Raw genomic sequence first — 72,089 nt, forward strand, 5'->3', positions numbered from 1 at the left:
CCACTCAATCTTTGAGCTACTCGTTTATGTATCTATACAGTCTCTCGTTGCTATTCATGATATTTAGCAGATACTATAGTACTAAGTATTGGATACCAGATACCAGACATTAGATAGTAGGTATTGGATATATGGACACCTGATACCATGTTTACCTGCTTTGATTTCTGTTTATTTACACACCTTGCTGAGCATGCTGGCTTCATGTAGCATACCTGTTTCAGTTTATATATATATGATGACTGCTGCATTTTCGCATCATGTCATTGCATGCATAGCCGACGACTTTGGCTCCCTTGTGGTTGAGACGGTCGTTGGCCCGAGCCGCACGCTCGGCCGCTCATGGGTAGTGGTAGCTGGAGCGTGCCGCTTGTCCTGTCGTGTCACACTCGGCCACTCATGGGTAGTGGCGGCTGGAGTTGCGTAGGACCCGCCGTGCACGTAGCTATTCGCCTACTATGCACCCGCCCATCCGTCACTCGAGAGTAGTGGCGGCCTTTGGGTGGTACAGTTTGTCATCGATCCGGCCTCTCGACCATACAAGGGTCGTGGTGCAGAGAGGTGGGCGGGGTGACCATCCGTACATACGCTGTTGTTATATATCTGCTGGTTGTTTACTTATGCTGTTGTTACTTATCTATGCTGCTGTTGCTAGATTATACTGCTGTTGTTTATTTATGCTGTTATGCTTACATAGGTTGAGATTTATACCTGTGATATGGGTTTAAACACTGGCCTACTTACTGTTGACATGTATATACCTCACATGATACCATGTAGTTATGAGCAGTACTGTAGCAGGACTTTGCTACACTTTACCTTCTACCACTAGCCTAGGATATGGTTTCAGGTATGGACACTTATTATGATATCACTGTAGTATCTGCTATTTCCATACGAGACTGTATACCTTTGCATCTCTAGTTCTTTACTATATTCATGCACTATCCGTCTATTACCCGCTGAGTTTTTATACTCACCACCCCGCCTATTGGTAATTTCACCAGGTAGCAGGTAAAGGAGTTATAGAGTCGCCTGGAGATCCTGTCCGCCAGTTCCACGTCACATTCGAGGACGACCTTACGATTTCGGTATTTCTTACGTTATTTGTATTTTGGGTTTTGTACTTGTTTATGTACTTGTATTCTCTTGTATTGGGTTTGATATTATTGTGTCAAGCCGAGCCGGCTCGCAGTCAGTTGATTTGTGTTTTGTGATCGTTGTTTGAGATTTTCGCTGTGTTGATTTTTGTTCAGCCGTGTGGGCTGATTCATATATATTATATAACTGCGTGGTTGTGTTTATTTCTGTTCCAGCCGAGTGGGCTGATTATATAACTGCGTGGTTGTGTATATATATTCCAGCCGTATGTGGCTGATGTATTTTGTATGTATGTTTGCCTCAGATTGTCACCGGTACAGGGGAGATACTGTCGAAATTTTTCGGTAAGGACTCCTCTGGGGGCGTGACATTGGGTCTTTTCCAATTGCTCACAGCTTCTATCTTATTGGGGTCTACCATGATACCATCCTTTGAGATGATGTGACCCAGGAAGGACACCTGATCTAACCAAAATTCACATTTTGTGAACTTGGCGTACAACTGGTTCTGCTGAAGGGTCTGCAATACTATTTTCAGGTGTTCTGCGTGTTCTTCCTGAGTTCCTGAATAGATAAGAATCTCATCGATGAATACGATAACGAACTTATCTAAGTATTCTCTGAATACCCTGTTCATAAGGTCCATGAAAGTAGCTGGAGCATTTGTCACGCCAAAGGGCATGACTACAAACTTGTAATGTCCGTATCTGGTCCTGAATGCTGTCTTGGGTATATTCCCTTCTTTAACTTTCACCTGATGATAACCTGATCTGAGGTCTATCTTAGAGAACACTGCTGCCCCCTTTAGCTGATCAAACAGGTCATCTATTCTGGGAAGAGGATATCTGTTCTTGATCGTGACTTGGTTTAGTGCCCGATAATCTATACACAGGTGCATGCTCCCGTCCTTCTTCTTCACGAACAATACAGGTGCTCCCCATGGTGAGTGACTAGGGCGTATGAAGCCTTTGTCAAGCAGCTCCTGTAGTTGCTCATGAAGTTCCTTTAGTTCTGCTGGAGCCATGTGGTACGGCGCTTTGGAAATAGGATTTGTACCGGGAATGAGTTCTATCTCAAATTCAATCTCCCTGTCTGGTGCTAGACCTGGTAACTCCTCAGGGAAGACTGCTGGATAGTCACGTACGACTCGAACCTCTGCTAGCTGTTGGTCCTTGCCCTGACTGGTACTGACTACATGTGCTAAAAATCCCGTACATCCTGATTCCATTAACCTCTGTGCCTTCATAGATGAGAGAAACTTCTTGGCCTTTCTCCTGGGTTCTCCAATATACTCAAACTGCACTTCTACTTCAGGTTGGAATATGACTTTCTGTTTACGGCACTCTATGGAAGCACCGTATCTGATCAGGAAGTCCATCCCAAAGATGATGTCATAGTCAGTCATGCTTAGCACTATCAGATCACAAAAGAGTTCTCTACCTGCTATAATGACTGGCACCGCCTCGAGCCGTGGATGCTATAATTTCTCCCAAGGTAACGCCAAAACGACTACCGAGTACCTCCGAGGTCTCGCTAACTTCTCAAGAAATGCCTTGGATATATATGAATGGGTTGCCCCAAGATCGAATAAGACAGTTGTACTTTGTCAGAAATACTAATCGACCAGAATAACTGCCGAGGCATTAGCTACGTCCTCTCCGGTCGGTGAGTAGATCTCGCATTGGTCATAGCTGAGGGGCTTCTAGTCTGCCCCGGCGATGTGGGCCATCTAAAGCGCCTCGCATCTCGATGCAATCGCCGGCTTGGCTTCATGTTGAATCGGCCGTGGTGGAGGAAAGTGGCTTTGTTCGACATCGCCGCCATATGCCCTTCCCGTCCAGATTCAGCATCCTCGTGCCTTACGACAAACCTGTGATGGAATTTCCCACAAGTAACACACTTTGGATAACTGGGCAGCTGGCCCTCCTTTGGGTAACTCCCTGGTTTGCGCTTGTTGCGGAGTTCCCTTTCCAGTTAGAGCCATGGGAGCTGTGGCTACTGCTTCGAGTGCCCGAGCCTCCTTGACCTTTAGCTCCTGAGAGTACTTGCTTGCTTGATGCTATTCTGTAATGCTCAGTGATTAGAGCGCCGCTCACTAGCTCCTCGGTGGTTTGTGGCCTATGAACGCCACCACCACGTTCATTGCTATTTCCGGCCTCGGCATCTTGAGCATCAACCGGACTCGTTCCCTTTCTATGCCGACTAATTCAGGCATGACGAGCCAACTGCTGAATCTCTTCACGCTTCCTCAATCGATAGGTTGCCCCGACGAAACTCAAGGAATTCGAGTGGCGGTTCAGGACCCGCATGTGAAAGAACCTCAAGAATTCTTTCTCAAAGTCTCCCATGTCATCTCGACGATCAGGCGCCCGCCTAATCCTCTCCCACCACACGCGGCATCTCCGCCGCGTATGAGGCGACTTCACCTTCTCATGTTCGCCAATCCGTAAGCTCCATCGATTTTCCAAAGGTTTTGAACCAGGCTTGAGCATCCCATGGTTCACTGGTGCCTGAGAAATTCTCTGGCTTGACTCTCTGTCACTGGATCAGATAGGCTTCTCTCTACGTTCCTACTGCTGGGGCTACTGGTGCTGCAGGCTGGACTAGTGGAACCTCTAAGACCACTGGTGTCGCTAAATTAGGCTCCGGGGTGACAGTGGGAGTGTTCTGCTGACTAGCCTTTAAGGTGGCTATTTCCTATTGTTGTTCAGCTAGCTGTTGCTGTAACTGAGCCACTAGTGCTGTAAGGTCTGGGGTAGGCACTGAATTGCCTGCCTCATGCTGGGGCTCAGTAGCTGGTGCCCTTCTAGCTGGGCGTCCTCGTGCCATTTCTAAAGGAACAAAGGACATACATGACTAACACAATCATAATGGAGTAGCTAATGTTATCATGTTAACTTCTATCATAACAAGCATGCTTTAGTTATGTCTAAACATAAAAACAAAACATAAGGATGTGAGAGATGTTCTTACTTGGAAGCTGCAGGTTCAATGCTGATGTGTGTGTAGGAAGTATGGGAACTGCTCTGATACCACTCTGTAACGACCCACCTTCTACTAACCAAGCTGTAAGGCCGATCGTCACATTATGCTGTGCTAAACTATTCCCTAACCATCACTAAAACTAGATGCGGAAGCTATACTAATTAAAATTTTGCTAAACTGTTATCATTTCTTGGTTCTATGCATGTTAAGGTAGGTAAACTAACTATTTATGACATGTTTTACCTTCCCCATGGTCAAGGAACTGAACTTAGACACTTTCCCGCTGATATCAGACCTCCCAATCGATCCATTGATCGATTGGAACGTCGGATCGATCCAGTGATCGATCCAGCACGCTACTGTGCTCAGGGCAATAATTTGGATCGATCGGCTGATCGATCCAGGCTGGTCAATCGATTCATTGATCGATCCCAGAGCTCTCTGTTCGCGACAGAAATGGCTGGATCGATCGGCTGATCGATCCAGAAGCCTACTGTTCGCGGAACAGATTGCCCAATCGATCAGCTGATCGATTGGGAACCCCCAATCGATCCACCGATCGATTGGGAACCCCCAATCGATCCACCGATCGATCGAGGTTTCTGATTTTGCAGCTAAACTCTGATTTCAGCACTGTTTCGTGCCTCAATCACATTACAAGTTCTAAAATGATTAAGAGACACTCTAAAAATAACAACTAACATTCTAACATCATAAAAATAGTGTTCTAAGCATCATAAAGTGCATGGTTAACTAATTCGTAGCAATTAACATACTAAAGTGCGAATGATAAAATACTGAAACGTTCCAATGCATAAACAAAGCTTGCTAAAATTCCTTAGATCTTTATCCCAAGTTCCTGCCCACACACATCCTCGTAGCATTGTCCTCCAGCCTCCGCTAGTCCATCTTTCCTTTACCTTTCTCTGCAGTATAAGGAAAAGAAAGTATCTATAAGCTTTCGCTTAGTAAGAAACCATCTACCTCACTAAAACATGCATACGATGCATTTATGATTTTTAAAACATGCTATTAAACATATGTCAAACTTGCTAAACATGGCATACTGAAATCACTGAACATGAACACTAAAGCATGGCATACAAAACTAATCATAAACTATCATGAGTATCTATAAAGGAAACTGAACTGAACATGAATTGAGCTAAACTGAAACTGAATTCAAACTCAACTATCATAACTAATCCTTGTGAGTTTTGAAAAGCTATAATATAATAGATTAAAATACATAATCATACCACTAATGGGCCCGGCAACTGTACATGCTATGCGCGCATCCTTAACTAAACCCGGGGTTGTAAATCCCAAATTTAGTAAGGTTTACTAGGTTATCTAAACCTAGGGACCGACTATGGGAGCCCAACCCAATGGATATCTAATCCTGTACAGTGCCCCTACTGAAAATAAAATACTGAATCATAGCTAACTAATTTATCTTGCTTTTACTAGGTTATCTGAACCTAGAGGCGACTGTGGGTGCCCACCTATTGGACCGTAGTCCCATATAAGCTGTAGCAAGACTAACTAAACTATTTAAATGCTTCTATTGCATTTACTGAGTTACTAAAAATGTCTACTGTAGCATTTTACTGAGCTAAGTATTTTATCGAACACTTAATGTGCTCCAACTCTCCTCTCTATTAGGGAGACCACCTCTAGGCACCCGACAACGTCTAAAATCTCCAACTGAAAGGAGGAAACGTGTCTGGCCCATCTAGAGGTGCTCAACTAGATCCCTATACCTGCGAGGAGGGTTACGTACACCCTATGCATCGAAAAGTCTGCATATAACTAATTTAAAAAAAACATAGAATCGTACGAAAAGCTACTTATGCTGTAGGTGAGGGGTTTCTTACCTCCTGTTATGATTTTCTTACGATTCTAATCGCTAGATTTCCGGAGGAGACGATCCTTTCGACGATCTTCTCGCGTCTAAGCGTTCCTCTCGCGGAGGGGAGCGTCCTCGTATCCAAGATGTCGCTGGAAAGCCCTCCTATGGCCCTAGGGGACGGAACCCTAGCCTTGGCTTGTGGTTGGCGCCAAGAGAAGAAGAGGAAGGGAGGTGGGCGGTGGTGAGGGTTTGAGGGAGAGGAAAAGTTACGTTAAAATAACTCTTCACCTATTAATTCACTATTTATATTAAGTGGGGTAATTCCGCCCAACTCTAATATAAATTTAATTGTTTCCCTTTCCTTTCAGCACGGCCCTGCTGGGTTCACTTGGTTACCATGGTTCACCATAAGTCATAGGATCCATAGGTCTCGGGTTCAATTCCCGCTTAAGCTATTTTCGTTTTCTATTTATTTTTGCTACTTCTGCTACTCTAAAAATTCTATAAAAATATTCTAAAATTCCCGAAAAATCATAGAATATTTATAAAAATAGTTTTGAGAATTTTCGGGTGTTACAATGTTTCCTTCTCGCCCGCCAGCATACTCATCTGCAGTCTTCGTCCCTCGGTCGCACCCCATGCCGACCTTCTTGCTAGCTGCGTCTCTTGCTCCCCGAGCAATCTTCCGCTCCGGCTTTCGTCCCTCGGAACCACCACACCCTTCCTTCTCATCCACCAGTGTACCCTTCCGCAGCACCTCGTCCCTCGGACTACCGTCCTTCTCGCTAGCTGCGTCTTCCGCTCGACTACCTGTGTTTCTAAGCTCCTGCACAACTTAGACACAAGGTTAGAAACACACAAGACCTAACTTAACTTGTTGATCACACTAAAACAACCTTGGGGTTCCAACAACTAGGACTTCTCCACGTCTCAACTTCACTCACCAAGACTTTTCGCACCAAGTGTCCGATCAATATCGACCCACTTGATTTTTCTTCTTTTGCCAACAATCTCATTGGTTTTACCCATTCCTAACCTCTAGTTAGGACTTTCCTAGACAAGTGTCCGGTCAACCTTGACTTGATTACTCTCTCACTTTCAAACTGGTTAACCTTTGACCAAAGGAGACTTGCACCAACATTCTCCCTAATAGACAATTGCACCTGCAATCTCCATATATTGTCAAACATCAAAACTCAAGCTTAGCCAAACTGGTCAACTTTGACCTAGGAAAAATTATACCAATAATCTCTCCCTTTTTTATGTTTGACAATACATTAAAGTTAGACTCATCCAATAGCCTCAAGTTCTTCTTCATACTAAAGCATGAATGAGGGTTTCACATTGTTCCCCTTTGAATTTGAAGAATTTCCTAACTTAAACCTACATTCTCCCCCTTTAGCACACATAAAAAATCTTGTTTTTAAGGATCCATTTTGTCAATGGTACGCAATAAAAGTCCCATACCTTTCATTGTATCCTATGCTCACCTTGAGCATATGTCACATGCTCAACCTTGAGCCTACGCTCGCCCTTGAGCATATGTCGTATGCTCACCCAACCTTCCATTATTTCCTTGTCCAATAAAAAATTTAAATCATGACTTTTAAGGAGAACTCCCCCTCAAAATATATCATAAACTTTTATCATTTCACCAATAATAACTCAGAGTTCCTAAACCTTTAGGAAACCCAAAATTTGAAGTTTTAAGATTCAAAATTCAACTTTGAAACCAAACCTCCTCCTAAACTTCAAGTTAGTGTCATTTAACCATTCCATTTTTGGTTTCATCAAGAAAACTTCCTCTAAATATTTATAAATCTATTTTAAAGGGTTAAAGATGGTTAACTCGACTAAACGACGCTTAATGGAACCATTTAAACCAAAATTAGATTCCTCAATCAATTGGTTTCAGCTACTAATTGATTCAGACATCTCTTAATTGATTGAAGTTGGGTTTAAACCAACTGGAGGACACCTTTGATTGAGTTCCTCTGATTAGGCAGTGTTCCTGCCGATTGAGAGCAAGCTCGGTTAATAAAAAAGAGAGCTAGGCGGTTTACACTGATGGGAGATCACGTGTACAAAAGAGTCTTCTTGAGGCCCTTACTGAAGTGTATTGGATCAAAAGACGTTCAATAAATTATGCAAGAAGTTCACCAAGACTCTTATGGCAGCCATCCGGGTGGCTATTCATTGGCGAGGAAAATCTTGTTGGCTGGCTATTTTTGGCCTACTCTGCAAGTTGATGCCATTCAGATGGTAGCTGTTGGACTAGGTGGGCCAGCAAGAGGGGGTGAATTGCCTATTAAAAAAAATGAACCTTTCCTGACTTTCAACTCAGATTAGTAGCAACAGTATAATTATAACAAGTAAATTAAATGATTACAAAATGAAAGAAGAGGCAAATAAATTTACTTGGTTACAACCTAGGTGATTGTTAATCCAAAACAAATGAAAAGCACTAAAAGTCTCCTTCGATGAAGGCGAAGAAGCCTCTTACACTTGTTGAATGCTCAGATAGTTGCTAGGAAATGAATACAAGAGTTGATTTCTAATTTCTAGCTTCAGGGGTCTTTTTATAGCCCCTGAAAAATCTTATCCGAAGCTGGAAGGCGCCTTCAATAGGGTGGAAGGCGCCTCCAACGTGGCAAATCTTATCTGTGTGAAGATAAAGTTTATCTTAGCAATGATCACTTTTTGAAGGCGCCTTCAAGGGGTTGAAGACGCCTTCAAGGGGTTGAAGACGCCTTCCATAGAGGCTCGAAGGCGCCTTCCATAGAGGCTCGAAGGCGCCTTCAACCCTTGAAGGCGCCTTCCTCCTAAAAGGCACGAGGGCGCCTTTAATACCATTGAAGGCACCTTTAGCAGCTGCTACTGAGCTCCAAAATTCTCCTTTGGCTCTTCCACTGCTCTGCTCGCTTAGGTGATTTCGGCCATCCGGAATAGGGCTTACCTGAACTCATTTTCAGGCCTTCTCCTCGAATAGGCTTCCTCCTCAGCTTCTCATCCCTCGAACGTCGTGCACATTCTTCTCATCCACCGATATACTTTTTCGCAACATCTTGTCCCTCGGACGCACCCAGCCCGTCGGCTCTCTCCCGTGCCATCCTCGCTAGCTGCGTCTTCCACTCGACTTCTTGTGTTCCTAAGCTCCTACACACTTAGACACAAGGATCAAATATACAGGATCTAACTTTAATTTGATTGACCACATCAAAACTACCACGGGGTAACACAAGTTAAAATTAGGGTCAAACAGAATAATAACAAGTTGCAATTAGAATATATTCTTGCAATATAGAGAATTAACCAAGTTAACAAAATTGTAAAAATTTTAAAAATGATAGAGATATTTTTACTCCTGCTTAACTTATACCTATGTCTCAAATTTGAACAATGATAAAAATATTCTTACTCTCCAAATGTTCTTACTCGCCCTTTAACTTATACCTATGTCTCCCCCTTTGATCACATCAATAAAAATAGAGAAATAAAAAAACAACCATCTAGGGATATACAACAATAATTATCAGTTAGCTAATTTTTTAAGAATTTCTTTTTAGATTGGGGAAAAAAATAAAAAATTTTATAACAGTTAACCATTTAACAGTTAGTCAATTAAATATTTTATTTCAATAATTAGCTTCCAGGCTATGGCGAGGCACTATGCCTTCTTGGATATTGGAGTAACAACCACTTTTAGACAAAGTCTTTTAAAGAAATTAAATATTTAATTTTCTTTATGAAATTTCTCGGTTTAACTTAAAAAATTGAATTATTACAATTTAATCTAGGCATGATCTTGGAACCCAATATAAGTTCCTTCTTACTGGATTAATCATAAATTTTTTTGGAATATGTTTTTGTGAGATTCTTCTAATTTGGCCCTGGTGACTTCTAATGTACCAGTTGATTCTACCATAATTTATAAATTTTGGCTTTTTAAAATCGTTTGAGCATGCATGGTCATGTTTCAACCTTTCAATTTCTATTTTCTATTTTTCGTTTTCTATCTTTAACTTATCAAACATATCTAAGGGGCATGATCTTGTTAAGTTTAATTTTAATTTAGCATTATCTTTTTCTAGTTTTAATAAATCCTTAGAAAGTGTTTTAATAAATTGAAATGACTTTTTAGGGGGTAAGGCATGTACCTCACTTACCTTATGTTCTGATGCTCTATCTTCATCGCAGCTTTCCTCTGATGATCCTCCCCCTTAATCAATACTCATCTCTAAGCTACTTTCATCTCCCTTTTAATGGTTTGCTATTAGGGCTAGTCCGACATAGGCTTCAACTTCGGATTCTGATGACAACGTTTCATCCCATGTCGCCTTTATGGTTTTAAGCTTAGATTTCGTTGATCTTTTGCCCTTATCCTTCTTCTTTTCTTTAGTTCTGGGCAGTCATCTTTGATGTGCCCTTCTCCTTGGCAGTTGTAACACTGGACCTTCCTTTTGCTCCGAGTTTGTTTCTTTGCCTGTGATTTATTAAATTTATTAAATTTAATAAATTTATTGAATTTTCTTACTATTAAGGCTGCTTCGTCTTCATCGATTGATGCTTCAGAGTCTGGATCTTCCTTCTTGGCTTTCAAGACAAGATTGTTGTTCGACTTTTCCATTTCTTTAGGATTTGCACATCGAGTTTCATGAAGTTCAAAAGTAGAAAACAAATTCTCTAGTGTACTTACCTCGAAGTCCTTAGAGATATAGTATGTATCTATTAAAGATGACCATTATGGAGTTCTCGGGAAGACATTGAACGCATACCAGATTGAATCTCGGTTTGTTATCGATTCTCTGAGATTGTTGAGTTGAGTGATGAATTCTTTGATCCGTGCTTGGAGTTGCACTACCTTTTCTCCATGGTTCATCCGCAGGTTTATTAGATGGGTTCAGAGGATGTCTCGCCTTGCTAACTTTACTTCCGAAGTATCTTCATGGAGTTTCAGGAATTTCTCCCAGAGCTTGTTGGTAGATTCATAGCTGCCGATTCGATTGACCTCCTGGGGCGGAAGGACGCTCAGCAGATAGAACTCTACTTAACCATTCACCACGAAGTCAGCTTGTTCTTTCTTCGTCCATAAACACTCTTCCTTTCCAGCTCCATGTTGGTCCTTGGGGGTTACAAAATCATATTTTATAATTAGCAGAATCTCAATGTTCGCTTTAAAAAATACCTCCATCCGGCGTTTCAATTGCGCGAAGTCTCCCTCAAACTTTGGTGGATGAATGCTTGCATCGACCATCGTTTTGTTGCTCCAATGGCGGCTAGACCTTTCTAAAGTGACCTTGCTCTGATACCACTTGTTGGACCATGTGGGTCGGCAAGAGGGGGGTGAATTACCTGTTGAAAAAAAATAAACCTTTCCCGACTTTCAACTCAGATTAGTAGCAACAGTATAATTATAATAAGTAAATTAAACAACTACAAAATGAAATAAGAGGCAAAGAAATTTACTTGGTTACAACTTAGGTGGTTGTTAATCCAAGACAAATGAAAAGCACTAAAAGTCTCCTTCGATGAAGGTGGAGAAGCCTCTTACACTCGTTGAATGCTTAGACAGTTGCTAGGAAATAAATACAAGAGTTGATCTCTAATTCCTAGCTCTAGGGGTCTTTTTATAGCCCTTTAAAAATCTTATCCAAAGCTGGAAGGCGCCTTCAATAGGGTGGAAGGCACCTCCAGTGTGGCAAATCCTATCCTTGCAAAGATAAAGTTTATCTTTGCAACGATCACTGTTTGAAGGCGCCTTCAAGGGGTTGAAAGGTGCCTTTCACAGAGGCTCGAAGGTGCCTTCAAGGGTTGAAGGCGCCTTTCACAGAGGCTCGAAGGCACCTTCAAGGGTTGAAGGCACCTTCCTCCCGAAAGACACGAGGGCGCCTTCAATACCATTGAAGGTGCCTTCAGCAGCAACTACCAAGCTCCAAACTTCTCCTTTGGCTCTTCCGCTGCTCCGCTCGCTTGGGTGATTTCGGCCATCCGAAATACGGCTCACCCGAATCCATTTTCTAGCCTTCTCCTCGAGCAGGCTTCCTCCCCAGCTTCTCGTCCCTCAAACGTCGTGCATGTTCTTCTCATCTACTAGTGTACTCTTCTGCAACACCTCGTCCCTCGGACACACCAAGCCCATCGACTCTCTCCCGTGCCGTCCTTCTCGCTAGCTATATCTTCTGCTCGACTTCTTATGTTCCTAAGCTCTTACACACTTAGACACAAGGATCAAATACATAGGACCTAACTTTAACTTGGTTGACCATATCAAAACTACCATGGGGTATTAACAGTAGCAACCTTCTTGTCTTGCCAAAAATATCAAAACATATCGCATAGACCTACAGAAGAGCTAAAGACATCTATTGTCTCTTGCCCATTCGACCAGTGAGGCGTGGACATTGTTAGACCCTTCCCCTTGGCGATCGGACAAAGGAAATTCCTTCTTGTGGCTATAGATTACGTCTCTAAATGGGTGGAGGCCGAGCTGCTCGTCAAGATAATCGAACAGATGGTTATCAAGTTTTTATGGAAGAATATTGTATGTTGGTTCAGGGTCTAGTGGTGTGCCAGTTATGGTATTACGCAAGACTTTGCTTCAGTAGCTTACCCCCAAAGCAATGGCTAGGCGGAAGTCACCAGCAGAGAAATCCTCAGAGGACTCCAGATTCGGCTCTACCACATTGGGAGAAGTTGGGTAGACGAACTGCCAAGCATGTTGTGGGTCTATCGCACCACGCCCAGAGAAGCTACCAGCATAATTCCGTTCCACTTAGTATACGGAGGGGAAGCAGTAGTACCAATCAAGATAAGGGTTGAGTCTGATTGGATGCTAGTTTACGATAAGGAAAATCTCGAGCGATGCCCTATGGAATTAGACTTAATAGATGAATCAGGGATAAGGCAGTTGTGCAGCTAATGACCTACTGACAAAGGATGAAGTAGAACTACAACAAAAGGATGATTCCTAGATCCTTCCAGGTCGATGACTTGGTCTGGAAAAGAGTCAAGATGGTCGACAATGTCACCAAGTTAGAGGCCCCTTGGGGAGGACCGTACAAAGTAATCCAAAAGCTCAATTCAAGATCCTATTATTTACAAGATGAAAATGGAAGGAACCTAAAATGGCCGTGGAGTGCAAACCATCTGAAGTCTTACCGGGCCGGGTAGTAAGTTAGTGATTGAATTCATGTAAATTGTAAAAACATTTGTTCTATGAATGCAGGAGAGTTTAAACAAAAATTCACCAAGTGTCCAAGACTCACATGATGATCAGCTGTGTTATAAGCGAGCATGCTCTCACGCCTCAAAGTTACAGCCCTGGGGTTTCAGACCGGGCTTGTCTCAGACTCATGTGCTAATCGGTCGTGTTATAAATGAGCATGCTCTCGTACCTCGAAGCTATAGCCCCTGGGTTTCAGACCGGGCCTGTCCCAGACTCACATGTTGATCAGTCATGTTATAAGCAAGCATGCTCTCTCGCCTCAAAGTTATAGCCCCCGAGTTTTAGACCAAGCCTGTCCCAGACTCACGTGCCGATAGACCATGTTATAAGCGAGCATGTTCTCGCACCTCAAAGTTATAGCCCTAGGCTTCAGACCAGACTTGTCCTAGACTCATGTCCCGATCGACCATGTTATATGTAAGCATGCTCTCACGCCTCAAAGTTATAGTCCCCGGGTTTCAAATCGGGTCTATCCCAGACTCATGTGCCGATTGACCGTGTTATAAGTGAGCATGCTCTTGTGCCTCAAAGTTATATCCCTCGAGTTTCGGATTGGGCCTGTCCTAGACTCACATGGCGATCGTCCGTGTTATAAGCGAGCATGCTCTCTCACCTCAAAGTTATAGCCCTTGAGTTTTAGACTGGGCCTATCCCATACTCACATGCCAATCAGCCATGTTATAAGTGAGCACACTCTCGCACCTCAAAGTTATAACATGTTATAAGTGAGCACACTCTCGCACCTCAAAGTTATAACCCCCGGGTTTCAGACTGGGCCTATCCTAGACTCTCGTGTTGATCGACCATGTTATAAGCGATCATATTATCTCACCTCAAAGTTATATCCCCCGGGTTTCAGACCAGGCCTGTCCTAGACTCACATGCCAATCAGCAGTGTTATAAGTGAGCATGCTTTCACGTCTCAAAGTTATATCCATCAGGTTTCAGATTAGGCATGTCCCAGACTCACGTGCCGATCAGCCATGTTATAAGTGAACATGCTCTCACGCCTTAAAGTTTTAGCCCCCAGATTTTAGACCAGGCCCATCCCAGATCCATGTGTCGATCAACCACCTTATAAGCGAGTATGCTCTCAGGTCTCAAAGTTTGTTAGAATTTGAGGGATGTCCTAAGGCAATCTCCTTACATTTTTTTCTATTTATTTGATAAGTATAGATTCACTATCTGAGTACATATTATATGTTTGATTGTCTTAAACTCATTTACTGAATGTCCGTAATAAAATTCATAACATGAGAGAATTTGTGATTGGATCGCAACTAGTGATTATCTCTACATGTGCAATTATGAATATATTGAAATTTCCCTAGTCATCGAATTGATGCATTTGGACATCATCAATTCTGTAAGACTAGCATGGGTTATAGTCCTTGGTTTGGCCAAGCACTTATTTTCTCACTGGTTGGAGACATTGGGATGTTGAGAGTTAAACGTGGATGCTGGTTATGGTAACTAGTTTATTGGAGTGACTCGCTGTAAGACTTCATATGGTTCTCTTTTATATATATATATAGATATGTCTGTGAAGTTCTTACTGCAGCATGAGTGCAAGTTTCCTTCAACTTGAGATATACAAGTCATCTTGGTCATGGAGACTTATACTTTGACATCTTAAGCAAGCATCTCATTAAGGTATAGACCCGGAATGATTGGGTATAAGTTGAAGTGCCTGAAGGTGTTTGGATAGCTCACAGAGGATTCACTACTCCTTGCGAGGAGACATATACCCTATGGCCACTCGTTAGGATTATTACTCATAGTCTTTGGCCAAAGCATCACATGTTAAGAGTGTGAGACTCTTGTACACATGTATGAGTAATTTGAATCCACAGAACGATGAAGTATTGCTTAGGCTAGGTGTGACGTAGTCAACCTAGTGGGGACAAGACATATAGATCATGTCCTGAACCAAGTGGGTATAAGACGAGTGAAAGGAATGAGGCATGACTCACTGTAGCTGCTGAAGGGTTTAAAATTAATTTTAAGATTAACTAAAACTTTTCAACTAATTGGGAATCATGATATACTACTAGGTGCCACTCATGATTATTCTATAATTAAGTAGTTAATTATGGATGACCAAGATAAATTAGGAACCTATTGGGTCACACGCACTAACGAGTCTCTAAAAGATGTAAAATAAGTTAAAGAATAAGATTCTTAGATCAAGAGATAAATATTTGGTTGGACCATACATAAAATAAATATGGAAATATTTGTTGCAATAGAAGCGTAAATGAGCCACATCTCTTATGGAAGAGTTGGACCATATTTGGTTTAATCATGAATTAGTCATGAACCAACTTGGTTTAGTTGTGAACTAGACCAAGGGGTTAATGAACTAATTTTTGGTTAAGGGATAATGGGTTGGATTTGGACTTTCTAATTCAACTCATTAATGAGGATTATATATAGATGTAATTGGGAGAGAATTAGATACAATTTTCATTAGTTGGCTTGATAGGGTTTTGGAAACCGTAACCCAACTTTTCTCTTCTCTCCCTTCTCTCTTCTCGACGCCAACAAGAGGAAACCCCCTTGTTGTCGTGACCACCACAAGGGAGAAAACTCTCCCTTGTGTGCTTCTCTTCTTCCTCTTGATACCTCTTCTTCACTTGTGGCTAGTAACTTCTAAAGGAGAGGCTTGTACTCAAGAAGTTGTCTTGAGGAGCTCGGCGTGGATACGAATAGAGGCGAGGTTCAACAACGTCGCTACGGTTGATACCCTTCTTGTTAGAGGTCATCCGTAAGGTACACCTACCGTAAATTTTCTTTCCGTAAAAATTCAATTATGCGATCATATTTGACATATTGTATCCTTGTATGCATGTGGTGCTTGCGGTGTAATAATTTAAGAATTATTATTATTTTACTTTTTTTCCTGCACATGTTTACGAAACGTGTTTTAGCACACACCATATCGAGCATATTCCAACAAAAGTTATGGCCCCTGGGTTTCAGGCCTGTCCCAGACTCACATGCTGATTGGCCGTGTTCTAAACAAGAAAGACCCTCACACCTAAGTGTCAAGGACTCTCGACTCGTTTGAGCGAGTTATAAGCCAGCGTGCTCTTGCACCTTAAAATAAGCCCATAAGTTTTAGACTGGGCCTATCCCGGACTCACGTGTCGTGCAACCGTGTTATAAGTGAGCAAAACCCTCACGCTTAAGTGTCACGGACTCGCTCGCCACTTGGATTTGATATAAGCAAGCGAGGCACTCGCACTAAGTGCTTAAGAGGCATGGGCCACTCGACCAAACTCCACTTTCGTTTGGCATATTACACAGACAAATATAAAGACCCAAGTTTACTACGCTAAGGATAAGTTAAGAGATCGCAAGACTCCACAACTTAAAAGCACCAAATAGGTGCTCATCGATTCATACTTAGATTTATTACAGGGTTCCTTGGGCATATACAAGAAGTGGCTGAAAAGCTTATAGAAAAAAATAGACGAGGTAGTCGAGCACATCGTCGGGGATCAATTCTGAGATCTTCTCCCTCTTTATAACTTTGTTCGATAGGTCGAGGGAGAGATAGCCACTGCCTTTAGTTGCTGGAGAGTTCTATCAATACCATAGTCAAAGAGACGAAGGGTCCGATCGGTGAATATTTCGTTAAAATCTTGGGATTAAAGGTACTTCACCCGGAAATATTCTAGCCGATCAGGCTCCTCCTCCTTGAACTTGTTAAGTTCATTCTTGGATGCCTCCAACTCGACCTTCAGTGCAACCAGATCGGCATCTTTCTCATCGATTATGCGTTTATGCTCCCTGAGCTATAGCTCACTCACCGCCTGCTCCATAGTTCGGCTAACATGTTCGGCTACCAACAAAGCTTCTGCTTCTTCAAGTCTTTTTGCCAAGACCCGAGCCTCTTTATTTTTATTCTCTAGATCTTTGATGTCTCGGAGTTTCCTGACATTGGTAAAATTTATCTTTGATTCAAAATGGTGAACTTGCTTGGTTAGTCGGTCGAGCTAGAGGGTTTGATCATGATTTTTGTTCTTTTTCCACTATAAGCGCCCGCTCGGACCCCAACAGTTGCTCAGAGCTCGTGTCCAATTATTTTTTCAGTTGGGCCACCTCGACAGTTAGCTGCTCTACCTGAGCCCAAGAAATGTCTATTTGCCAGACCAGCCCTCGCAGTTGCTGGTTCTCGTGTTCAAGAAAGACTAGCCTCTAGCACATAGTCAGACTCTCCACCTAGAACTGCAAGCCAAGTAAAGCTAGTCAGTGTCGATCGTGAAAAGTAAAGAAAAGACTTCGCTAAATTTACCCTAGTCAAGCTCCCCAGGCGGGATGGTCATCGCTTAGGTCCTAGTGTCTGTCCAGATCTTCGCTAGAGGACCTTGGATTGTAATTTGATGCTGGGGGAGCGCAACTTAGTGTCATTTGAATGACGCCACTCTTCGGTAGGCAGGTGGAGGATTGCCTTGACATGCCTACGGCTGCTCAAATCTGAGGGCTTTGATGTGGCCGGGCCCTTGGATTTGAACATTGAGGAGGAGCGAATAATGGAAACGGGTGCTTCTGCGTTGACAAGCGAAGGCGGAAGATAGGCGAACCATGGGACAAGTGTTGTCCCGACCGGCAACATGGACAATGAGGGGGTTCGGTTGGAAGAAGGGGGAGTCAACAAGATGGCCTCCCTCTTAGGAATCGTAGAAGTGAAGGATTCTCCCCTCTTGGAAGGAGGTCGGGAAGTCGTTGTTGGAGCATGGGCCTGCAGAGCCAAAGTCGCTGAGTGGGAAGAGGATTCTGCTTGGTGCCGCTTGCGATGTTGGATCAACGACTCACTTGATGTGGTCGATTTGGATGAAACATCGATTGACTATGAAGGGGCGCTTGGGCGGTAGCTCGCTAGTGGTGGCCGCTGCGTCGCTGGACGCCACCCGACTTCCCCCTACTTTACGGGTAGGCTAGTCAGAATGCTCGACCGACAACAGGTCGCGACTCTTCAGCTCAGCCACTTCTTTAGCCTTAATGTCCGCATCGACAACCTTACCCTTCCCACTCAGGAATGCTCGGTTCATGATTTGATCTACAAAAAGGAGAGATAGAAATCAGTTAGATTCAAAGACGATAAGAAGAAAAATACTGTACCTAGAGGAAGGGGCAGCCGCGTTTGGATATGGCTTAGCCCAAATATATACAGGACACCCTCCAAAAGAAGCCTGTATATATGGTATTTCTGATTGGCCAGGCTTGCAGCTGCTTGGAGGTAAGCCGATTGGCCTCGATATCTCCAAAGCAGAGGATGCTTTTGCTGGTTGGTCCTAGGAAGATCGTACCGATTCCACTGTATAAAAATTTTGTACAAGTGTCGAACCTTTCCTAAACAACCTATTGTGTTCTTTAGAAGTTAAATAAGGAATCGCAAACGGAACTTAACATCATTGATTCCAAATTTAACTTATCTGTTCTTGATGGTTTAGATTTGGATCGCAAGCGGAACTTAACACTATTGATCTAAATCCACCTATGTTATTAATTCCATTAAATATTAATTTTCAAAATTGGCTTCCAGGACTGCATGGCGAGGCACATGGCCTTCTTGGGTATAGGAGCATCCACCACCGCGTAGACAAAGCCTTTTAAGGAAAGCTAATATTTAATTTCCTTAAATAACTCTAGGTTTAACCATAAAGAACAATCGAATCACAAATTCGAAAAATAAAGAAAACACAAACTCGAAAAATAAATTCGAAAAACTAGATCTAATGCCTCTTGTGTTTGGAATTCTTACAAAGAGAAATAACTAGCATGATGCAGAAAATAATTGCTAATTATACCTTCTCTTTGTATGCTAATGACCTCGAGATCTTCTGCCGTATTTCTCGCCTCATCTTGGACGTCGTGTGGGCGACGATCCTCCAAGATGAACACCACCCAAAATCTTTCTTCCTCTTCCTCTAAAATCCGGCCACCACCACCACCAAAGGAAAAGAGAGCAAAGGGAAAAAAGAAGAGAGAGGGGCCGACCATACCAAGATCTCCAAGCAAGAGAATAAGAATTGATTGCTCATGAGGCATCCCCACCCCTTCTTTTATATTACTTGCCCAAGGCAAATAAGGAAAGACTTTTTACAAAAAATTAAAATCTTCCTCTTGTTTTTCCTTTTCCCTTTTTATTTTTCTTTTTCCTTTCCTCTTGATTGAATCAATCACCAAATCATGGATTGATTGGATAATGATTTGGCCGGCCCCTTGCTTGGGCACCAAGCAAGGGTGGCCGGCCACTTATAGGAAGGAATAATAATTTTTTTTTATAAAATTTTACAAGAAGAAAACCTCTCATAAAATTTTACAAGCTCTCTTTCCTAAAGTGGATGTTAAAAAAGGAAAGTTTTAAAAATTAAAACTATGTTTTAAAATTTAAAACTTCTCTTATAAAATTTCCTTTTTTAACATGGTGATAGAAAATTTAAATTTTAAAACTTCTCTTCCTTTTTTCTTAAAACCAAAAGGAAGTTTTAAAACTTTTAAACTTTCTTTTAAAACATGTGGCCTAATTCAAATAAGGAAAGTTTTAAAATTTAAAATCTCTCTTTTACAACTTGTAGTTTTCTACAAAGAGAAGATTTTAAAAATTCAAAACACCCCTCCTTGTTTGAATTATTGTGGCCGGCCCCCTCTTGCTTGGGCACCAAGCAAGGGGTCGGCCCCTTAAGAGGATAATGTGGCCGGCCCTTGCTTGGTCACCAAGCATTGGGCCGGCCCCCTTCTTGGACACCAAGATGGGCTTTTATTGGATGGACTTGAGGCTTTAATGAGGCTATGACAGAGACCTAGAGGAGAAATTAGTTTTGGCCTTCCGATGAGCTTGAGTATCCCGTGTTCGCTTCGAACACACAACTCAAGTTCATCGATAATAACTCATTCCACTAGAGAGTTATTGTAACGACCACCCTTCTTACTACTACTACTACTCTCTAAGAGTGACCGTTACTTATCTACTACTCTACTTAACCGGTTTATTAAAAATCTCTAGGAAAACCCTACCGAAAAATTTCGGCAGAATCTCCCCTGTACCGGTGACCCCAAACTGGAATACAAACACTATATACACAGCCACAGGCGGCTGGAACATATTTTTCACAACCACGCAGAAATAATAACACGACACTAAAAAGAAACTATTCTAGCAATAGAAAACTATATAGCTCCAACAATAGGAAATAACTCAACTAACAATGCGGAATAGACTCAATTAATCAACATAGACAAAGGAAACAACTAATACAATCTCTATCAACTTAATAACTGAAAGAAAACTCAAAGGAGTCTTGACAGTTTCCTTAGCAAACTCATGATCTCTCCATAGTCCTGGCATCACACACCTTCATCACCACCACCTTGTCGCCTTCCTTGCTAAATCTTTTCCTTTCCTTTATCTGCAGTAGGAGGAAGTGCAGTCTATAAGCATAAAGCTTAGTGAGCGCTATCTACTCACAAAAACTCGATATGCACGTATATAAATAAAAAACATGCTAAAACTGAATGCTAACATGTAAAGCTACTCATGCTCATAAATAGCAAAGGAATCAAACTAACTGAAATACTAATCATGTATAGCTAATCATGCTCAAAATCCAATAAAGGAATCATACTAACTGAAATACTAAACATGTATAGCTAATCATGCTCATAATCCAATAAAGGAAGCATACTAACTGAAATATTAAACATGTATAGCTAATCATGCTCATAATCCAATAAAGGAAACATACTAACTGAAATACTAAACATGTAAAGCTACTAAACTTGTAAAGCTACTCATGCTCACAAGAATAATATACTAACTGCATGCTGAAAGCAAATAAAGCTAAACATGCTGAATAATCTAGTAGCAAGAAACAAATAAAACTACTACTGAATGCTTTAAACATCAAGAACTAAACTTTCTAATTCTAAACATATTTGAAGCTTGTTTCATTTATTTCAAAACTTATACTTTAACACTTCAAAATAATAATAAACTTCTTTTGGGCCCGGCATTGTACCACTTTGCGCGCATTCTTAATAAGAATCGAGGTAGCTAATCCCGAAACTACTAAGATACTTCTAGGCCTTGTGCCTAGGGGCAACTTGGAGCCCATCCCTTGGACCTTGTGTCCGGTACATGCCCTTTAAAAGTAAAATACTTTTTATCTTTAAATACTTCTTATAATAAAATGCCTTGGCATTTATTTAAGCACCTTGTGTGCCAAAATCCCTAAAGTCTTGACTTTAGGATCTACTTAAGGCCTTGGCCTTTTCTTTCTTTTCTTTAGCTTTCTTATACTTGTTAATACTTCTAAAAGAATACTTCTTTTAAAAGAAACTGAAATGTTTAAGCAAATTCTAACTTTGAAATGCTTAAACCAAAAATCTGCATACTGAACTAATAAAAATTCTGCAATATTAATGCTCAACAGAAATCTGCACTAATACTTAATAAAAATCTGCACACTAATGATTAATAAAAATCTGCACACTAATGCTTAATAAAAATCTGCATATTAAGCTTAGTAAAAATCTGTTCTAAGATTGAGGTTCTGCATGCAATACTTATCAAAATTTGCAAGCAGTACTTATGAAAATCTGCTTATTAAAAATCTGCATGCTATAAAAAAAAGAAACTAGAAACTGATTGCTTTGAAGAAATGCTACTCATGCACATTTAATAACATAAAGAACTAGAAATCTGCAAGCTTAATGTACTGGACAATTTTGTTCCATGGCAGGGCAAATTGTAAGCTTTATTATAAAAGCTGAACTCCATAATTAAGAGGTTGTTCATGCTTGCTAAGTGATAAAAACAGAATTTCTAAATCACCCGGCAGTGCATACTTATTAAGCTATAAGCTCAAACGAAACTAAATCTTTTCATGATCGGTACCACATCAAGAAGACAAAAAGAACCAATTACTACGACAATTATTCCTCCTATCACGTGCTACAGCAGTGAAGAAGAAAAACAATTGCCACATGCCAATCTAATTAATTCTTTCATTTTTTTCCCAGTCCAACACATTGAATTGTGATACCTGCAACAAGGAAAACTAATTACTGCTATTAAACATGTAAATCGTTTCTGCCCATTGCCCTAATCCATAAGATCACAGCATACAATTCCTCCCGGAATTTTTTTTTTTGAGGCACGGCAGGTTACCAAAAAGGAGCTAAATGCCCATCACACTTCTCCCTTAATTTTCCTTCTCCATCTTCTTCCTTTCAACCTCACGGCAGAACCCTTTAACCCATCAATCCTCACAGAAATATCGAAATCCTTAGGCAGGTTACAACTAAAAGCAAAGGAAATCAATTCAGGTTCACGGCAGTAAATCCAAATACAATAGCAAGTTCCGAAACCAAACAAAAAGAGAAGATCAATATCGGGGAACTACTCCTACTGCAGGTGAGAATCAACTCACTTGTTTCCTTGGACTTACAACCGAGAAGATGGCTGCTAAGGTTTCGGATAGGTGAAGGTCTCGGCGTCTCCTTCAGGTCCTCGTGCTCTCCACGACGAGAAGATCACAGTTGGGTGAAGACCGGCCGGAGAGAGCCCTTTTTCAAGCGCCGGAGATGAAACCCTAACACGGCTCTGTTTCGCCCGAGCAGAAGAGTCGCGCCGTCGCGTGAGAAGAAGAAAAGGGTTTTCGGCTCGGGAGAAAAGGAATTAGATCCTTTTAAAACTAGGGTTTCGATTATAACTATAGATTATATATATGTCGCTGCATATTTGATTAACACCGACCGCTAGCGCAGCTGGTCAGTTGGGTTTTGCTCGAAGCCACAGGTCTCGGCTTCGAACCCTCAGCCGCGCACTTTTAATTCCAATTTATTTTAAACGTTCCAACTATAGCTTAAATATATTTCGCTACATACCTGGTTAACAAAACCCGCATAGCTCAGCTGGTTGGGCCGGTTTCTGCTTGGGCCGAGGAGCTGGGTTCGAACCCTTGCTTCTACAAACTTATTTTTCTTCTCTTTTATTTTATTTGTTCCGACTATAGCTTAAATCTATTTCTCTCTATATAAGGTTAACAAAAACCGTGTAGCCCAGCTGGTTAGGTCGGTTTTGCTTGGGTCAGTCCGACCCGAGGTCGTGGGTTCGAATCTCACCTTCAACGTTTTTTTTAAAACTTCTTTCTTTTTGTAACCCTACTAAACGACCTCCAAAAATTACGTAAAAATACTCTAAAAATTCCTAAAAATCTCTAGAATATTTTAAAAGTATTTCCAAATATTTTTATGGACTTTTAGAACTTGAAATAGGGAAAATTGGGTCATTACAATTCCCCATACCTTATAAAAAGTTCGTCCTCGAACTTAGAATATCTCTGGATACTTCTGTCTCATACTGTCCTCCCACTCCCAAGTGACTTCCTCGTGCTTCTGGTTCTGCCAGATAACCTTCACTAGTGGTACTTCTTTATTTCTTAGTCTCTTGACTGCTCTGTCCACTATCTGTGTAGGTCTACTCTCATAACTAAGATCCTCTTGGATCTGCACTGACTGAGGCTCAATCACTTGGCTAGGGTCGTGGAGGCACTTCTTTAACATGGAGACATGAAACACATTATGTATTGCTGACATGTCTTGTGGTAAATCCAGCTTGTAAGCTACTTTCCAAATCCTTTCTGTGATCAGGTAAGGCCCTACATAACGAGGACTTAATTTGCCCTTCTTGCCAAATCTCATCACTCCCCTCATAGGAGCGACCTTGAAAAAGACTGAATCCCCTACTTGGAATTCAAGCGGCCTACGGCGTGTGTCAGCATAACTCTTCTGTCTACTCTGGGCAGTCTCAATTCTCTGTCTGATCTTCAGAATAGCCTGAGTAGTCTCATCTATCAGCTCTGTCTGAATGCCCAGTTCCATTTCCATCTCTCTTCTTTCACCTGCTTCTTGCCAGCAAATGGGTGATCTGCACTTCCTGCCATACAATGCCTCATAAGGAGCCATCTTGATGGTGGCCTGATAGATGTTGTTGTAGGCAAACTCAGCTAAGCACAGATACTTGCACCAACTTCCCTTGAAATCTAATGCACAAGCTTTGAGCATATCTTCTAGAATCTGATTTACTCGCTCTGTCTGTCCATCAGTCTGTGGATGGAAAGCTGTGCTGAACTTGAGTTTGGTGTCTAGTGCATTCTGAACACACTCTCAAAAGTGAGAGGTGAAGCGCCCATCTCTATCAGAAACAATAGATTTAGGAACTCCGTGAAGTATGATCACCTCTTTAACATACAGCTGTGCCAACTGCTCTATAGAGTGAGACACCCTGATGGCTAGAAAATGAGCAGACTTGGTCAATCTGTCCACTATCACCCATATCGCATCATATCCATTTGTGGTTCTTGGGAGACCTACTATAAAGTCCATGGATATGTCTTCCCACTTCCACTCTGGTATTGGAAGAGGTTGTAGAACTCCTCCCGGTCTCTGGTGTTCTGCTTTGACCCTCTGACATGTCAGGCAGGTACTGACATATTTAGCTACATCTCTTTTGAGTCCAGACCACCAGAATCTTTGTTTCACGTCTTGATACATCTTGGTAGAACCAGGATGCATGGAATAAGGTGTACTATGAGCTTCTTCCAAAATTTTCTTTCTCATCTCTTCATCATTGGGAACACAAAGGCGACTCCCCTGATAAAGAATTCCACTGTCTGATACTCGAAACTCCGAATTTCCTTCTTCCTGTATCCCTTGCTTGATCTTTTGGATATCAGGATCTTCACTTTGCTTTCTCTGGATATCCTCGAGTAGGGTTGACTCTAAGGTCAATGCAGAGAATTGCCCATAAATAATTTCAAGTTCGAAATCTGATAACTCCTTCTGTTGTGGCAAGGCTAATGATGACAGGGACATCAGGGATGCACTGGATTTTCTGCTTAGTGCATCTGCCACTTTATTAGCTTTGCTTGGAAGCATAAGCTATAATTTTTTTCCTTCTTGCATGAGTACAGCTCCTAGACCCATCTTGGAAGCATCACTTTAGATGTCAAAACTCTTGTCACTTTCTGGGACTGTCAGAATGGGAGTACTGGTCAGTCTCTTCTTCAACTCTTGGAAACTCTGTTCACATTTATCTGACCATTCAAACTTCTTGTTCTTTCTGGTGAGGGCTGTAAGTGGAGAGGCTATTCTGGAAAAGTCTTCCACGAATTTCCGGTAGTACCCAGCTAAACCAAGGAAGCTTCTGATCTCCCTGGCATTCTTGGGTCTACTCCAGTTGTTGACTGCTTCTATTTTGGCTGGATCCACTTGGATACTTTCTTTAGAAATTATGTGGCCTAGAAATGCCACCTGATCTAACCAGAATCCGCACTTTGAGAACTTAGCATAAAGCTGTTTCTGCTGTAGGGTCTGCAGGACTATTCTCAAGTGCGTGTCATGCTCCTCTGGGGTTCTGGAATAGATTAGAATGTCATCGATGAACACAATGACAAATTTATCAAGGTATTCTCTAAACACTCTGTTCATCAGGTCCATGAAAACTGCAGGTGCATTAGTCACACCAAAAGGCATGACTACGAACTCGTAGTATCCGTATCTGGTCCTGAAAGCCGTTCTGGGTATGTCTCTTTCCTTCACTTTTAGCTGATGGTACTCAGAGCGCAGGTCTATCTTTGAGAACACTATTGCCCTTTTTAGCTGATCATATAGATCATCTATTCTGGAATGAGGGTACTTGTCCCTAACTGCTACTTTGCTCAACGCTCTAAAATCTATGCACATTAGCATGGATCCGTCTTTCTTCTTAACGAACAACACAGGAGCTCCCCAAAGTGAATGACTAGGGCGGATGTAACCCTTGCCAAGTAGCTCCTGAAATTGTTCTTGTAACTCGTTTAGCTCTGCTTGAGAAATTCGGTACGGAGCTTTTGAAATTGGCTCCACTTCTCTGTTGGGAGATAGTCCAAGTAGCTCTTCTAGGAATACCTCTGGATACTCACAAACTACCCGAACATCTTCCTGCTTGAGTCTTTCTTGTTATCTTTGTCCTTCAGTTCTGATTACTTGATTGGGATCCCTGTTTCCCCACTGTCTTGTCTTCTATTTTGACTGGCTTGTGTTGCTTTTGTTGTGTCTTGTTGCTATTCAGATAGTGCTCACTAATGCCCTGCTGACTAGCTCTTCACCAATCTATGGTCGGTGAGTTTCACTACTCACATTAGGTGTTATTTCTAGTCTCAGCATTAGGAGCATTAGTCTGACTCATTCTTTCACTGTACTTACTAACTCTAAGCAAAGGTGAGCTAGCCTGTTAAATCTTTTAACCGCTTCTTCTACTGGTAGGTCACCTTGTCTCGAAGTCAACCCAGCTCATCTGGTTGACTGCTCACTTACTCTTAACTCGCTCCCACTACATACAAGCATCTCCAGATAGGCAGAAAGAGGCACACTTAATGGTATCAACCTTCTCGACTTCTGGTCAGTCAAGAAGCTCCATTGTGCTCTCAAATGTCTTGAACCAAGCCTGGACATCCTAGGGCTCAGTCGTTCCTGAGAAGCTTTCTGGTTTCAGCTTCAGCCACTGGATGAGATATGCTTCTTGTCTTCTAGGTGTTGTGGCGACTTCCAGGGCAACTGATAGGACTTCAGTCACCACTGGAGTCTCCACATTAATGGTTGGGGGAGTGGGAGGAGCTGGCTTCTGATTGGCCATTAGATTGACAATCACTTGCTGCTGCTCGCTACTTGTCTCTGAAGTTGAGTAACAACTTCAGAGAGAATAGGCCCAGGGATTCTGGGCTCTTCGTTCTCCTGAACTTGGTTCTCAGTATGAACAGTACGGGGATGTTCTCTTCTTGCCATCTAATTATGCAAAGAAAGAGACTTGTTATCTTCTCTATCCTTCCTAACCAAACTTAGGTATATGAATAAAAGAGAAACAAACTTCTATCTTACTTAAGCACTTAAAAACAAATACTCTATACTGCAGTTAATAATAAGGAAAGCAGAATAAAGAAAGAATTTAAATACTTTCTTACTTGGAGACGGCAAGGATGATGCTGATGTGTGTGTGATGCTGGAGAATGGAACACTGCTCTGATACCAACTGTAACGACCACCCTTCTTACTACTACTACTACTCTCTAAGAGTGACCGTTACTTATCTACTACTCTACTTAACCGGTTTATTAAAAATCTCTAGGAAAACCCTACCGAAAAATTTCGGCAGAATCTCCCCTGTACCGGTGACCCCAAACTGGAATACAAACACTATATACACAGCCACAGGCGGCTGGAACATATTTTTCACAACCACGCAGAAATAATAACACGACACTAAAAAGAAACTATTCTAGCAATAGAAAACTATATAGCTCCAACAATAGGAAATAACTCAACTAACAATGCGGAATAGACTCAATTAATCAACATAGACAAAGGAAACAACTAATACAATCTCTATCAACTTAATAACTGAAAGAAAACTCAAAGGAGTCTTGACAGTTTCCTTAGCAAACTCATGATCTCTCCATAGTCCTGGCATCACACACCTTCATCACCACCACCTTGTCGCCTTCCTTGCTAAATCTTTTCCTTTCCTTTATCTGCAGTAGGAGGAAGTGCAGTCTATAAGCATAAAGCTTAGTGAGCGCTATCTACTCACAAAAACTCGATATGCACGTATATAAATAAAAAACATGCTAAAACTGAATGCTAACATGTAAAGCTACTCATGCTCATAAATAGCAAAGGAATCAAACTAACTGAAATACTAATCATGTATAGCTAATCATGCTCAAAATCCAATAAAGGAATCATACTAACTGAAATACTAAACATGTATAGCTAATCATGCTCATAATCCAATAAAGGAAGCATACTAACTGAAATATTAAACATGTATAGCTAATCATGCTCATAATCCAATAAAGGAAACATACTAACTGAAATACTAAACATGTAAAGCTACTAAACTTGTAAAGCTACTCATGCTCACAAGAATAATATACTAACTGCATGCTGAAAGCAAATAAAGCTAAACATGCTGAATAATCTAGTAGCAAGAAACAAATAAAACTACTACTGAATGCTTTAAACATCAAGAACTAAACTTTCTAATTCTAAACATATTTGAAGCTTGTTTCATTTATTTCAAAACTTATACTTTAACACTTCAAAATAATAATAAACTTCTTTTGGGCCCGGCATTGTACCACTTTGCGCGCATTCTTAATAAGAATCGAGGTAGCTAATCCCGAAACTACTAAGATACTTCTAGGCCTTGTGCCTAGGGGCAACTTGGAGCCCATCCCTTGGACCTTGTGTCCGGTACATGCCCTTTAAAAGTAAAATACTTTTTATCTTTAAATACTTCTTATAATAAAATGCCTTGGCATTTATTTAAGCACCTTGTGTGCCAAAATCCCTAAAGTCTTGACTTTAGGATCTACTTAAGGCCTTGGCCTTTTCTTTCTTTTCTTTAGCTTTCTTATACTTGTTAATACTTCTAAAAGAATACTTCTTTTAAAAGAAACTGAAATGTTTAAGCAAATTCTAACTTTGAAATGCTTAAACCAAAAATCTGCATACTATGCTAATAAAATTCTGCAATATTAATGCTCAACAGAAATCTGCACTAATACTTAATAAAAATCTGCACACTAATGATTAATAAAAATCTGCACACTAATGCTTAATAAAAATCTGCATATTAAGCTTAGTAAAAATCTGTTCTAAGATTGAGGTTCTGCATGCAATACTTATCAAAATTTGCAAGCAGTACTTATGAAAATCTGCTTATTAAAAAATCTGCATGCTATAAAAAAAGAAACTAGAAACTGATTGCTTTGAAGAAATGCTACTCATGCACATTTAATAACATAAAGAACTAGAAATCTGCAAGCTTAATGTACTGGACAATTTTGTTCCATGGCAGGGCAAATTGTAATCTTTATTATAAAAGCTGAACTCCATAATTAAGAGGTTGTTCATGCTTGCTAAGTGATAAAAACAGAATTTCTAAATCACCCGACAGTGCATACTTATTAAGCTATAAGCTCAAACGAAACTAAATCTTTTCATGATCGGTACCACATCAAGAAGACAAAAAGAACCAATTACTACGACAATTATTCCTCCTATCACGTGCTACAGCAGTGAAGAAGAAAAACAATTGCCACATGCCAATCTAATTAATTCTTTCATTTTTTTCCCAGTCCAACACATTGAATTGTGATACCTGCAACAAGGAAAACTAATTACTGCTATTAAACATGTAAATCGTTTCTGCCCATTGCCCTAATCCATAAGATCACAGCATACAATTCCTCCCGGAATTTTTTTTTGAGGCACGGCAGGTTACCAAAAAGGAGCTAAATGCCCATCACACTTCTCCCTTAATTTTCCTTCTCCATCTTCTTCCTTTCAACCTCACGGCAGAACCCTTTAACCCATCAATCCTCACAGAAATATCGAAATCCTTAGGCAGGTTACAACTAAAAGCAAAGGAAATCAATTCAGGTTCACGGCAGTAAATCCAAATACAATAGCAAGTTCCGAAACCAAACAAAAAGAGAAGATCAATATCGGGGAACTACTCCTACTGCAGGTGAGAATCAACTCACTTGTTTCCTTGGACTTACAACCGAGAAGATGGCTGCTAAGGTTTCGGATAGGTGAAGGTCTCGGCGTCTCCTTCAGGTCCTCGTGCTCTCCACGACGAGAAGATCACAGTTGGGTGAAGACCGGCCGGAGAGAGCCCTTTTTCAAGCGCCGGAGACGAAACCCTAACACGGCTCTGTTTCGCCCGAGCAGAAGAGTCGCGCCGTCGCGTGAGAAGAAGAAAAGGGTTTTCGGCTCGGGAGAAAAGGAATTAGATCCTTTTAAAACTAGGGTTTCGATTATAACTATAGATTATATATATGTCGCTGCATATTTGATTAACACCGACCGCTAGCGCAGCTGGTCAGTTGGGTTTTGCTCGAAGCCACAGGTCTCGGCTTCGAACCCTCAGCCGCGCACTTTTAATTCCAATTTATTTTAAACGTTCCAACTATAGCTTAAATATATTTCGCTACATACCTGGTTAACAAAACCCGCATAGCTCAGCTGGTTGGGTCGGTTTCTGCTTGGGCCGAGGAGCTGGGTTCGAACCCTTGCTTCTACAAACTTATTTTTCTTCTCTTTTATTTTATTTGTTCCGACTATAGCTTAAATCTATTTCTCTCCATATAAGGTTAACAAAAACCGTGTAGCCCAGCTGGTTAGGTCGGTTTTGCTTGGGTCAGTCCGACCCGAGGTCGTGGGTTCGAATCTCACCTTCAACGTTTTTTTTAAAACTTCTTTCTTTTTGTAACCCTACTAAACGACCTCCAAAAATTACGTAAAAATACTCTAAAAATTCCTAAAAATCTCTAGAATATTTTAAAAGTATTTCCAAATATTTTTATGGACTTTTAGAACTTGAAATAAGGAAAATTGGGTCGTTACAGTTATTATCGCACTACCTCACCAATCTCAAATTACATTATGAGCTCCTTTTTATCATGAGTGTGTTAGTCTTCCTGTGTTTAAGATAACGAATGTCCACTAATTAAGTAAGTTACTGGCAGCTCACTTAATTAATATCTATCTCCGAGAGTAGTACCACTCAACTTCATCGTCATGTCGGACTAAGTCCACCTGCAGGGTTTAACATGACAATCCTTATGAGCTCCTCTTGGGAACATTCTCAACCTAGATAACTAGGACACAGTTTCATTGTATAATCAACAACACACACTATAAGTAATATCATTTCCCAACTTATCGGGCCTATTGATTTATCGAACTAAATCTCACCCTTTGATAAGTCAAAGAAATAATTACTAAATATATGTGCTTGTTATTATATTAGGATTAAGAGTACACACTTCCATAATAACTAAGGTCTAGTTCTTTTATTAAGTCAGTATAAAAAGAACTTGCCTTAATTGGTCATACTCAATACACTTAGAGTGTATTAGTCAAGATAAACTAATACCTAATTACACTACGACTATTCCAATGGTTTGTTCCTTTCCATCTTAGTCGTGAGCAACTATTTATAATTTATAAAGAACCGATAACATGATCTTCTGTGTGTGACACCACACACCATGTTATCTACTATATAAATTAATTGAACAATTACATTCAACAAATAAATGTAAATATTGACCAATGTGATTCTTTTATTTCAAAATAAATGTTTACAAAAGCTAGGCTTTTAGTATACACTCTAACAGCTTTGACAATTATATCTGCTAGCCAGTTGGAAAGCCGGGTTGGTCGGGGAGACGAACATAGAAGTAATGCTCTTTCTAGTATTTATTGGAGGAGGACATTTTGTCGAAATAAACGACGCCCACTTGGGCTTACAAAAGGAAATGCCCGGCTTAGAAAGCTTAGGATAATAGAAGTAGTGAAACATGTGGGATACAAAGGCAATCCCGTATAGACAGAATAAGACAACAACCTCGCACAGTAATGTAAAGGAATTAGGCACTAATTGATGTATTGAAATGTGAAAATATCTACAAACTTCCAAGAAAAAAGGATGGATGGATGGAAAAGTGTAGGTCGGCAAAAAATTGGTCTTTGAAGAAGGGGAGAAAACTATTTGGAGATGTATGAGGGCGGTTGTAGGCAGAAGGAATGCCGATTTGGTAATCATCGAAAAAATGGTAAGTTAGTTTCATCAGATAAACCTCATCACCGTTAAATTTGGACTCGGTGGAGGTATACCACTGCTCGGGGACAGCTGGGGGTGGGGAAAGGGAGACAACCATGGAATAAGGTATAGAAATCAGAAATCAGAGATCAGAAGGGAAGAAAAGAGAGAGAGCTTACTAAAGAAAGATCTCCGGCGATGAAGCAGAGAAGAAGAAGGCGGAGAATAAAGACGATAGGCAGTGAGAAAGAAAATTACAGGCTTTAAAAACCCTGCCTGTGGCTACCTTGTGTCGTCCGATCCAGGGTTTTAGAAAACGAAACCTAATTTGGGCGGTTGATTTTCAAAAGGTAGCGATCACATCAAATCTAAATAGTCTCTTGTCACATCACACATGCGACGATAGGGAAAGGCGACGTGTGGCGTTCGATTACAAGCGACATTAATGAGGAAGGAGAAAGCATAATTATAGGACATGGCTAAGCGTGCTTTGCATTAATGAGTGGGGATTTGAGCAGTTTTCAAGAAATTAGGGTGATGCTAGCGGTAATTAAAAGGAACTATGTGGGGATGAGGGGCCAAAACATAGATAAGAATGAAGTTGGAAAATGACTAAGTGCCGCCCTTGATAGATCTGAGTAGCACCAACCTTGGAGTATACATTACCAATCGGAAGAATGACCAAAAGGAAGTTTAGAGTTAGCTAAAGTGCACGACAAAGCCGAGCAGTGGCTATAAACTCCTGTGTAGTGATCATCATAGCCGAGCGACGACTCTAAACTCCAACATTTCTACTCGGAGAAAAGACAACTTCTTGACAAATGACATGAGGAGGGTAGAGTGAACGACACAACCAAGCGGCAACTCTAAATCCATGTGCAGTGATTATCACAGTCGAGCAGCGGCTATAAACCCTTGAGCAGTGAACGACATAGCTGAGCGGCGGCTATAAACCCTTGAGTAGTGAATGTCATAGCTGAGCGGTGGCTATAAATCCTTGTGCTAGTGAACATTATAGCTGAACGACAACTTTAAACTCCGTGATGCCAAAGCGAGCAGAAAGAACAACAACTGTAATAGCTGAGCGGCGACACTAAACCCTAGAACACTTGGTTGGGAAGAAAGAGTTCCAGAACACACTAACTATCCAGTCAGTCGGACTTACAGCCTCCTTCGACTAGACTTGAGGGGAATACTTGTGATATAGTGATGAAGATGGGTCCCACCAAAGATAAGTTAAAGCAAGAAAGACCGGCTGAAGTGGAAATCAAAGTCAAGGAAGGCGTCAAATTGGCTGAGCAGGCCAGTTACGGCTGGGCGGACGACATGTCCAAGCGGACAAGAAAGGTCAAACGGATAACACGAGACTAAGAGACAAACAGGCAATGCATCCCTCGGCTGCCATCCCTGCCGAGTGAGAGGCGTGTCCGTTCGGATGAGAGACAACCCTCCGACCATGGAAAAGCTAAGTGAATGAAGATTGCTCTATTTAGCACACCTGAGCGAGGGCATCCCGTCCGAACGGACATTGGTTGATAGCGGGACCCACCCATATATTTCCTCATACTCTTTTGGAGGTTTGTGCCACTGACAACAGAATATGTCCTGTGGGCAAATCATACTTTAGAAGTTTCCAGCTTGTCACATCAGGGATATGCATGCTCACTTAAGGAAAGGTATCAGAGACACTTTTTGACTTATCTTTTCCTAAGATGCCTTGGAAAACATGCACACACTTTGAGATGCGTGCACAGATACTACAATGACATGCACTTTAAAAAGGGGTTCCCATTTATAGGAAGAGGTATGCGGAACTTCGTAATTTCATATGTTCTAGCTACAGTTTTCTACTATTCTCCACTTGCTAGAAATTGACTTGGGCATTGGAGGGCCAACGCCAGGAACCTCTTCTCGGCTCGGTACTGACGCCTCTTGTGTTGCAGGACCATATGGAGTCTTCTCTTCGTTAGCCTTCAAGTCACATCCCTAGCTTGTCATCTTCTCTGCTTTCGGACAAAATCAATATCTATAGAGAGAAAAAAAGAAAAGAAGTGCAAAAAAAAAAAGTTTCAAAGTTACAACCAAATATTAAAAATAATCTATTTTCCCTTGAAAATATTTAGGTAGACATTATTTTTTTAACAAACTAATTAGCCGAAGGTGCATATTTGGAGATAAATCTTTTACCTCCTCCGTATTGACTTAAGGATGGATTGACGGAGGTGCTGGGGGCGAGCAAATAATCTTTGTCACATATTTGGAGATAAAGCTAGGTTTATCATGAGGCTAACTGGATTTATCATATTTAGAGATAAAATTATCTATGATTCCTAAGACAACAATTTCTATATATTAAATAATATGATGAAAGATGGAACTCTTCTGTCAATTATTTTTTTTTTAAATTTTTTTTTAGTCATTCAAGCAGCATTGTCTAAAAGTCCACGTGAGGGTGTCTATTAAAAATTGACAGATTTATTATAATGAGGGTGTCTATTAAAAATTGATAGATTTATTATAATGGAGTAGGATTAAATTTCAGCAGATGCATGCCCTCAGAGAAAACTTCTCCTATTCCTAATCACTTGGTGGTCAGCTATAAAATCATCTCGTGATTTATCTTTCTTTAATATAATGACGATCTATAAAGAACACTTAAGATGAATATAATCATCTTTTACTACAATCCTACGCAGTGGCGGATCCAGAAATTCAAGCATGGAGGGACGATTTTTACTTTGAACAAGAGGCGATATCCTCTATTTCCATTGGTGGAACCCTATAATACTAGGGGTTCGACTGTCGGAAGGGGGGCGACCGCCGATGTCGCCCCCCCTCTGGATCCGCCCCTGATCCTACGAAAGAGCATTTTCTTTTGTAAAAAAAAAATCCAAAATTTTCCTGGAAAAAGAATATGCTAACTCACTATCAATTTTCATAAAACTTTAATGCTTCTGAAGATGATAAAGACAAATAAAAATAAATTTTCCTATTGTTTGCTGCATGCCTTCTTTTTATTATGATGATCAACCTAACTACTTTTCTCTATGAGGGAGACTGGTATTGTAGCTCAGTTATTATTTTGGCTTTGAACAAGTCTTGAATGCGCCTTGATTGGTGGAGATTAATGGTTAGTTTATGTAGGAGAGCGAAAAGTAAAATTAAAGAAAAGTTTTCACGCTAGAAAAGTTTTTATCATTTATTTATTAAAATTTTCAGACATAAGAGAAATATAATTTATCATAAGATAGTTTTGGAGTTAAAATTAATTATCTTAAAATCAAATGAAAAACAGCGGATGAAAAAAATAACGCATGTATCTCTTTTCATTCATAAATTTGAAGCTCGTTTCGATAAAAGCTCATTTGAGTTCGTTTAATGAGGCTCGTTAAGATAAACAAACCAAGCTCAAGTTTCACAATACTCAGCTCGTTAGCTCGTGAACATGTTCGTTAATAAGTTCATGAATCAACTTTTACATGAAAAAATAATAATTTTGATATTGAAATTATAGATTTTACCTTCTACTTATGAAAAATATAGAGAAATATATTAAATTTATTTATTAGAATAAAATTATAAATTTTAATAAGAATATTATAATTTTCTCTAAATATATAATTTAATTTTTAATGAATATTTAAATTTATAATTTATATTTATTAAACTCATTTAGGCTTGATAAAAACTCGAATAAGCTCGTGAGCCATGAATATATTCGTTAAATAAAGCTTGATTATAAACGAGCCAAACTCAAATATTTAAGAGTTCAGCTCGGCTTGACTTAATTACACCCCTAATAAAATTACAACATATATAAAAACAGGGTCGGACCTTTCACAAGGCGAGAGAGGCGACCGCCTCATGCCCGGCCCAGGAAGGGGCCCCAAAATTTTTTTTTTATTATACAAAAACACAATGGTAAAAGGCTAAACCCTTTTCAGTTTTCTCCCGGCCTCTCTTCCCTACTGCGTTGTGTCGAGTCGAGTCGAATTTGTGCCCTGGAGCGGCGATCTCCGCTAGCTTTTTTTTTTTTTGTTTTTGCATCAGGTTCCTCCTCCGAACTCTCCTATTCTTTTTTTCGTTGCTTTGCTCTTTTAGATCTGGAATGATGACGATGATTTCCCCCCTCTTTTTGGTCGATAAAGCTTTTATTTTGTTTTATCTAGAGATTTAGGAAAGCCTCCAATTTTTTTTTCTCAATCTTCATATGCCGTGAGTACATTGAACGATTCTCTAGAATGTTTTCAGCTAATGTCAAATCAAATTACTATGTTATGTCTAGTATGAATTGTGGAAGCATGCATAATGCATTGGCCTTTTGTTCAGGGCATATTTTTTGGTGATGATAAGAGCTCAATTTCAGTTCACATTTAATCAATTAGTTATTTTCATTTTTATCACCTCTCAGGCACTTTATCTACAACAAAGTTCTTTCTTGTGCTTCAACCTGCAGAAATCAAAGAAAGAGTTTAGTTTGAATATTGGACTCAGCAGTAGGATTTCGACATTACATTAGACAATTTGGTAAGATTTTATTTTTGTGCATCATTAAGTTTAAATGTTTAAATTTTAATCTTTCTTTAGGCTTTCTCTGCTTTACTTTTGTATTGGATAATTGGATGATATTTCTTTTATTAGTTCACAGAAAAAGGTTAGTTAGGTCATTGGATGAGATTTCTTTTCTCCATTGTTCTTTTATCAGTTCTTGATCTCTGCTTTACTTTTTGTGCTATCATTTTCACAGATTTTTTTTTTCTTTTATCAGTTCTAGTTTCAGGCTTGTTAATTCATAACTGAACCAGCAATTAGTTTACTTTGATGATTTTCTAGAATATGTTAAACTCCTTTTCATTTTTGATGATTTTCCATGCTACGTCTTTTACTTTGTTACGTTGTTTGTATATATCACCTATTAGAAAATCAGTTAGGTGATCAAATCTTTTGAATATGCAATTAGCTTATATAAATATATTATGTAAATTGTAAGATAATGTGCTTTCTTATTCATTGAAAATTTGAAATTAGTCTAATAGTATTCTTATACACATTGTCAGTTAATTGTAGCAGCCTCTTCTTATTAAATGTCGTTTGGTTAAATCAATTTTTTATCAGAAAACTATCCAAAAAAATCTAACATAATATATTGTTACTCTTGAATGTAGAGAATTATTGAGTTAATATTTAATTTTAATACCTTGCAGGTATAATAAAAGAATATTAAAAATGCCTCCTAAATATATGTCTGGAGCTCAAAAGAGAAAAATGAAACAAAGAGTGGAGGCATTAATTCAAAGTCAAGCCGGTGATATTAATAAATATTTTAGGAGAAGTAGCAGAATAGAAAGAGAGGCATTAGGGGATAATTTGGTGATTGAAGAACAAAGTCACAATGAAAATGAGGAATTGGTTGAGGCTGCCAATTTGATCGAGTCGAATGAAAACTTAGAAGAAGACTCTCAACATGAAAAATTAGATTCAACTATGAATTTGCAGGATCCTGAAAATTGGAATAACATCAGTCAAAAATTGAGAGATTACTTAATAGAAATGGGTCCAAAAAGAGTGAATGATTTTTTGTTTCCCAAGGATAGTAACAATAGACATTTTGATTCATCGCATTATACACGGGTAATGACAAATGGACAAACAATAGATAGAAGATGGCTTGTATATTCTATTTCATTGGATAAAATATTTTGCTTTTGTTGCAAGTTGTTCAAGACTGAACAAATGATGAGTAGAATGGGGAATTTAGCTAATGATGGATACAAAGACTAGCGTAATATGCATAGAAGTCTTAAACAACATGAAGCTAGTAGAGATCATATGGACTGCATGATTGCTTGGGTTGAATCAGAAAAGAGGCTGAAAAAAAATCAAACAATTGATTACAGTATGCAACTTCAAATCAACAAAGAAAGACAACATTGGAGGCAAGTGTTAACAAGAATAATCTCCATTGTGAAAGCACTTGCTAAAAATACTTTGGCCTTTCGAGGGGATGATGAGAAACTTTATGTCGAGAATAATGGGCTATTTTTGCAAATGATAGAAATGGTTGCTGAGTTTGATCCAGTGATGGAAGAGCATGTTCGACGTTGTGAAGCAAGGGAATCTCAATATACATATTTTAGTCCCAAAATTCAGAATGAATTGATAGAAACTTTGGCAAATGAAGTGAAAAGGTCAATCATTGCAAAAGTTAAACATGCAAAATATTTTTCAGTAATACTTGATTGTACTCCAGTTGCGAGTCATTAAGAACAAATGTCTCTAGTGCTACGATGCTTGGATGATTCAACAGACACCAAAAGTAGAAGAATATTGGGTTGAGTTTTTGAAGGTGGATGACACATCAGGTCTTGGGTTATCAAGTAAACTTATGAATGCGTTAACTAGAGTTGGGCTTGACATTGATGACATAAGAGGACAAGGGTATGACAACGGATCTAACATGAGTGGAAGACACAAAGGTGTACAAAAAAGATTACTTGAAATAAATCCTAGAGCTTTTTATACACCGTGTGGTTGTCATAGTCTTAATTTGGCCTTAGTTGATATGGTGGAATGTTGTCCTAAAGCCAAGTCATTCTTTGGAGTGGTGCAACACATCTACACATTGTTTTCTTCCTCTACAAAGAGATGGAAAATTTTTAAAGATAAGGTGCATGGTTTGACTGTTAAGGCATTGTCACATACCCGTTGGGAAAGTCATGTTGAAAGTGTAAAAGCCATAAAGGAGCAAATTGTACATATAAGAGATGTTTTACTTGACTTGGCAGAAGTTGCTGAAGATTCTAAAACAAAGAGTGATGCTGAGACCTTAGCCCTATATGATCTTGAGAGTTTTGAGTTCTTGCTTGGAATAGTAATCTGGTATAACTTGTTACGAGCAATAAATATCGTGAGGAAGTTTATTCAATCTGAAGATATGGATATTGATATTGCGATCAATTTGTTACAAGGACTTGATCAATTTCTTGATGAGTTCAGAGAAGAAGGGTTTGCTAGTTCCATGAATGAAGCTAAACAAATGGCAAGTGAAATGGGGATTGAACCTAAATTTCAAGAAAAATGCATCATTCGAAGAAAGAAACAATTTGATGAAAGTGACAATGATAATGTGACACGATCAGGTGAAGAGTCTTTTAGAGTTGAATATTTTCTATTTATAATTGATCAAGCTCGATCTTCTCTTCAAGTTCGATTTGAACAATTTAAACAATATCAAGAGATTTTTGGGTTTTTATTGAATTTGGAGAAGTTGAAGAGTGAGCCTTTAACTAGCTTGATGAAGTCTTGTATGGAGCTTCAACAATTTTTGAGTCACGATGGACGTTCAGACATTAATGGTGATGAGTTGTGTTCAGAGTTGATGGTCGTGAGATGCTATTTAACAAATGAAAAAAGAGCAATTGATATGCTACAATGTTTGACAAAACTAAATGGTTTATTCCCAAATACTTACATTGCCTATAAGATTTTGTTAACCATACCAGTAACAGTTGCATCGGCAGAAAGAAGTTTCTCGAAGTTGAAGTTAATCAAGAATTATCTTCGATCAACAATGTCATAGGATAGACTAAATGGACTAGCAATGTTATCAATTGAGAAAGAAATAGTCCGGCAATTAGATTATGCAGATTTAATAAATATTTTTGCCTCTAAAACAGCTAGACAAGTAGTGTTTATGTAATTATTTCAAATATTTATTAACTTTTTATTGATGTAATACATTATTTTTGGTTTATTTGTGTGTTTTGTGTATTTATTATTTGCAAACTGAACATTACAATTATTTATCAACAAAAGGGTCACTTTTTATTTTCCCGTCAAAGATAGGTACGGCTCTGTATAAAAATATGATACATGTACCCTTTTTAATTCATAAAATTATATCATGTACAAAAAAAAATGATGTATGTATCTTTTTTTATTTATAAAATTATGTTATATATATCCACTTTCTCTGTTAAGATAAATAAGCATGTAAAAAAAATTTTCTTTACCTTTTATCTTCTCTCCTCCAAGAATAACTTTTAACTATAGATTTTTTTTCTCTTCTTTATCTATATTTTAGCGTAAACATAATATAAGGAAAAAGGTATAGAAGAGGAGGAGGATCCTTCCAAGTACAATGCTTTAATTAAACTTAGCTTCTATGGAATCGAGACCCATATCTTGGCCATTTGCACTAATGGCTAGTAGTCATTCGTGATTTACCTCCTCCATGTTGGCCTAGGGACAGGTTGGCGGGGACGCTGGGGGCGAGCGAATCACCTTTTGCCACATGAGAGTGAAGGCATTGCAATAGTCGAAAGCAATCCCTCTACCTCCCTTCGAACGGCAAAGATAACTCAATTTTCAACATCACCACCAGGAACAAGATTTTCCTTATATGCTAGTTATTATTCCAAAGGTGAGTAGTCGTCCGTGATTTATTTCCTCCGTGTTGGCCCTGGGACGGATTGACGGGGACGCTGGAGGCGAACGTATTTATCTTTTGTCACCAAAATTTACTTGCACTTTCTCAAATGCCACCATTAATTGTTATGTCCATAGTCTTGGCAGTAAAAGTTAAGCTTATTAAGGATACCTTTGGTTGGAGATTATCATACATAATTTTAATTATGTGATTATAAGATAATCATTTAATCTGGTTATGTAAAATAAAATATAATTGTAATATTTTATTGAATTACCCTTGGTTTGATGATCGTATGACTGTCCGCACACTCGATTTAAGTACAAAAAAAAAAAATTATATCAGTTGCTGGATCGATAATCTGCGATTTGTGATTGTATTTATTTTAATTTTTGATAATTTAAATTTCAAAATATATATAATAATAATATTGTTATTAATAGTGATATATATAAATATTTAAAATCAGATAATATTTTAATTTTTTTTATTATTTTAGAATTTTTTTAGTGAATTTTATTGGGCTTTAGATTAAGTCAATTTAATTTATTCCAACTATAACTAGAAATTGATTAATTTATTTACTAAAATTTTAATTAAAAACTAAAGTTTTTAAAGAAATCATAGTCTTCCTTTTTCCTCCGCTCACGCTATCACTGCCAACTTAAAAAAGAGGGAGAAAATGGCCCTTAAAAAAGAACAAAATTAAGAAAAAAAGAACAATGAAATATGACTATAATAGAAAAAAATCATGCTCCCATGCTTAACTTATCATTATTACAAAGAAAATAAATAAATAAACAATAAAGTACAAAATGACAAAACTCATTACCATTCTTAGAAAATAAAGATAGATCAAATAAATCATTATCATTTATCAAGAACGAAATGAGAGTCTTTTAGGAGCAAAAGAAAAAATAAATTATATTTTTTATCACCTAAATTATAACATGTGTAAATGATAGAATGGAGATAAAGGGTAAATCAAACAATTTATGACTATAAATATATCTAAATAAAAGCTAAATTTAATGTCTATCACGGAAGTGAAATGGTAATCAAGAAAAGAGCATAGTAGCACCAACCGGGTCATCGTGATAGGGTTAGGTGTGGTTTTTGTTCCCCGATCGCAATGAGCAAGAGAAGCACAGAGAGGTAGAGTTGGAAAAAGGGGAGAGGGGGAACTACAAAAAAAAACTAGCATTTTTTTTTTACATTGTATGGATAAGATAAAAAATTTCTAATTCATATTCTTATTGATCAACGAAGAAAGGGTCATCAACGAAAGAGAAACGTAACAAGGGAAAGCTAGGATCGAGGGATATTGAAGTGGAGAATAGATTAGATCCTATAAAAAAACATACATAATTAAAAATAAATTTAAAATATTAAAAAAAGAGACCCTTATGATTCTATCCGTTAAAACTGTAATGAAATCTTTGCTAAATCCTAAGTTTTGATCAAAGAATAAGATCATGTAAATTTTCAATCAGGTGGGCCTTATTATTTTCCATTATTTAAAAAAAATAGATAAAAATATATTTAATATATTAAAAATAATGACCTAATTTTTTTAGAATAATATCGTACAAATCTTTTATCAGGCAAACCTTATTCTTTTCCATTCTCTTAAAAATATATATATAAAAAGATATTTAATATATTAAAATAATGGACGCCAATAAAAATTGAGACTCTATAAGGCCTATGCCTAAAGCTAGCCCTGCCGCCCGCTTGTCGGCTTGGATGAAGTAATTTTTGTTGATAGGCAAGAAGAAGACCACCCACTACTCCTTTCCTGATAGCCCTCCCCTATGCTTAGAGTCGATCCCGGCCAAGTTGCAGCACTGCCGCCGCTGGCTTCGGCTTAGCCCATTGGTTGTTTCTCACCCCGTTGCTCGCTACCGCTTGCCGCCGCCTTTACCGCATTCACTCACCGTTGTTTGCCTCGCCAGCCGTTGGAGAACAACTCGCGAGTCGTTGGCATCAAAAAAAAAAATGAAACGATAATTTTGATAAAAAAATTTTGTTAATTCCCAAAATCACAGAAAACCTTAGGTCGCGGAGGTAATCAGATTCTAGGGTTATAACCCATTTGATGATGTTGCTGATGTGGCAGTAAAGCTGCATTACTCAGGAATTGATCGTAACCTAAGCAAAACAAGGTTAATAACCTTGGTTATCTCCAAGGTTATCAACGATCACGCTGAACCAAACACGCCTTTAGAGTATTCAAACTTATTTAATAAGGTAATCAAGCCAAGCAAAGTTGAACCTAAAATGAACTAATGATCACCCTGAACCAAACGTGCCCTTAGAGTATTCAAACTTATTTAATAAGGTAATCGATCCAAGCAAAGTTGAACTTAAAATGAACTAAGTTGCCGAAATAATTATTTGCTTGGTTCACACTTAGCTTGAGCTTGATTCGTTTAGATGTTATCGAACTTTCAATTTAAGTTTGTTTGATTATTTAAAACTATTGCTTGTTTGATTGATTATTGAGATTGATAATTCAAATTTATTTGTTCATTTTAAATGTTTATTTATTTATTTAGCATGTTTATAATATTTTTGAATATAGTTCGTGAATGTTATTCACGAACATTAATAAGATGAACACATGTATTTAAGATTATTTATTTAGTTTAATAAGTTGTTTAAACTTATTTATTTAATTGATCCTGTGTGTATTGAACGAACATAAACAAGCTCTTACCAAGTCAAATGCTAAATTTGTTCACAAACGTTTAATTCATTTACAACTCTAGTTATGTCTCTCAATGCCCAAGCAACCATTGCCCAAAACAAAAAAAACAAATAAAAATATGTTACTTGTAATTGAGAGTTGATGATAAGACTAAGTATTGATTCCAAACTATATTAGTTGTTTAGTTCTTGATACCAAGTCATTAGTTTTAATTAGAACAATGCTACCTATATATCAAGTTTTAGTCAATAATTTATGTGCATTGGTTGCACAACACAATCACATTGCATCAAAGTCAAGTTTTGTGAAATCATTCTAACTTTCACTTTAAAAAAAAAATTAATTGTATAGCCATTAAGTATTAGTAGTAGATGCACTAGTTACTAAGTAACAAGTCAACTAATATAATTATGATAGTTGGCATTTATATAAACTATATATCTACTAGTAGATGTTGTGTTCCTTCACGTATGGATATAACTATCACTTAACAAGTCCAAATGGTATTATGTTAAACACCTTATGTGTAGTGTATATCCATGTTAACATTGTAATTGATTTGCTAATTTAACAAAGCCTTGGTGTGCAAAGAACTCTTGATACTTTAGTAACAAACAATACTTTCGAATACTTAACCTTATTGAATTACAAACCCTTTAAGGTTCTAGTTTGAAAGGCATGTCTTGAATGTTAGTTTGATCATGCCTTTTGGTATTGATTAATTGATATTCTATCACTTTAGGTTGAGACATAGAGGCTCGTGTGTTAGTCATGCTAATTCAAGTTGATCATTAAGGTTAATTATATCCATAAAATAATTAACAATAACCACAATAATTAAGATCACGAGGAATCATTAATCTTCATCACGGGCACTCCCATCCAAGTCATCAAGTCTCCTTCATAAATTACATCCGTGACAAATTAATTAAAAACCACCACTTCCAATCGAACCGGTTCATCTTCGGCCCGGTCTGCGGCCTTTTGGTTCATTTCAATCAGACCGACGTTATCCACCTGTCTCTCCTCGCTGGTTTTCTCTCTCCTTCGCTGGAGCCGCTTTAGAATAGGATTTGGAAAGGAAGGTTGGGGCAGAGAGAGAGAAGGAGCGGAGGAGCTCACCGCGAGTGGGCTTACCGCACCCGCTTCCTTCGTCGCCTCCTCCTCGTCCATGGATTCTTCCCTCTCTTTTTAGGGTTCCTTGCTGCTTTCCACCTTTCCCGGCGATTGCTTCGGCCTTAAGGGAAGTCGACGACGGTCCAATTAGTTCCGGCGGCGCTGAGGCCGTGGTACTCGTTCGATCCCATTGATTGCGGGGGCGGGCTTTCCTCTTCCTCTGCCTCCGTCCTGGCGGCGAATCGGGGATCCCTCGCGTTCCTTGCTGATCTCTGCTATTTCAAGACCCGGAGTTGCCGGCGCCGCAAGGGCAGCGGCCGCGGCCTGCGCGGGGGTGCCGGAACCATGCTCTGGCTCGTCCGCCTGTCCGGCCTCTGCTCCGCCGCCATGGTCATGGTCGTGCTGTCCCCCTCCTTCCAGTCCTTCCCCCCCGCCGAGGCCATCCGGTCCTCGCACTACCTCCGGACACCTGGCGGCCTGTATCATCGGGTCGCCGCCGTCTCGGATTTCGCCGACCGCTATGGATTCCGCCGCGCGCCGAGTTTCAGCAATGCCGCCGATTGCGAGGTCCCTTCCGCTAATGGAACCTCGGTCTGCGACCCGTCGCTCGTGCACATCGCCATTACCCTAGACGAGGAGTACCTACGCGGTTCGATCGCGGCGGTCCACTCGGTGCTCACGCACGCCCGGTGCCCTGAGAGCGTCTTCTTCCATTTCTTGGTTTCGCAGCCTGGCCTGGAGCCGGTTGTGCGTTCCGCCTTCCCCGGGCTCCGATTCAAGGCGTACTATTTCGACCCTGATCGTGTGCGGGGACTAATTTCGACGTCGGTGCGCCAGGCGCTGGAGCAACCCCTTAACTACGCCCGCAACTACCTCGCTGACATCCTCGAGCGGTGCGTGCGCCGGGTGATCTACCTGGATTCCGACCTTGTGGTCGTCGACGACATCGCCAAGCTGTGGCGGACGGGGTTGGGGTCGCGCGCCGTGGGAGCGCCCGAGTACTGCCACGCCAACTTCACCAAGTACTTCACCCCGCGCTTCTGGTCTGACCAACGGCTTGCGGCGGCGTTCGCTGGCCGCCGACCATGCTATTTCAACACCGGGGTGATGGTGCTCGACCTCGTCCGGTGGCGGCGGTTCGGGTACACGCGGCAGATCGAGCAGTGGATGGAAGTGCAGAAGGGAGGCGAGGCACCCGGCGGTCCGGGGCGGATCTACGAGCTGGGCTCGTTGCCTCCTTTCCTGCTCGTGTTCGCAGGGCACGTCGCTCCCATCGAGCACCGATGGAACCAGCACGGGCTCGGCGGCGACAACGTCAAAGGCAGTTGCCGGGACCTGCACGCGGGGCCGGTGAGCCTCCTCCACTGGAGCGGCAGCGGCAAGCCGTGGGCGCGGCTCGATTCAAATCGGCCGTGCCCGCTCGACCACCTCTGGGCGCCCTACGATCTATACGGACCAGCCGTCGCCTGACACTACATTCACGGCTGCTGCTCTCCGGTAAATCCTCTGCCTCATCTTCTTCTACAACACTGCTGCTCCCCATCAATCTCCATATCAAAAGACATCATAATTGCCGACCGTTCTCATCTTCTTCTTCCCCTCTGTTAAAATTTCACGTTTGTTAATTCTTTACGGTATTCATGTGGATTTAGTGGCTCATGTCTTCTTCGTGTCCCTTACTTTTTGATCCCAGATTCTGTTCTTGCGAGGCAATTTGTATTCTGAATTCAATTGTTGCTGCCTCATGAATAAAGGGGAGGCAAGATTTTTCTCACCCTGTGTTTGCTTTGTTTTTTTTTTCTGGGTTTCTTAGTTTGAATAATTCTTCCAACACGAGAAGAAAGATTCAACCTTGAGGCAAGAAAAGGTGGGGCGACGGAAGCGCCGCTCAACATTCGGCGGCAGCAAAACATCAGTGAAATATACCTGGCAAAGGTGCCTCCTTTTCTGCCCCCATCTGCTTCTCTAATCCTCCACTAAAATCCATTTATTGATTGACAATTAGGTGTTCCATCGTTGTATCTTCTGATACAAGTTTTTGTGTTTCCAGACGGCTCTCTGTCTTTGCACACTTTCTCCTTTAGGCCTCAAAAACAAACCTTTTTTCTACTGATATCTCTTCGGTCTTATCACAAGTCAAATTTCAATTAACAAATGAGTGGTTGACTTATCGTAGATTGTTCATCAAACATCAAACTGAGCTGGAAGAGAGGAGTTCCTTAAGCGTAGTGGTCCATAGCCGTTAGATGCTGGCACCAAGTGGAAATGCGCTGAGTATTTTATGGGGTAATTAGTGGACCTTGGATCATTATGACGACAGGGAAATCAAATTTGTCGTGTTGATGTGTTGTTTGCTAAGTCTCTTTCTTGAAGCGGCACCTCTTAAATTTCAGTTCATATTGTTTGGTAGTTAGTTATCGAATTGTCTCATGCAATCTTGGATCATGCCTAAACATCACAAAGTAGTTATGTAGCTAACCAAACTTGTTCGTAGCAATGACGTATACGTTAGCTGAATTGGCTTAGTCAATTCTGTGATTGTTAACCGCTAACAACTCGGTTGTTAGGAGGCTTCCATCAGCTTATTTCATGCTTTTTTACCACTTCAATGGAGCACGCACGACATTTGGGGGAGCCACTTGGATGAGCTTTCGTGATGCAATTACCACCTAATATTTTAAGAAATTTTGAAAGATTAAGAGATGGTTTTGGAAATGTTGTTGTTGGAGCCGATACCACGAATAAAATACTGTGAAGCCTCCTTCACTTGTTGGCGAACGGAGTACAAGAAATTTAGGATAGAATGATGGTGTTTTCAATATGAAGTTTTAGGATTAAATCTTGATTAATAGTTGGGTGTTTGATTTTTTTTTATGCGTTATTTAATTGTCCAAGATTAGTAGTCATCCGTGATCTTAGTATCTCTAGGTTAACTTAGGGACAAGCTAATAGAGATGTTGAGATGAACAAATCATTTTTTGTCATCACGAAGAGGATTCGAATCTCATCTTGGACTTATGACATTGGACTGCCTTAAGATTCATTTGTAGTTTTATTTATTTATCTGATGAAAGTTTTTTTTATATAATCGGATAAGATTACCTTAAAAAACAAAGCATGAGAAGAATCCCTGCCATGGCCCTTCTCTGCCCATCAACCACTTTAATTGATTCTTAGTGTTGTGTGATCAGGCTTTCTTTGTAATTTTGGCATTGGATTCTTCTTGAAATCCGTCGAGCTTTTTCTTAATTAAAGTGCTGGTGAGGGCAGGCCACTCCGATCTCTGCAATCGAGCAGTGCAGGACGAGTGTCAGGAGACCAGGCCGCCGGGTCCAGTTTTTTCATGGCCAAATGGTACACTTTAAATTAGCGTATGAATTAAAAAAAAAAAAAGACCATTTCTGGCCGTATATCGTATCAATATTTTTAAAATTTAAAGTAAACTATTAATTTTATTAAATATAGATAATTATTTTTTATTATACATTATATTAACTATCTTAAATTTTTTATTATTTTTAATATTTTTTCCTTTTTTAAATTATTCATTATCTAATTCATTCCCTTTTTTTTAAATTAAATAATATTTTAATATTTAAAAATTAAATTTCATTCTCTAAATTTAAATTTGAAGAAGTATTCATAAAATTTAAATTTAAAGAATGGATAAGATAATTGATGTAAATATATTTTTTTTAATGTAAAATATAAAATTTAAGATAAATTATATGTTTAGGGAAGCGGATGTGGATACTCTAAGATGCTCTTAGATTGTACCTTTTAGTTGAACAACTTGACCTTAGTGTAAAAAGTCGCTAATAATGCCCTTTTGGAGGAATAATTGATATGGGTAAGAGTTCATGTGGCGAGCCAGATCCATATAGAAGCCATGTGAAATAAAGTCAAGATTGGTAGGAGTGGCGTGGTAGGTTCAGGACTCCTACTGCCAACATACCGAGTTGATCTGTCCAATCGAGTTCTTGATTTCTCGAGTTGTTGACTTCCAAACTTGTCAGTTATCGATCTCTCTGCTTCCCTGTGATTTACCTCTCTACAAATGACCGTGGAACTGATCATGTGGACGTCTGGGACAACGTATGACCTTTTGCTACCAAGATTGGTAGGAGTGACGTGGTAGGTTCAGGACTCTTGACCCGCCAACATACCATGTTGATCTTTCTAATCAAGTTCTTAATCTCCCGGTTGTTAACCTCCTGACTTGTCAAGTTGTCGATCTCTCGACTTGTCAATTTGTCGAGTCGCCACCGACCTTCCAACTTCTTGACATATAAAGGGATGCAACGGTTATCGACATTAAAGGACACAGTAGTTACTAACATAAATGGACACAATGGTTACAACATCACCCTTTAATATGGTGTTCATGAGGTCTTCTCTCCCTACATAAGTGATGAGGAGGCCTTTTGAAGCTATGTTTTACTATGTTCACTCTATATTCTATATTATCTCATATATTTTATTATATTTTTCATCATTTCTATCACATTCGGAGGTGTACTTGTCTGATGAAACGGATCGTATCCCGTTGTGACAATGTTTGATATAACATGATGTATGTCCATAAATCAGGAATAAATATACAACGGAAGATATATGACAACCAACTACACAATAGAGGAATTTATTCAATCCACTCAAAAACATGAAAAAAAAACATAAGATGAATGCGTACCAGTATGACTTAACACAAGTACCATAACTAAATAAAAGTACACCACAAGACTAAAATCCACACTCAAATTAATTATTACATGAATGAGTTTGGAAAAGAAACCAAAATGCAAGTAAAAGCAATAGCAGGAAAAACTCTCGATGCGACGTGGTACTGACGGACATGATCTCCAAATGATTCTATATATCCTTTATCTGCTACCTGAAGAAAGAAAGTATACATGGGGTGCTGAGTCTAAATAACTCAGCAGATAATAGACAAGAGATAGTGCATGATCAATGTGTAAGGAGATCAAAGTATACAGTCTCACAGGTAGGAAATATGTCCTCAACCATAAATGAAATAATAAATTCATATACTAGAACTCGTCTAACAAGTAAGGTATAATTGTTAGAGCAATCAGTGTGATGCTATATTTTGATGTTTGTGCAAAGGTATAAGTTAGGTTATTGTTGTATTTGATATGTGCTTATGAGTGTGCAGGATGCAGGTACAACAAGGTAAAGTCCAAGTGTGATCTTGGCATAGGAAAGTCCAAGTGTGTAGTCTTAGCAACGTAAGTCTAAGTGTGACTTGACAAGGATAAAGTTCCAGAGCGAGGAGCTCTTGGCAAGGTGAAGTCCCGGAGGTGAAGAGCCTCTTGGCAATGAAAGACCCAATAATAAAGGACAAGATTGAAGGAAGCTCTTGAAGACAAGACATGAAGGATGAGTAAGCATCCGAGGGACACAAGGTTGATGGAGGAGGCTAGAAGGAAAGATTAAGGTTGTGTAGGCGAGGAAGAGTGCATGAGAGATTGTACTCGGGGTAAAACCTAGGTTTAGGGTTTGCTAGTTGATTAGTGGGAGCGAACATAGGGCTCTGATTCGCTAAGTCGATGTGAAGTACTCAACTGGTCTAGTAACCAGTCGACTGGTATCAAGTCGTTGATTTGTAACGGTCGAATTTTCACAAAGGACAGTAAACTGGTGAAGTTGGCAGTCAACTAGTAGTGAAAACACAGCTTGTGTGTTTCCTCCCGAGCTTTATATAATGGTGCTTGGAGTGGCTGGCTTGGGTGATGAAATTAGAGGTGGTTAACCCCCTAATTAGAGTCTATAAGTTCTCATGATCCAAGTACTCTTAGTCGAGGTTGTGGTCAGGTTTCTCCATCGACAAGGAGGCTTGATCTAGGTGGAGTTCCGGGGACTAATCCACTGATGGATAGAGATCGTCCACCTTATGGACATGCCGCAGAGTAGGAGCATTATCTCTAAATCACATTAAATTAACTTGTTAGAGTTTGTCTTCTTACTTTGTGATTTCATTATTCCACTATGCAACTAACAAATTATAAGAAGACAAGGAAGAGAGTGATCGTCTATTCAACTCTCCTTCTAGCCAGACCAAGATTCTGCAACAGATATGCTCGTACTACAGAGCAACATATGATAGTATAAATATGTATGATAATGTTAGACATATGCAATATTCATATCTCAAGCAAATGCAACATATCAGAGGCATATGGAATAAGTATGTCCAAGATATACAACATGCATCATCTGCATATGTACATATATGTGTCACTCTTACATACCACTCTAGCTACTACGATATTTGTTTGGTCGAGTGGGCAAGACTATGACAATTGCTCATGACTCCAGCTACCACTACATCTAAGTGGTCAGTCGGGCAGGATGCAAGAGCTACATAACAAGGATGTCACTGGTTGCATGCAACTCCACTACCACTACCCCAAATGGCTGAGTGGGCACGACATGATAAGCTGCACGCACTCTAGCTACCACTATCCTTAAATGATGAGTGTGCAAATAGTATGACTGACGACTCTCTTACACCACACGGGAGACATAGTCCGTCAGCATGCATACAATGCAATGATGTGCAAGATGCGAATATGCATAACTCAAACATCATATATAGTCAAATAGAAACACCTATAGTGCACACCACACTCGTGTGTACACTACAAAATATAGATAGTCAAATATGATAACTCCAATAGTACACACTATACACTTGTGCACGATTATTGTTTATGAATAATCAAAATGTTAATTTCTATTGTACACCCCATACATGTGTGTACGACTACTGCATATGAATAATCAAAATAATAACTCTTATTGTACACACCATACATGTGTATACACTACAAAGTAGGAATAACTAAAAATAATAAATAGATCATCTCTAAGATCAAATACACAAGTATCAAGCTCAGCTAAATATAGTAGAGTCAAGGTAAAGTAAACTAATTCGTCAACTAAATCCATGTACTAAGGTCAATGAACTATTGAGGTTAAGAAAGAAATACCCTCTTCTAATGTAGCTCGTGTCAAACAATTCCCATGTTGAGACGCTTGTTTCGAATCAGAATCCTGCAACAAAATATATAACTTAACTAATTCCATCATGCATCAATTAGCTAACCTAAATCCCAAATTCAATTAGGAAAATCCTAATAAAAAAGATCATTAGTTAACCCTAATTATTGGTTAACTTCAATTAATCTAATTCATTGATCAAATTAGGTTAGTCATATTATCAACCCTAATTAATCCATCCTATTGATTGTATTAAGTTTAACCCAACACCAACTCTAATCCTTACCTAGTCCGATGGTGGTTGATTGTGGCTCACATTTGGAGAGGTGACTAATGGTCGGAGAGATGACCGCCAACAGTAAGGGTTGCCGGAATCCACATGCGGCCGAGCGACACTCCTACCGATGGTGACTTATCTATCCCGAACAGGACCCTAAGGGTGGGAGGTGTGGCTGAGATGACCTGAATAACATTTGGTGGCGCTGTGGTTGTCGCGGCTACGACGACCGAAGCAAAGTGAAATAGCATTGGACTAGGGTATTGTTCTTGACTGGCAAGGGGAGGAGCGGCTAGGATATCAATGTAGTTGTTGTGGGAAACTGCTGTGTTTGCTCGCATGAGAAACGAGGCAGTTGGACAGCGACGCCGTGGGCTGGCTGTGACGGTGAAGAGCCTCTACACGAGATGAGATGGCTGATCGGCTTGCCCCTGATAACTGCGTTACCGGTCACTATTGTAGCTGGCGGCGATGGCCGAGGCTACTCTAGCGACGATCAACACTTTGTAGACGCAACATCGACGATCAGATACAGAGCTAGGGAGAGGGGTTGGCGACGTGAATTAAGGGGAGAGGGAGAGAATGGGTTAGGGTTTCATGAGGGGAAAAAGTGATATTTATACCTAGGGTTAAGATTAATTAGGATTAATTAACCTTATCAAAATTAACCCATTTCTTACCCTAAATATGTCATATCAGTTCATTTTTCATCATGCAAAATTCTTAAAAAATTTCAAAAAAATTTATAAGGTAATACCTTGATTAACCCTTATTTTATTTAATTGTCATATCTCACATTCTCCTCCACTAATAAAAATTTAATGTCTAAATTTTCTACTTAAGTGTGATATGTAACACTAACATGTTTAATCAGCTCAAGTATTGAAGACACTATACACACCTTAAGCAAACAGGTGTGAGTAGGGGTGTCAAAAATGAACCCGACCCGACGACCCAACCCGAATCGACCCGAAAAAAATCAGGTTCGGGTTGGACATTTTCGGGTTCGGGTCGGGTTCGGGTTGGAGGGTATTCGGGTTGAAGATTTTCGGGTTGGGTCGGGTCGGGTTCGGGTTGACCCGGGTTGACCCGGGTTGACCCAAATATAGGGTTTAGTGGGGTTTTTTTAGGGTTAAATCAAATTTTATTTTGAAAATTAAGATGTTTTATGTATATTAATATCAAGTTAGTATGATAATGATGAAATATTGAGATAAAAGTGAAGAATTATAGGGAAAATAACTCCAAAAAGTCATTTTGAATCGAATTTTCGGGTTACACGGGTTGGGTTCGGGTTGGGCGGGTTCGGGTTCGGGTTTAGGAGTTTCGGGTTGAATTCGGGTTCGGGTCGGGTTCGGGTTGGGTTATAAAAAAAAAAAAAAAATTTAACCCGACCCAACCCGACCCGACCCACCCGAATTGACACCCTTAGGTGTGAGTATCGAGCTTGGATCTTTTTCTCATGCTCCCAAGTTGCTTCCTCATCTGTATAATGCTACCATCCAATCTTAATGAGTTAGATTGTTTAGTTTCACAATTGACACTCCTTGTGATCCAGAATTTGCATTGGAACATCTTCATAGGTCGTGTGGCTGCAGTGAGATTGACACATCTTTCAGAATGTGAGAAGGATGTGACACATACTTCTTCAGCATGAATATATGGAATACATTATGTACACTGGCAAGTGTCAGTGGTAGCGTTAGCCAATATGCTACCTCACCTATCCTCCCTAGTATTTGAAAGGTCTGATGGAGCAAGTAGCTAACTTACCTTTTAGTCTAAATCTCTTAATTCCTTTAGTGGGAGAAACTTGCAAGAACACATGACCATCCACCAAAAACTCCAAAGATCTACATCTTCAATTTGTATAACTCTTTTGTTAATCCTGGCCTTCCGACATTCTTTGTCAATGTTAGGATGTATACTAAAAGCCTAACTTTTTGTATGAACATTTATTTTGTAATAAGAATCACATTGGTCAAATGTCTGCATTTAGTTAAATGCAGTTGTCCATTTAATTTATATTATAGATAACATGGTGTGTGGTGTCACATAGAAGATCATGTTATCAGTTCCTTATAAATTATAAATAGTAGCTCACAACCAAGATGGATTGGGACAAACCATTGGAATGATTGTAGTGTAATTTGGTATTAGTTTGTCTTGACTATAAAATTACACTAGTACATTATGTGTGTATTGAGCAGGACCATTTGAGGTTCTTTCTTTTTATACTGACTGCATAAAAAAATATAACCTCTGTTATTATGGATGTGCGTACTCTTAATCTTGATATAATAACAAGCACATATACTTAATATTTATTTTTTTAATTTATCAATGGGTGAGATTTATTCGTTAAATCAATAGGCCCGATAAGTTGGGAAATAATATTATTTATATGATGTGTTGTTAATTATAGAAGGAAATTGTGTCCTAATTATCTAGGTTGATAATGTTCCCTTGAGAAGCTCATAAGGATTATAATGTAAACCTTGCAGGTGGACTAAGTCCAACATGATAATGAAGTTGAGTGGTACTACTCTTGGAGCTAGATATTAATTAAGTGAGTTATCAGTAACTCATTTAATTAATGAACATTCGATATCTTAAATACAGGGAGACTAATGCATTCATGATAAGAAGGAGCCCATAATGTAATATGAGATTGGTGCGGTAGTTCAATAATGACTCTTTAGTGGTATGAGTTATTATTGATGAACTTGAGTTGGGTGTTCGGGCTGAACACAGGAAGCTCAAGTCCATCAGGAGGCCAAAACCAATTCCTCCTCTAGGTCCCTGTTGTAGCCTCTTATTAAAAGTCTTTTTATCCACCCAAAGCCCAGCTTTTTACCCAAGCTAGGGGCCGACCACATCCTTGCTTGGTGCCCAAGCAAGGGGCCGGCCAAGCCCATCTTGGTGTCCAAGATGTGGCCGGCCAAGCCTTGCTTGGTGACCAAGCAAGGGGCCGACCACTAAAGAAATAAAAAGAGAGATTTTAATTTTTTTAAAAATATTTCCTTTTATAGCAAACTACAAAAGATTAAAAGAGAGATTTTAATTTTAAAATCTTTCCTTTTTTTTGAAGTCATCCACATAGTTTTAAAAGAGAGTTTTAAATTTTAAAATCTTTCCTTTTTTATTGTCATCTATAATGGTTTAAAAAAAAAGATTTTAATTTTGATAAAACTTCCTTTTTTGTAACCATGATTTAGGAGAGAAGTTTAATTTTAAACTTTCCTTTTGTAGCCATCACAATAGAAAATTTAAAAGAGAGAGATTTTAATTATTATTAAAAAAAAATTTTTGCCATGACCAAGGATTATAAAAGAGAGGTAGAGGGTGTCTTATGGGAATAACACATAACACATCTCCATATTTCTCTTGTTCCCTTAGGGCCGAAACCTAAGCTTTCCCTCTTCTCTTTTCCTTGGTGGTCGGCCCTTCTCTCTTTCTCTTCTCCCTTTGTTTTCTTCTCTTAAGGCCGGCGGCACATCAAGCTCCATCTTCTTGTGGCCGGTTTTGCTTAGAGGGGAAGAAGAAGAGAAGGAAGTTTCCTATTTTGGCATTCCTTGGGTGGCCGAAATTTGTAGGCAAAGAAGAAGGTTCAGGTGGATTTCATCTTGGTAGATCGTCGCCCACACGAGGTCCAAGAGGAGGAGAGGAATACAGCAGAATATCAAGAGGTCTTTAGCTGCAAAGAAAGGTATAACTAATTATTTGTTTCCGCTGTATAATTAGTTTGTGTTCTTTGTATGGATCCTGAAATACCAACACAAGAGGCTATCGATTTTGTGTTTCTATGGTGGTCTCTATAGTTAAACCTAAGGTTACTGTAGGAAGTTTAAATATTCAATTTATTTGAAAGACTTTGTCTAGGAAGTAGTAGATGATCTCATACCCAAGAAGGTCGAGTGTCTCACCATGTTTAACCTGGAAGTCAATCTTTGAAATAGATATTTAATCAACTTCTGTAATATGGTTTAACTTCTGAAGAACACATGGGTTGAACTTGGAGTAAAAATGTTAAGTTCCGTTTCCAATCCAAGTTTAACTTCTGAAGAACAACTTGGATTAAAAATGTTAAGTTTCGTTTGCAATCCAAGTTTAACTTCTGTAGAGCACATGAGTTGCTAGGAAAAGTTCTGCTCTTGTACAAATTTTTGAACAAAGGAAACATAACGAAATTCCAAGTAACACCCAACAGTTAGTATCAGAGCTAGTTTTCTGCCTCTGTGTTTGGTTTTTAGTTAAATTATGCACTTTCCATACATAAATTTAGGCAGGATAATAGTAGGATGTGCAAATAGATTAACTCTGTGGTTGTAGACATCCTAGTTTCAACTATTATGACCCTATTGTGTTTGTGTGTGATTTGGACCCTCGAGCATGTCGAGGCCATTTTATGTGTGTGCATGATTGTAATTATTAAATACAGCAGGAGCTGTATTAGTTTTAGGATTTTACATTATGTTCGATCTAGATTACATGTACATTCCCTTGTGGAATATAGGATCGATAAATATAAAATTTTATTTTTATCGTGGATCATATCTTTGCGAGGCGTGGTGCTATTTGAGGACCAGAGGCGCAGCAGAAAAGGAAGCAAGATAGACGCGACGACATGACCCGTTGACGGCGTCTAGGGTTGGTGGCACACGGAGGACAACTATGGATGAGGCCATAATAGTTGAAAAATTATTTTTCATATTTATTCCCTTTTATGCTGTTTATATGTGTTGTGTGTGTGTGCATGTTAAAATTCCTCGTTTTAAATAACTAAGTGGGAGAGGAATTATTTAAATTCCACGGTCTCCATTACTGGTTTGTAAGTGATGCATTCAAACTTGCACGTTAGCTTTGAGTGCCTTCCTCCACATCAGATGAGTTTGTTTGCGGATCACTAGATCAAACTTCCTTTATAGATGATTATAGGAAATTATTTAGGTTTGTGTGATCTTCTCCATCTGAAGGGGCACACTTCTATTTAATGGACTAAGTATCAAGTAATGGTATACACTTAGGCACATTTAATAGTATCCTCCCCATCAGAGTCACTACTATTATTTGTGTGACCGAAGAAAAATTAACTATTAATTTTATTTGTTATAAAGTTAGGTTGATAAGATAATAAAATTAATGGGTAATACCCCCTCATATAAATGTTTGAATTTGTATACATCCACACTATCGTGGCATACAAAATTCACGGTGTTTTGAGGTGTTGGTGAATTTAAATGATATTATTTGAGGAATCAATATTATTTTAAATTTTAAAGTTTTGACCAAATATTTTGTGATTCTTAGGATTTCATATGGCTTTCAATCCTCTTACTGTTATATTGAAAGAAAACAAACTTACTGGTCCCAATTATATTGATTGGAAATGAAACTTGGACATTGTCTTAACTGCTGAAGGTTACAAGTTCGTACTTTTTGAGATCTATCCAAGTTTGCCTAATAGTGATTCTAGTGAAGAGGAGATTGAGTGTCATAAGAAATGGGTCAGGGCAGATGAGATGACGCGGTGTTACATTTTGACTTCTATGTCAAATGTGTTGCAACATCAACATCAGGTCATGCCTACTGCTTATGACATGATGCACAATCTCAAGGAACTCTTCGGACACCAGAATCGGGTTGCTAGGCAAGAGGCTATGAGAAACTTGATGACGACCACCATGACTGAGGGGACACCCGTAAGGGATCATATCCTCAAAATGATGGCTCATTTAAATGAGATAGAAATCCTTGGGGCTGAAATCGATGGGGAAACCTAGGTTGATATCATTCTCCAAACATTGCTTAAAAGTTTTGAGCAGTTCCGCCTGAACTACAACATGAACAAAAGGGTTTATTCGTTGGTGGAACTTCTGACAGAACTTCAAGCAGCAGAAGAGATATTTCGTCAGAGCTCTCAAATTCATATTGCTAAAAACGTTTATGCTTCTAAGCCGAAAGGCAGAAAGAAGAAAAAGAAACAAGTTGGTTCAGCAAAGAAAGTGAATCGATCTCTAGGGACTAGACTGAAAGCAGGTGTGAAGAAGCTGAAGGGTAAGTGCTTCACATGCAAGCAGTCTGGACATTGAAAGGTGGACTATCCTCGTAGAAAGGAGAACAATAAAGGTATATCTTATTCTCTAGTAGTTGAAACATGTTTAGTGGTGTTATCTACCGGTACCAGGTGTGTAGATACGGGAGCCACTGATCATGTCTGCAATTCATTGCAGGAGTTCCAGGAAACTCGATGACTACATGAAGGGGAGATTACCGTCAACATGGGCAATGCTACAAAAGTGGCGACTGTTGTAGTGGGAGATGTTTATTTATCTTTTGATAGGAATAAAAGATTGATTTTGAGTAATTGTCTTTATGTATCAAGTTTTAGAAAGAACTTTATTTCAGTTTCTAAACTATTTATGGATGGATATTCTATTTCTTTTGATGACAAAATAGTTGTCAAGAAAAATAGGGTAGTTATCTGTTCTGGTACATTGGTTGGTAATTTGTATACTCTAAATTCAATAACTCCCATAATGCAACAAACGAAAATTAATAACACATCTTCTAATTCCAATAAGAGAAAATAGCCTTCGGAAATGAACTAAACATATCTTTGGCATCTAAGGCTAGGTCATATTAACTTGAGTAGGATTCAAAGGCTAATAGCTGATGGACTTTTGGGTTCATTTGTGGTGGAAGACTTTCTAACCTGCGAATTGTGCTTGGAAGGAAAAATGACCAAGAGACCTTTTAAGGTCAAGGGGTATAGAGCCAAAGATGTGTTGGAATTGGTCATTCTAATTTGTGTGGACCTATGACTATCTAGGCAAGAGGTGGTTTCGAATATTTTGTCTCTTTTATAGACAACAATTCGAGATACGAGTATATTTACTTGATGCGCCGCAAGTCTGAGTTCTTTGATAAGTTCAAAGAGTACAAGGCTGAAGTGGAGAAATGTCATGGTAAAAGTATCAAGACACTATAGTCTGATCGTGGTGGCGAGTACATCTTAGGAGAGTTTAGGAGTTACTTATCAGAGGTCGGGATTCAATCCCAACTGTCTGCACCTGGTACACCCCAATAGAATGGTGTAGCGTAATGAAGGAATATAACTCTTATAGAAATGGTTAGATCAATTATGAGTTATTCAAAATTACTAAATTCATTTTGGGGATATGCTCTGGAAACAGCAGTGTACATTCTGAACTTGTTACCTTCTAAGTCAGTACCCTCTACTCCCACAGAATTGTGGAATGAGCGTAAGCCTAGTCTGAAACATATTCAGATTTGGGGTAGTCCAGCACATGTGCTGAAGGGAGACACTGATAAGTTGGAATCACGAACAGAAGTTTGCTTGTTTGTAGGTAATCCTAAAGGAACGAAAGGAGGTTTATTTTATAGTCCTAAAGATCAGAAGGTGATTGTTAGCACCAATGCCCGATTTTTAGAAGAGGACTATGTAATGAACCACAAGCCCATGAGTAAAATTGTTCTTGAGGAAATAAGAGAAGACACGTCTACTTTAGTACCAATGGTACAAGATGAGATACCACAAGAAACTGCAACACATGTCACAAATGATGCACAATTATAGGTAATGCCTCGTCGTAGTGGGAGGATTGTTAGACAACCTGATAGATTCATATTTTTGGGAGAGTTTTCGGACTTGATCCCTGGTAAACATGAACCTGATCCCTGGACATATGACGAAGTACTCCAATATAAAGATGCAGCATCTTGGCAAAGTGCAATGAACTATGAAATAGAATCTATGTATTCTAATCAGGTCTGGGAGCTTGTAGAACCACCAAATGGTGTAAAAGTCATTGAATATAAATGAGTCTACAAAAGAAAAAAGGGACAGACGGGAAGGTGGAAACCTTCAAAGCAAGGCTTGTTGCAAAAGAGTATACTCAGAAAGAGGGAATCGATTATGAGGAAACCTTTTCACCGATAGCCATGCTTAAGTCTATCCGGATTCTTTTATATATTGCCGCTCATATGGATTATGAGATTTGACAAATGGATGTCAAGACAGCTTTCCTTAATGGAAGTCTTGAAGAAAATATCCATATGAAGCAACCAGAGGGATTCATTGTGAAGGGCAAAGAGCATCTTGTATGTAAGCTCAATTGGTCTATCTATGGACTGAAGCAAGCTTCGAGATCTTGGAACATCCAGTTTAATGAAGTGATCCAGTCTTATGGATTTATTCAGTGTCCGGATGAGTCTTGTGTATACAAGAAGAGTGACGGAAACGTGGTGGTATTTCTTGTACTATACGTAGATGACATTTTGCTCATTGGCAACAATGTCAGAGTGTTGTCAGACATAAGGGTATGGTTGTCTAAGCAGTTTGATATGAAGGACTTGAGACAATGTGGACATATTCTTGGGATCAAAGTAATAAGGGATCGTAAGAAAAAGTTGTTGTGCTTATCCCAAGATCCTACATCGATACTATCCTTGCTTGTTTTAGCATGCAAAACTCCAAAAAAGGTTTTCTACCTTTTCGGCATGGAGTACCTTTATCTAAAAAGATGTCTCCTAAGACACAAAAGGAGATAGAGGAAATGAAGGCAGTTCCTTATGCTTCGGCTGTAGGAAGCCTAATGTATGCAATGCAATGTACGAGACCGGATATCTATTTTGTCGTGAGCATGGTTAGCAGATATCAAAGTAACCCAGGACAGGGACATTGGACTGCCGTAAAGCTGTAACGACCCCACCCTCCTCTTACTAGCCTGTAAGGGTGTTGCCGTTACTTAACTATGAACTCTACTTAACTAGTGTTACTCACATGTAAATATCAATACTTAAAACTCTCAAAAACTCAAAGGATACAATAAGTAACAGTTGGAAACATAAATAACTCATCTAATACATTTTACTCAATTATTTGTTCTCAACTAAAACTATATATATTAATCTGAACATGCTAAAACTATATATTAATCTGAACATGCATGCAACAATAATACAACTCAGATAGCGGAACTAATGTGCATAGAAATTTAAATGGGAGAATTCTAAATATATAAAAACATTCTATGAATAAACCATCAACATGAAAGAATGATTCCAACAATGCAAGAAGGACTTAATCCACCTAAATTTCACAACCAATCTAAATACAAAATCTTAATAAATTCTTAGCAAGGTCCCAAGGCTTCCATAGTCCAAACATCACACATCCATCCACACCTCCTTGTCGCCTTCCTTTACTATAGCTTTCCTTTTCCTTTATCTATAGTAAGAGGAAAATGCAACTATAAGCGGATGCTTAGTAAGCGCTGTCTACTCAAAAAACTCAATGTGCATGTATCTACATATATCTATGCCAAAAACTAAAACTGAATGCTTTAGAAGAAAAACTGCTCATGCTCTTCTAATGGCAAGGGAATCAAAACATACTGTAATGCTAAACATGTAAGGCTGCTCATCTAATAGCAAATGAAAGTAAGAAAAACTAAACAACATACTAGAAAAGAAGAACTAACTTGCTGAATTTTAAACCTAAGTGGAACTTATTTCATTTTGTTCCCAAAACTTATACTCTTATACTTTAAAATAATAATCTCTTGGGCCCAGGCTTAGTACCATTGCGCGCTCCCTAATAGAAACTAAGGTAGCGAGCCACCAGTCCTACGAGGGTAAAGACCTTGGTCTTACCAGGGTCGAGACCTCGGAACCGGTCACCTGAATTTGTTTAACGACAACCTCGAAAGTCGGGTACTAGCCTCTTCAAATAAAATACTTGTTACTTGTTAATACTTCTAATAAAATACTGCCTCGGAAATTAAACAGTAAGCTCAAAGGATTGTTTGTGCCCCTTTCTATAGCACAAACTAAAAACTGCACAGCAAGCTTAAGAAGGCTATTCGTGCCCCTTTCTTGGCACAAATCTAAACTGCACAGTAGCTCCAAAAAGGGGTTGTTCATGCTCAATAATTCAACACAAAACTAAAACTGTAGAATGTTAAATTTCATACTTTAAGAAACTAAAAACTAAGGCTATCTGTTCATGATACATGCACCCAAAACCAAGGCAAAATCCACGGCATGCTCACCAAATATATAACAGTGTATACACATTGTAACTAGTAAAGGATTTGCTACTGAGAACCAAAAACATAATCATTCCTCATGCTCAGTACCACGGTAAGGAAAGTAAAAGAAACCGAAATGTTACACTTAGCCATTCATTGCAGTGACCACAACCAAAATACATGCTAAACAAACAAATCTATACTATCTCAAGTTCATTGCTTAACAGAAAAAATAACTGGAACCTGCAGGACTCCATAAGAACCGATCATGCTCCTTTAAGGTCACAAGCAGAAAAATCTATATTGAAATCTGAAAATATCAATCGCAAGGTCCGAAGAAAAATCCAACCCACATACTTAACCTATACGATTACTTCCTTCCTTTAAGATTCACGGCAGAAAACTCCAAAAGCTCTGCTTCTTACAACATGCTTCAAAAAAACAAGGAGAAAACAAGAATCTGAAACTACTCCTACTGCAGGTGAGAAGCACTTACTGGAATCCCTTGACTCACAGCTGAGATCTACTTCTAGGCTTCGGAGAAACTCGAAATCTTCACAACTTCTTCACGCCCACGCATTCTCCTCAATGAGGTGATCACGACGGTATAGAAAACTCTCGGATTTGGTCCTTGACCGGCCACCGAAGACAAACCCTAGCTTCCTCTTCGGTTCCGCCCAAGCAGAGACGCCGTCGCATGCGAGAGAGAGAAGAGAAAGGGTTTAGGTCACGGGCAATTAAAAGCCTAAGCTTCTCTCTTATCTCCCTTTATAATACCTAGATATTTCTGTTATCTATTACTACTTAAATTAATTTCGCCCTCTCTTTGATCAGCACGGCCTTACTGGGTTCCTGGTCATCCGAAACAACTTAAGGCTTTGCTTAACCAGAGGTCTTCGGTTCGAACCTCGGTTCAACCTCTTTATTTTTTGCAACTTGTTTCTTTTGGTAAAAATACCAAACGAACTCCGAAAATTACATAAAAATACTCTTAAAATTTCTAAAAATCTCTAGAATATTTCTAAAGAATTTCTAAATATTTTTAAGTACTATTAGGACTCAAAATGAGAAAATTTGGGTTGTTACAAAAGTATATATTAAAGTACCTGAGAAGGACTAGAGATTATATGCTGGTTTACTAGGCAGATGATTTGCTCTCTGTGGGTTACACGGATTCAGATTTCTAATCAGATAGGAACAATAGTAAGTCATCCTCAGGGTATGTGTTTACTTTGGGAGGTGGAGCCATAGCATGGAGGAGTGTTAAGCAGAAATGCGTTTCGAACTCGACCATGAAAGCTGAGTATGTGGTAGTCTCTTAGGCAACCAAAGAAGCTGTATGGCTCAAAAACTTCTTGATGGACTTAGATGTGATAATAGTGGTTTGTCCAAAATTATCATAATTTATTATGATAATAGTGGTGCAGTAGCAAACTCGAAGGAACCACGATCCCATAAGGTAAGTAAACACATTGAGCGCAAGTATCACCTGATACGAGATATCGTAAAGAGAGGAGAAGTTGTTGTCGCCAAGATTGCATCAGAAGATAACTTGGCAGATCCTTTCACTAAGGCCCTTCCGGCGAGAGCTTTTGATGGGCATGCTGAGGGGATGAGAATCAGATATATGGCAGCATATATAGCAGCATAGTCTTTAAGTATAAGTGAGAGATTGTTAGGATGTATACTAAAAGCCTAGCTTTTTGTATGAATATTTATTTTGTAATAAGAATTACATTGGTCAAATGTCTGCATTTAGTTAAATACAGTTGTCAATTTAATTTATATTATAGATAACATGGTGTGTGGTGTCACACAAAAGATCATGTTATTAGTTCCTTATAAATTATAAATAGTAGCTCACAACCAAGATGAATTGGTACAAACCATTGAAATGGTTGTAGTATAATTTGGTATTAGTTTGTCTTGACTATAAAATTATACTAGTACACTATGTGTGTATTGAGCAGGACCATTTGAGGTTGTTTTTTTTATACTGACTGCATAAAAGAACAAAACTTCTGTTATTATGGATGTGCGTACTCTTAATCCCGATATAATAAGGAGCTCATAATGTAATATGAGATTGGTGCGGTAGTTCAATAATGACTCTTTAGTGGTATGAGTTATTATTGATGAACTTGAGTTGAGTGTTCAGGCCGAACACAGAAAGCTCAAGTCCATCAGGAGGTCAAAACCAATTCCTCCTCTAGGTCTCTGTTGTAGCCTTTTATTAAAAGCCTTTTTATCCACCCAAAGCTCAGTTTCTTACCCAAGCAAGGGGTCGGCCATATACTTGCTTGGTGCCCAAGCAAGGGGCCGACCAAGCCCATCTTGATGTCCAAGATGTGGCCGGCCAAGCCTTGCTTGGTGACCAAGCAAGGGGCCGACCACTAAAGAAATAAAAAGAGAGATTTTAATTTTTGTTAAAATCTTTCCTTTTATAGCAATCTACAAAGGATTAAAAGAGAGATTTTAATTTTAAAATCTTTCCTTTTTTTGAAGTCATCCACATGGTTTTAAAAGAGAGTTTTAAATTTTAAAATCTTTCCTTTTTTATTGTCATCTATAATGGTTTAAAAAGAGATTTTAATTTTGATAAAACTTCCTTTTTTGTAACCATGATTTAGGAGAGAAGTTTAATTTTAAACTTTCCTTTTGTAGCCATCACAATAGAAAATTTAAAAGAGAGAGATTTTAATTATTATTAAAATTTTCTTTTTTACCATGACCAAGGATTATAAAAGAGAGGTAGAGGGTGCCTTATGGGAATAACACATAACACATCTCCATTTTTCTCTTGTTCCCTTAGGGTCAAAACCTAAACTTTCCCTCTTCTCTTTTCCTTGGTGGTCGACCCTTCTCTCTTTCTCTTCTCCCTTTGTTTTCTTCTCTTAAGGCCAACGACACATCAAGCTCCTGTTGGAGCAATCCCAATGGTCTGCGGGGTCATGTGTTTTGGTGTTTGGGCAAAGAGTTTAAGTTAGGTTCACCCTTGTTATTTGATATGCGTACTTGAGTTATGCAAGATTGCAGGATACACATGTGACTCAAGTTGATGACTTTGGGTCCGGTGAAGGATGAAGCATCCGAGGGACCATGGACAAGGCAGCAAGGACAGGGGCCGAGGGAAGCGACTTCGAGGCATACGCGAAGGATGACATTGGGGATGAGTCACGGGCTTGTATGCATCCGAGGGACGAGAGCCAAAAAGGAAGTAGGCTTGAGGGACGAGAGCCAAAAGGGAAGTAGGATTGAAGGCAAGAGGTCAAGGCTGCGAAGGAAGCGTCAAATGAGTCGTAAGGGTGAGGGTCCAAGTGCTGAGTGAATGTACTCAGGTACCAATCGACTGGTGTAGTCTACTGGGAGTGAACAGAATGCTTCTGTTCGCTCGACCAGTGTGGAGCAGTCGACTGCTACTTTTAGCAGTCGACTGGTATTGAACCGATGGGATGTAACAATCGAATTCCACAAGAGGGCAGTCGACTGCATGTTCTAGCAGTCGACTGATAGGTGGGGTTTTCAACCCGCGACCTATATAACCAAAGCTTGGAAGCTTGGTTATCCCTAACGAAATTGGACTTGGTTAAAGTCTAATTAGTAGTCTACAAGTGCTCAAGAGTTTCCCTTGTGTCCAAGAGGTCTTGGTGAGTTTGTGGTGAGGTTTCTCCACCCACAAGGAGGTTTGAGCTAGCCGGAGTTTGCCGGGGACTAATCCACCGACCGATTGAGGGATTGTCCACCTTACGGACAACTATGGAGTAGGAGCAAGTTATCTCCGAACCACGTTAAATCGACGTGTCAATTGGTTTTCTTGTCTTTATTATTCTTTGTCTTTAGCTTTCATATTTGTAGTTAGTATTAGATTTCCGCTGCGCATACTAACAAGTGTAGGAAGAAAGTGAGTATTTGGGGGCGTCGTCTATCCAACCCCCCTTCAAGCCGACCACTGATATCCCCTACAAGTGGTATTAGAGCGAGGTTGCTCTCCATTGGACAAACCACCAAGGAAGAAAGATGACCAGCTTGATTGTCGAAATTTGAAGGCGGAGGCTTATGGGACATCACCTATTGGATGATGAAGATGGAGGTCTTCTTCAACATGGATTGGGATACCATGATGGTGATCAAGGAACCGTTCGAAGTTCCGAAAGACAAGAAAGAAAAGAAGCTCCGACCACAACATTGGACGGAGAAGCAAATCTCAAGATCGGAGGCAAACAATAAGGTAATATCAATTTTAATTGATATGTTGCTTTCTAATGTGATGAGGTGTGTAGGTGAGTACGAGAATGCTTATGATTTGTGGAGCAAGATAAAGAAGGTTCAATGGGAAGAGCTCATGCCTACACATGAAGAGGAAAAATTTGAAGAAAAGGATGAAGTGTCTCACGTTGAGGAGCAAATGGAAGATGAGTCATGCTCAACATCTGAAGAGGAGAAGGATAAAGAAATGCCTTACACTAGTGTGGATGAGGATACATCCTCAAAGGTTGAAGAAGAATCCAAGACAAGTGAAGAAGAAGAAGAAGTCTTGGAAGTCAACTTAGTGAGCACCTCCACCGAAACAAAGTCAAAAGATCACATTGTGTGCTTCAGGTGCAATGAAAGGGGACACTACAAAAGTATATGCCCTATGGGTAAGAAGAAGGTAAATCCTAAATCTAATCAAGTTATTTTAGATACTAATGTGGGTTGTAGGAATGATGGTGTCAAGAAGAAGAAGGAGAAGAAATGTCACATAGTGTGCTTCACGTGTGGTGAACGAGGTCATTACCACACCAAATGCCCAAAGAAGAAAGAGATCAAAAAGTTGGCACATTTGAAGAAGGAGAAGAAGAAGTGGAGGAAGAATGATGGCTCATGTTAAGGGGGAGCTTCAAGGGTAAGGGAGGTATACCCTAACTTGAATTGCAATTCAAGGTTTAATTCTTATACTCCCATGCATGCTAGGAATAATTTTCATTATTTACCCATGCAAAATTTTGGCTTTAGATATCATGATAGAAATAGGGTAAATATAGATTATAACCCTAAGAGACCCATTCATGATAACTTTAGAAATGGTAGACCTAAGGAGACCAAAGACATTAATCCCAAGAAGGGGAGACATATGCTTAGAAAAATGGGTAGGTCTAGGAATGCCCATAGTGGACATGTTGACTCTAGGTTTAGGAACTTAAAAAGGAAAAATCAAGCTTTAAAGGCAAAGCTTGATAAATTGGAGAAAACACTAGAAAGATTCAAGGTTGGATCTAAGGGTTTAGGTATGGTGTTGGGTAGCCAAAGACCTAACAATGATAGATCGGGTTTGGGATATCGATCTAATGTCTCTAAGGCTAAGGGAAAGTCTTATGCTAGGGTTGCATATGACTATAGCAAGGAGAAGCCAATAAATGGCAAGAGAAAGTCATTTAAAGGTAAGGGGAAATTAACCAAGGACAAGGTGTCCAAGGTTAAGAAAGTTAGGTTTGTAGGCCAAGTGTCACCAGAGGTGCACCGATGTGGCCTAGCCATTGTGGATGAGTCACCTAAGGAGGTGGCTAAGGCTAAGTGCTCTAGGGGGAGCTCTAAGAGTCAAGTTGGGACCCATGGCAAATGGATCTCAAGTGAGTTTTACTTGGGAGTCTAGATTGGGTCATAGAATGTGCCAAGTGGTTTGGAGACGGACTTGAGTCTCAAACCTAGGGAATTGACACACATGGGTTGTGTTTCATGCTTAGAAATATGATATTGGGGTCATATAGTATGATAATTGGTTTTGGATGTATAGATGTCATATAAATCAATGCTAGGGATGCATTATGGGTTAGTATGGGCAAATACATCAAGAGGAAGATAAAACTAAGACTTTAGGTCAAGGTTCAATTGAACCATTTAGTTAGTTTTGAGTTTTGTGTAAATCTTGGGATTGGTGATAGATACATTTTTGAATGTATTTTTTCCAAGTAGACATGGGTAAAACTGTTAGAGTGTATACTAAAAGCCTAGCTTTTGGTATAAATATTTATCTAGAAATAAGAATCACATTGGTCAAATGTCTACATTTATGATAAATGTAGTTGCTCAATTAATTTATATTGTAGATAACATGGTGTGTGATGTCACACACAGAAGATCATGTTATCGGTTCCTTATAAATTATAAACAGTAGCTCACGACCAAGATGGAAAGGAACAAACCATTGGAAGGTCGTAGTGTAATTAGGTATTAGTTTATCTTAACTATATAATTACACTAGTACACTTAAAGTGTATTGAGTAGGACCATTTGAGGTCGTTCCTTTTATACTGACTTTATGAAGGAACAAAGACCTCAGTTATTATGGAAGTGTGTGCTCTTAATCCTAATATAATAAGAAGCACATATATTTGATATTTATTTCTTTAATTTATCAATGGGTGAGATTTAGTTCGATAAATCAATAAGCCTGATAAGTTGGGAAATGATATCACTTATAGTGTGTGTTGTTGATTATAGAAGGAAACTGTGTCCTAGTGATCTAGGTTGAGAATGTCCCCAATAGGAGCTCATAAGGATTGTCATGTTAAACCCTGCAGGTGGACTTAGTCCGACATGACGATGAAGTTGAGTGGTACTACTTTTGGAGCTAGATATTAATTAAGTGAGTTGTCAGTAACTTACTTAATTAGTGGACATTTGTTATCTTAAACACAGGGAGACTAACACACTCATAATAAGAAGGAGCTCAAAATGTAATTTGGGATTGGTACGGTAGTTCAATAATAGTTCTTTAGTGGAATGAATTATTATTGATGAAATTAAGTTGTGTGTTCGGGGCGAACACGGGATGCTTAATTTCATCGGGAGACCAAAACCAATTCCTCCTCTCGGTCCCTATCGTAGCCTCTAGTATATAGAGATTTATACCCACCGCATACCCACCTTCTTACCCATCCAATGGGGCCGGCCAAGCTAGCTTGGAACCCAAGCTAGGGCCGGCCAAGATCAAGTGGATGAGTCATGTAGGTGGCCGGACAAAGCTTGGGTCCCAAGCTTAGGTGGCCGGCCACTAGAATATTAAAAGGAATTTTTATTAAAATTATTTCTTATGTGGATATCATGATTTTAAAAGAGAGTTTAAAAATTAAAAATTTCTTTTTATAACTGTCACGCCCCCAGAGGAGTCCTTACCGAAAATTTTCGGCAGTATCTCCCCTGTACCGGTGACAATCTGAGGCATACATACATACAAAATACATCAGCCACATACGGCTGGAATATATATACACAACCACGCAGTTATATAATCAGCCCACTCGGCTGGAACAGAAATAAACACAACCACGCAGTTATATAATATATATTAATCAGCCCACACGGCTGAACTAAAATCAACACAGCGAAAATCACAAACAACGATCACAAAACACAAATCAACTGACTGCGAGCCGGCTCGGCTTGACACAATAATATCAAACCAAATACAAAAGAATACAAATACATAAACAAGTACAAAACTCAAAATACAAATAACGTAAGAAATACCGAAATCGTAAGGTCGTCCTCGAATGTGACGTGGAACTGGCGGACAGGATCTCCAGGCGACTCCATAAATCCTTTACCTGCTACCTGGTGAAATTACCAATATACGGGGTGGTGAGTATAAAGACTCAGCGGGTAATAGACAGATAGTGCATGAGTATAGTAAAACAAACTAGAGATGCAAAGGTATACAGTCTCGTATGGAAATAGCAGATACTACAGTGATATCATAATAAGTGTCCATACCTGAAACCATATCCTAGGCTAGTAAGGGAAGGTAGATGTAGCAAAGTCCTGCTACAGTACTGCTCATAACTACATGGTATCATGTGAGGTATATACAGGTCAATAGTAAGTAAGCCAGTGTCTAAACACCTATCACAGGTATAAATCTCAACCTATGTAAGCATAACAGCATAAATAAACAACAGCAACATAATCTAGCAACAGCAACATAGATAAGCAACAACAGCATAAGTAAACAACCAGCAAATATAATAACAACAGCGTATGTACGGATGGTCACCCCGCCCACCTCTCTGCACCACGACCCCTGTATGGTCGAGAGGCCGGATCGATGACAAACTGTACCACCCAAAGGCCGCCACTACTCTCGAGTGACCGGATGGACAGGTGCATAGTAGCTGAATAGCTACGTCTGCGACGGGGGTCCCTGCTGCCGCGACTCCAGCCGCCACTACCCATGAGTGGCCGAGTGTGGCACGACAGGACAAGCGGCACGCTCCAGCTACCACTACCCATGAGTGGCCGAGCGTGCGGCCCAGGCCAACAACCGCCTCAACCACAAGGGAGACAGGATCGTCGGCAATGCATGCAATGACATGATGCAAACAATGCAACAGTCATCATATATATATAAACAGAAACAGGTATGCTACATGAAGCCAGCATGCTCAGTAAGGTGTGTAAATAAACAGCAACCAAAGCATATAAACATGGTATCAGGTGTCTAAATATCCAATACCTAATATCTAATGTCCGGCATCTGATAACTGGTATCTGGTATCTAGTAATATAGTATCTGCTAAATATCATCGATAGCAACAAGAGACTGTATAGAAACAGACATGAGTAGCTCAAAGATTGAGTGGAAGTATCAAGCGCAAAAAAAATAAGAGTGGAGTCAAGATAGATACAGCAACTATCTGAACATGAAGCTCATGCACTAGGATCAAAATACTAAAGAGATAAAGCAAGAAATACCCGGCTTAAAATATAGTCTGAATCTGATGTCACTTTCATCGCGACACCCATCTCGATCAAAGTCCTGCATCAACGTATCAATTTTAACCAACTTCATATGAATTTAAATAGCTAAACCAATACTCGAAATAGGTAACTAATCCGAGCTCTTTCATTACCCTCTGCTAATCACTTTACCGATCTTCTTAAACAAATACAACCCTAATTTCAATCCCTCAATTCACACAATTCCTCGTAAAACACTACCACAATTAGTACCAATTCATGAATTTTCTCCATAAATACAAATAAAATTGATACAGTACAAAATTATCGCATCCTTTAACAAAACCCTACAGTTTATCAATCTTCTGGAATTCAGCCAGACAACCATCCTCAATCTATTCCAAACTTCTAATTTCCAACACAGTATCAACATATGTTGTTACCTAAAGATCACATACCTTAGCTTCCTCCAACAATTGTAGCTCTGACCCCTCACCCAAAATCCTTCAGCACCTCTGGAATCGCTATCCGATCTGCAACCCTTTGTGTTTCTGGTGGCCACAAACAATTGCAACTGATAGAAATCCTACCTCACATGTCGAGTGATCAGTAACATCGGAACGAAGAACTAAGGCATACTACAGCAAAGGAAAAAGGGGAAGAGGTGATGACTAACTAGATCGATTATAGCTCCGTCACGATGGGAAGGGAAACACATCGTGATGAAGGTTTCTGCGGTGGAAATGGGTTGCAAATCCATGGAAAGGAAGACGGCCTTTTGGAATGTTGATTCAATCCAAAGATCTGCCGCTGGAACCCTAGCCTCACTCCGGCGAACCTAAGGCTCTGATCTGCCGACCTCCGACCACAGAAACCATACGTGCGACAGCTAGCCGAAGAGAAGCTCCGCCGGAGAATCTTCAAATGACGAGATAGAAGACATAGATGCTCGATCAACACGGAGATGTGCAACGCCGGTCGATCAGGTGCGGACGAGCGTCGAGAATGGAGACCTCCGGCGAGTCGGGAGAGTTTGAGAGGAGATCGACATTTTCGGGAGAAAGGAGGGCCGCGGAGAGGGCATCGGCAGTCGGGCTCTTCAGCGTTAGAGGTCTTGTGGTCTATGGCGATAGGGAAATCGGGAGAGGCGGCGCATGAGGGAGAGGAAGAGGGGATCGGGAATGACGAAGAGGGGAAATCGGTGGAGGAGAAGGAAGGAATAAATAAAACTTTGGCTTTTAATTAATCAACTTAGGTTAATCTAATTAAACGTTAAGTTGATTCCTCAATCAACTCCCACTAAAACGTATTCCAAACAGGCTTCTTCCCCAAGCTTATAATTGATCCCCTTAAAATACGCCAAACGGACACCTAAAAATTCCTAGAAAATTCCTAAAAATTCCTGAAAAATCCAACAAGATTATTTGTCCAATAACCTTATTATTTAAATATTATTTGGGTACCGTATTTTACATTCTCCCCCACTAATAAAAATTTGGTCCCCAAATTTACTGCTCAACTCAGGGATCCACATCTCAGTGTAACAACCCAACAACATACTCATATACCGCTCCATCCAAATATCATCAATAAATCTACATTCGTAAGAGATGACTCTGTGGGTTATGAGCTCACTCTGCTTCCGCTACGCCCACACTTCTATCTAGTCAACTGTGGGTAAACCAACTGCCTCCAAAATTCATAACCCATACTATCAGCAACCCTCTACCGTCCGTATAAAGTGCTCCGACTGTCCATCTGCCAGAGGGTGAAAACCTCCACTTCAACAAGTCTGTAATCTAATCACCAACTACAAATCATCGAATCCCTGAATATCACGGGCATATCACTCCTCATGTCACTATCAACATCAAACACTAATAATAGATCATCAAGTCATATATCCACTAATAGATCATCAAAAGTGAACATATCACCA

General features: G+C 39.5%; 3 protein-coding genes across 4 annotated transcripts; all 3 read left to right on the forward strand.

Moving 5' to 3' along the window:
- Nucleotides 1-37,613: 37,613 nt before the first annotated feature.
- On the forward strand, nt 37,614-38,090 carry LOC122011231 (zinc finger MYM-type protein 1-like). Its single transcript, XM_042567629.1, has one exon. The coding sequence runs from the start codon at nt 37,614-37,616 to the stop codon at nt 38,088-38,090; it is 477 nt and encodes a 158-aa protein (XP_042423563.1).
- Nucleotides 38,091-38,388: 298 nt separating this feature from the next.
- LOC122011232 (52 kDa repressor of the inhibitor of the protein kinase-like) lies at nt 38,389-39,405 on the forward strand. The gene has a single exon (XM_042567630.1). It carries the CDS (start codon nt 38,389-38,391, stop codon nt 39,403-39,405), a length of 1,017 nt encoding a protein of 338 aa, XP_042423564.1.
- A 4,609-nt stretch (nt 39,406-44,014) lies between these two features.
- Nucleotides 44,015-46,493, forward strand: LOC122010180 (probable galacturonosyltransferase-like 7). 2 transcript variants are annotated; one of them, XR_006119803.1, is made up of 3 exons: nt 44,015-45,577; nt 45,894-46,015; nt 46,257-46,493. XR_006119803.1 is itself a non-coding variant. In XM_042566619.1 (2 exons), the coding sequence occupies exon 1, from the start codon at nt 44,426-44,428 to the stop codon at nt 45,548-45,550; it is 1,125 nt and encodes a 374-aa protein (XP_042422553.1). In that variant the 5' UTR covers nt 44,015-44,425; the 3' UTR covers nt 45,551-45,577; nt 46,257-46,493. The 2 variants fall into 2 exon arrangements, 1 of the variants encoding a protein (XP_042422553.1); XM_042566619.1 differs by lacking the exon at nt 45,894-46,015.
- The last annotated feature ends 25,596 nt before the right edge of the window (nt 46,494-72,089 follow it).

Source organism: Zingiber officinale, chromosome 8A (genome assembly GCF_018446385.1).
Source record: "Zingiber officinale cultivar Zhangliang chromosome 8A, Zo_v1.1, whole genome shotgun sequence".
NCBI lineage: Eukaryota > Viridiplantae > Streptophyta > Magnoliopsida > Zingiberales > Zingiberaceae > Zingiber > Zingiber officinale.

What these genes read in the sequence shown, in the direction of transcription:
- LOC122010180 (XM_042566619.1), top strand. Translation starts at nt 44,426, where the DNA reads ATGCTCTGGCTCGTCCGCCTGTCCGGCCTCTGCTCCGCCGCCATGGTC.
- LOC122011232 (XM_042567630.1), top strand. Translation starts at nt 38,389, where the DNA reads ATGGTGGAATGTTGTCCTAAAGCCAAGTCATTCTTTGGAGTGGTGCAA.
- LOC122011231 (XM_042567629.1), top strand. Translation starts at nt 37,614, where the DNA reads ATGCATAGAAGTCTTAAACAACATGAAGCTAGTAGAGATCATATGGAC.